Here is a 72,089-nt window from a genome sequence, read left to right on the forward strand (position 1 = left end):
AGTCAAACATAGTCAACATTAATTTTAAAAGTGTAAGTTGAAATAATAATATAAGTTATAATGTTAACTAAAGTTAAATATGTATAATTAGGTCATAACATAAGTTTAATTAAATTAAAATGAATCATTAAAGTTAACATAAGTTTAATTGATATAATTAATATGACATAAGTATTTAATTAATTAATTAAATATTTTTCTTAATATAAGTATTATTAATTAATAATAAATTTTAAATCATATCATAAGTATTATTAATTAATAATGAAGTATTAATCATATCATAAGTTTCTAATTATAATTATTAAACCATAAGTATTTAATAATTAAATTATAATTAAATAATAACTAAGCCTTATAATAATTAAATAATTAATTAATCCTTATTATAAGTCTTATAATAATAATCTCATAATAGAATTTTAATACTTATCATAAGTATTTTCCATTAATAATAAAAGTATTATTAATCATAAGTTTAATTAAAATGTTTAGTTAAATCATAAGTAATTATTAAATGATATAATAAATATATATCATAAGTCTTAAATTATAATAATTACTTTTTATATCATAAGTAATTTAATAATAATGAAAATTATTATTTATATCATAAGTTTTAATAATTAACCATAAGTTTTAATTAAAAGTTCATCGGGTCATATCTTGAGCCCCGGGAATCAGTTTTTGGCGAGTCTTATATATATCTTCGCCTAACCAACTCACCCGACACCTTAGTGTGCTCAAGAACACCCCAAGAACGGCAAACAAGTCGTGACTTACTGTCATAACCCGACCTTAACCATAAGGACGAATACAATAACATATGATTTCATCGCGAGGTATTGACCTCTATATGCGACGTTTTTCAAAAGCTGCATTCGTTTTTACAATACAAACCATAAATTTTATTACAAATACAAGGTTTAAACAAGATAATAATGATTATCGTTTAGCGATAATCTTAGACTTACAAACTTTACATGTGATAATAACAATACGACTTCCAACATATTTTACATTACAAATCCTCCGATATGCAGTTTTATTTTTGACACAAATATGCATACTCAAGATCTTGCTTAAATTCAACATGTTGCAGCGGAAGCTTTTAGTTATCACCTGAGAATAAACATGCTTAAAACGTCAACATAAAGTTGGTGAGATATAGGTTTAATGCCGGCAGCGTTATAAATATAGACCACAAGATTTCATATATAAACGTTTTAATAAAAATATTCTAAGTTGTTGAGCACTTGATAACATACTTAACATTTAATCAACGTCGCATATTCTCTTTATTATGAAATCTTACTACACCGTACCAAGTGTAGTCACCGAAATGAAGTACTGTGCAACCATTGAATACTGGTCGTCCAGTCCGGTTGGGATTGTCAGGCCCGATAGATCTATCAACAGAATTCGCGTTTACAATACCTCATGTAAATAGTAGTTATCAAGTTACAGGGAAGTATGCCAGTGGTACAACTCAACGTAGAATATATATTTTTAATCACTTGTGTCCATAACATAAATCATAAAATGCATGTATTCTCATCCCGAAATATTTAGAGTTTAAAAGTGGGACTATATACTCACTTTTGCCTTGAAGGTATTTAATTCGACTTGGTCTCCGATAGATATCACGAACCTAACCATATATATAATATATCAACATATTTTCTTTTTAAGTAATCGTTACATATATATATATATATATATATATATATATATATATATATATATATATATATATATATATATATACTTTTAATACTTTTAATATTTTCTTAGTCCGTAGTTAGCAGTCCGATGTTAGTGGTCCACAATTTGTTGCTTAAATAAAATAAATAAAGACCCCATCATATTCGTATTGATTAGAATTAATCTCGACCCATGGTACCATGTTGTCAAGTGACGTGTTGCGTACATAAAGTACCGTGTTGTCAAATGACGTGTTGCGTACAATCATGAGGTCTTATGATTAATCTTCTCGTGTTGTTTACGGGTGGTCCTGAAATATATAAAATCAAATCATAAGTAAATATATATGAAATATCATATTAATTAGAAAATATATGATTAATTTAATTTTTCTCCAAATATTTTCGTAGCTAAACTAGCTTCGATACCTGATCTTGTTTTAGTCGTAGTTTCTTCATTACAACTCCGTTTTTGTTGGTTCAACTTGCCACTTCCTTGGATCGAGTCAAATTTTAAGAATATGAACTGAAAATACCTTAGTTTATATTCGAAATCACAGGTTATAGGTCAAACTTTGGTGAAACTTATGAAAGTGATCATTTTCCACCATAAAAATAACATTTAATGATCATTTTTCTAAAAATACTTACACTTTGAGTTATACCGTGAAATTTTTATGTGTTAACATATTCATAAGAAATATCATTTTTAAAGAACATGAACTTCCAATTCAAAGTTCAAGATGGTTTTTAAATATCCAACCCAAAACAGCCCCCGGTTGCACTCCGACGGCGTAGATTCAGTTTTAAGGTGTTCTTTGTAAAAACAAGTTGTATCTTGTTAAGTTAGCATATTATTATGATATATTACAGGTCTTGAAGTGTTTTAAAAGTCAAGTTAGAAGGATCTATTTAATTTGCGAACAAGTTTGAAATCATTCAAACTATGTCCTTGTTGGTAAAATTTTATACCACAAAATAAGATAGCTATATGAATATGAATCGAATAAGGTTATGAACAAGGTTACTACCTCAAGTTACTTGGACAAAGTTACTACAAAAGATAAGAAAAATCTTGGAATCAAAGAGTGGTGGAGTTGGATCAAAAGGTTGGAAGTAAACTTGTATAGTTGGAAGGATTTTTGAAGTGTTCTTGTAAGGAATTTATTATGATGATTAAGGCTTGTTTTTGAAGCTAGATCTTCATGGTTATTTGCTGAGATTGTGAAGAATACTTAAGGTTCCTAAGAGTGTGTTTTTGGTTAGAGAAAATGTGTAGTAAAAATGAAAATGGAATGGAGTATAAATGGTGGTGAAAAGATGTATAAATTTGTAATATTGTGCAAAAGTCTTGTAATATGCCAAATTGATTAATCATGCATGCTAAGATCCAAAATTGGCTGACTCATGGCTTCTAATAAAGTGATTTTGATGTGTATATACCAATAGTAAATACGTATAGAAGCTGGGTATGATACGGGTACATATACCCTAGATATACGTATAAAAATCTTGAGAAAACGGAACGAGAATTCAAATATAGCTATCTTTTGTAAATATACTTATATTGTTTTATGTATATAAATCCTTTAAAAGTGATAAAATACATATCTATACGATACATGTATAAGCATTATAAGTTTTAAGTATTTAAGTCGAAGAACGTCACATATAGTTATCGTTTTGAAAACTTAAGTTAGTAGTTTAAAAATATACTTATAACTCATTGTTATTAGAACACAATGAGATGTTAAAACATTCTTAGATCATGTTAAATATATATAAATACATATATATACACAAACATATAATTATCGTATGTTATATAGTTCTTGATATCATCGGTCAAATTGGACGGTCAAACGTTATGTAAAACTCTTTTCAAAAACATAAGTCTAAACAATTTAGATTGCTTATCATGTTGGTAATGCTTAATTTATGTAAATATTAATCTTATATGTATAAAACGATCGGAAAAATCCGGGTCATTACAGTACCTACCCGTTAAATAAATTTCGTCCCGAAATTTTAAAGTTGTACCTATTTTGCGTTCTCGGGAAACAAATGTGGGTACTTTATTTTCATCTGATCCTCTCGTTCCCAAGTAAACTCGGGACCCCTTCGAGCATTCCAATGAACCTTAACGATCGGTATGTTGCTCTGCTTGAGTTGTTTAACTTCACGGTCCATGATTTCGACTGGTTGTTCTATGAATTGTAGTTTCTCGTCGACTTGGATTTCTTCAAGAGGAATGGTGAGATCTTCCTTTGCAAGACATTTCTTAAGGTTTGATACGTGAAATGTATTATGTACTCCGGTGAGTTGTTGCGGTAACTCGAGTCGATAAGCTACCGGTCCAATGCGTTCGATGATCTTAAACGGGCCTACATACCTTGGGTTCAGTTTACCTCTTTTTCCAAAACGTATTACACCTTTCCAAGGTGACACCTTTAACATAACCATGTCACCGATCTGAAACTCTAATGGTTTCCTCCGGACATCGGCGTAGCTCTTTTGGCGACTACGGGCTGTTTTCAATCTCTCCTTGATTTGTACTATCTTCTCAGTCGTTTCGTGTATGATCTCGGGACCAGTTAATTGTCGATCTCCTACTTCATTCCAACAGATAGGGGATCTACACTTCCTTCCATACAATGCTTCGAATGGTGCAGCTTTAATGCTCGCATGGTAACTATTATTATACGAGAATTCTGCTAATGGTAGATATTTATCCCATCCGTTTCCAAAATCGATCACACATGCCCTGAGCATGTCTTCAAGAGTCTGAATTGTTCTTTCACTCTGCCCGTCAGTTTGCGGATGATATGCGGTGCTCATATCCAAACGAGTTCCTAGGGCCTCCTGTAGTGATTGCCAGAACTTTGATGTAAATCTACTATCACGATCGGATATAATGGAAATACGTATTCCATGCCTTGAAACAATATCCTTTATGTATAATCGTAATAGTTTCTCCATTCTATCTGTTTCCTTTATAGGCAAGAAATGTGCAGATTTGATGAGACGATCAACTATTACCCAAATGGTGTCATAACCCCAGGCAGTCTTAGGTAACTTTGTGATGAAATCCATGGTAATACCATTCCATTTCCATTCTGGGATTTCTGGTTGTTGAAGTAACCCTGACGGCTTCTGGTGTTCTGCTTTGACTTTGGAACAAGTTAAACATTCCCCAACATATGTTGCAACATCTGTCTTTAAATTAGGCCACCAATAATGCGTCTTAAGATCTTGATACATCTTTCCAACTCCAGGATGTATCGAGTATCTTGTCTAATGTGCCTCGTTCAATATTAACTTCCTTAATCCACCCAACTTTGGTACCCAAATACGGTTTGCAAAATATCGAATTCCGTCTTCCCGTATAACGAGTTGTTTCCCATACTTCTTCATTATTTCATTTCCTATGTTTTCTTTAGTAAGAGCTTCTCGTTGAGCCTCTTTGATTTGTGAGTTGAGATTCATGCGAATTTTTATGTTCATCGCTCGTACTCGAATTGGTTCCCGTTCCTTTCTGCTTAAAGCGTCGGCCACTACATTCGCTTTCCCGGGATGATAGCGAATTTCACAATCATAGTCATTTATCAGCTCGACCCACCTACGTTGCCTCATGTTCAGCTGTTTCTGATCAAAAATATGTTGAAGGCTTTTATGATCAGTAAACACAGTGCATTTTACTCCATATAAATAGTGTCTCCATATCTTCAATGCAAACACTACTGCCCCCAATTCTAGATCATGCGTCGTGTAATTCCGCTCGTGAATCTTCAATTGTCGAGATGCGTATGCAATAACTTTCTTTCGTTGCATAAGGACACAACCAAAACCTTGTCGCGAAGCGTCACAATATATCTCAAAATCATCGTTCCCTTCAGGTAACGATAAAATAGGCATCGTAGTCAACTTCTTCTTCAGTAATTGAAATGCACTATCCTGCTCAGAAGTCCATTCGTACTTCTTCCCCTTTTGTGTTAACGCTGTTAATGGTTTAGCTATTCGGGAAAAATCTTGAATAAACCTTCTATAATAATCAGCTAAACCCAAAAATTGGCGTATCTGCGTTGGTGTCTTAGGAGTCTCCCATTTTTCAATGGCCTCAATTTTAGCTGGGTCAACCTGAATTCCTTTGCTACTAATAACATGGCCAAGGAATTGCACTTCTTTCAACCAAAACGCACACTTAGAAAATTTGGCGTATAACTTTTCTTTTCTTAACAATTCTAATACCAACCTTAAATGGTGCTCATGCTCTTGCTCACTCTTGGAATAGATAAGAATATCATCAATGAAAATGATAACAAACTTATCTAAATACGGACTACAAACTCGATTCATGAGGTCCATGAATACAGCTGGCGCATTAGTCAACCCAAACGGCATAACCAAAAATTCGTAATGACTGTAGCGTGTCCGAAAAGCAGTTTTTGGAATGTCTTCTTCTTTGACACGTAGTTGATGATAGCCCGATCTTAGGTCAATTTTTGAGTACACACATGATTCTTGCAGCTGATCAAATAAGTCGTCAATTCTCGGTAGTGTATACCGATTCTTGATAGTTAACTTATTTAATTATCGATAATCTATACACATCCTAAAAGATCCATCTTTCTTTTTAACAAATAAAATTGGAGCTCCCCACGGTGAAGTACTTGGTCGTGGTCCAGTAATTCTTTTAACTGACTCTGAAGTTCTTTTAACTCAGACGGTGCAAGTCTATATGGAGCACGGGCAACCGGTGCAGCTCCTGGTACAAGATCTATTTGAAATTCTACAGATCTAAATGGAGGTAATCCCGGCAACTCTTTCGGAAATACTTCAGGAAAATCTCTTGCCACAGGCACGTCATTGATGCTCTTCACCTTTTCCTTCGTTTCGACTTTATTAACATGTGCTAAGATAGCATAGCACCCTTTCTTCAAGCACTTTTGAGCTTTCAAACAACTAATGAGTTTTAGCTTTGAGTTACCCTTCTCTCCATAAATCATTACTGGCGTTTTATCCTTACGAGGAATGCGAATTGCCTTCTTGGCGCACACAACTTCAGCTCCTATTTTGGACATCCAGTCCATGCCGACTATTACATCAAAACTTCCTAATTCTACGGGTATCAAATCAATCTTAAATGTTTCTCCGGCTAAATTTATTTTACAATCACGGCAAATTTTATCGGCTTTAATTAGTTTACCATTAGCTAACTGAATCATGTACTTAGCATCTAGAGGTAATGATGAACAATTCAATTTAGCGTGAAAGTCTCTACACACGTAACTTCTATCAGCACCAGTATCAAATATAATAGATGCGGATAAGTTATTAATGGTAAACGTACCCGTAACAAGCTCCGGGTCTTCATACGCCTCTCTAGCATTAATAACAAATGCTCTTCCACGTGCAGATCCGTTATTCTTCTCTGGATTCGGGCACTGACTCTTATAATGACCCTGTTTCCCACACCCATAACAAGTAACAGTGGCCAAGGCAGTTCTATTTGCATTGGTGGCAGGAGTCTTGGTACCATTTGTATTTGTAGCGGGAACCCTACAATCTTCAGCAAGATGACCTTTTCGATTACAATTGTTGCACACCACATTACAATAACCAGAGTGATGTTTGTGGCATCTGTTACATAAAGGATTTCATCCCTTGTAACCTGAGTTCGAACCGCTACCCGCACCTTGCGTGGTTTCTTGTTTCTTGTTGGATTGTTGATGAATACCTTCCCACTTTCTTTTGTTTCCTGATGTCTTGACATCGGTGTTCTTATCCAGAATAATCTGGTCCATCAACTCGTTCACCATGGTGATAGCTTCATGAATAGTCTTGGGTTTGGATGCTGTAACATTTGCCTTGACCTTTTTAGGCAAACCGTCTTTGTACATTTCAATCTTCCGTTCTTCGGTTGGTACCAATTCGGGACATAGCAAAGCTAATTCCATGAATCGCTGATTGTAGTTGGTGAATTCAGTACCAACAACTTTCAGGGTTCGTAATTCAGCTTCCAACTTCCTAACCTTGTTCCTTGGACAATATTCGTTGATTAGCATTGTTTTGAATTCTTCCCAGGGAGTATCATAAGCTACATCTCCTCCTATGGCCTTCACATAGTTTTTCCACCACGTGAGTGCACTATCTTGTAAGGTGCACGATGCATACTTGGTCATGTCCTTCTCAATACAACCACTGATTTTAAACACAGACTCAATCTTTTCGATCCACCGGGTTAAACCGACCGGTCCTTCTGTTCCACTGAATGATGAGGGCTTGCAACCTTGAAAAGTTTTGTAAGTGCATCCCACACGAGGATTTGGGTTAACTGCAGCACCTCTTGCAGCCTCGACCCATAACATTCTGTCGTTCACTCGCTGATTGATGAGTTCCTGGATTTCTTGTTCTGTCATTCTGTTCAATCGCGCTATAATCTTCAATAAGAATGAGAAAAATAATTATTCACATGGAATATTATAGATGTAGTATGTATTTACAGTACATCGTAGCTTATTAATAATATGAACCAGTTATTATTATAAAAGCCTTTTCTTCTTATTAGCATTTTATAATTATACCTAGGGTAGTACCTACCCGTTAAAGTTCATACTTAATAGCTTAGTACGAAAATCAATTACTATCACCCAAATAATACTCAACCATGGAAAATTATTGCATTTCACACTTCACTATTTTACATATGCTTATCTTACATCAAACATTAAGCAAACCACACTAGTAATATTATACAAAATGTTATATGATTCCATGGTTTAAAACAACAGCGTGTCATTTAACCCAAAGCGTTTGTGTTCAAAGGAATCGCTTAAAGGTTATCCTGGTTGTCTCCCTGCGTTTTGGCTGAGGGGCTGAAGAACTGGATGCCAGGATAGAACTAATAGGAAGAGCGGGAATAGGTGTGGAAGTATCTGGTGGAGTTGGTGCCACAACATCCTCACTAAACTCGGGATTTGGATTTTCCAATTCAATAGCCTTTCGTTTCTTTCCTCGTTCGAACTTGTCTTTCGTAATTTCCTGTATTTCTTCCTCCTCAGGATCACCTTCCGGTTCCTCTTTAATTGATTCATCCGGAACTTGTGAGTCTTCCCCAAAGGTGTCGTTTTCATCATCGGATAGGTTAATGACTGGAACACCATCTGAAGATTCTGGTTCGGAATCGCTGAATGTGATAACAAGTTCTAAGCTAGACATCTATCACATAACAACTAGCATGTTAGTATCACATAATATTTACATATTAATTTTTAACCAACAAGGATAAGCAATAGTTTTCTAAATCAAACACGGTCAAAGTCCAGACTCACTAATGCATCCGAACAAACTCGATAAGACACACTAATGCAAATTTTCTGGTTCTCTAAGACCAACGCTCTGATACCACATGTCATAACCCGACCTTAACCATAAGGACGAATACAATAACATATGATTTCATCGCGAGGTATTGACCTCTATATGCGACGTTTTTCAAAAACTGCATTCGTTTTTACAATACAAACCATAACTTTTATTACAAATACAAGGTTTAAACAAGATAATAATGATTATCGTTTAGCGATAATCTTAGACTTAAAAACTTTACATGTGATAATAACAATACGACTTCCAACATATTTTACATTACAAATCCTCCGATATGCAGTTTTATTTTTGACACAAATATGCATACTCAAAATCTTGCTTAAATTCAACATGTTGCAGCGGAAGCTTTTAGTTATCACCTGAGAATAAACATGCTTAAAACGTCAACATAAAGTTGGTGAGATATAGGTTTAATGCCGGCAGCGTTATAAATATAGACCACAAGATTTCATATATAAACGTTTTAATAAAAATATTCTAAGTTGTTGAGCACTTGATAACCATACTTAACATTTAATCAACGTCGCATATTCCCTTTATTATGAAATCTTACTACACCATACCAAGTGTAGTCACCGAAATGAAGTACTGTGCAACCGTTGAATACTGGTTGTCCAGTCCGGTTGGGATTGTCAGGCCCGATAGATCTATCAACAGGATTCGCGTTTACAATACCTCATGTAAATAGTAGTTACCAAATTACAGGGAAGTATGCCAGTGGTACAACTCAACGTAGAATATATATTTTTAATCACTTGTGTCAATAACGTAAATCATAAAATGCATGTATTCTCATCCCGAAATATTTAGAGTTTAAAAGTGGGACTATATACTCACTTTTTCCTTGAAGGTATTTAATTCAACTTGGTCTCCGATAGATATCACGAACCTAACCATATATATAATATGTCAACATATTTTCTTTTTAAGTAATCGTTATATATATATATATATATATATATATATATATATATATATATATATATATATATATATATATATATATATACTTTTAATATTTTCTTAGTCCGTAGTTAGCAGTCCGATGTTAGTAGTCCACAATTTGTTGCTTAAATAAAATAAATAAAGACTCCATCGTATTCGTATTGATCAGAATTAATCTCGACCCATGGTACCATGTTGTCAAGTGACGTGTTGCGTACATAAAGTACCGTGTTGTCAAATGACGTGTTGCGTACAATCATGAGGTCTTATGATTAATCTTCTCGTGTTGTTTACGGGTGGTCCTGAAATATATAAAATCAAATCATAAGTAAATATATATGAAATATCATATTAATTAGAAAATATATGATTAATTTAATTTTTCTCCAAATATTTTCGTAGCTAAACTAGCTTCGGATACCCGATCTTGTTTTAGTCGTAGTTTCTTCATTACAACTCCGTTTTTGTTGGTCCAACTTGCCACTTCCTTAGATCGAGTCAAATTTTAAGAATATGAACTGAAAATACCTTAGTTTGTATTCGAAATCACAGGTTATAGGTCAAACTTTGGTGAAACTTATGAAAGTGATCATTTTCCACCATAAAAACAACATTTAATGATCATTTTTCTAAAAATACTTACACTTTGAGTTAAACCATGAAATTTTTATGTGTTAACATATTCATAAGAAATATCATTTTTCCAGAACATGAACTTCCAATTCAAAGTTCAAGATGGTTTTTAAATATCCAACCCAAAACAGCCCCCGGTTGCACTCCGACGGCGTAGATTCAGTTTTAAGGTGTTCTTTGTAAAAACAAGTTGTATCTTGTTAAGTTAGCATATAATTATGATATATTACAGGTCTTGAAGTGTTTTAAAAGTCAAGTTAGAAGGATCTATTTAATTTGCGAACAAGTTTGAAATCATTCAAACTATGTTCTTGTTGGTAAAATTTTATACCACAAAATAAGATAGCTATATGAATATGAATCGAATAAGGTTATGAACAAGGTTACTACCTCAAGTTACTTGGACAAAGTTACTACAAAAGATAAGAAAAATCTTGGAATCAAATAGTGGTGGAGTTGGATCAAAAGGTTGGAAGTAAACTTGTATAGTTGGAAGGATTTTTGAAGTGTTCTTGTAAGGAATTTATTATGATGATTAAGGCTTATTTTTGAAGCTAGATCTTCATGGTTATTTGCTGAGATTGTGAAGAACACTTAAGGTTCCTAAGAGTGTGTTTTTGGTTAGAGAAAATGTGTAGTAAAAATGAAAATGGAATGGAGTATAAATGGTGGTGAAAAGATGTATAAATTTGTAATATTGTGCAAAAGTCTTGTAATATGCCAAATTGATTAATCATGCATGCTAAGATCCAAAATTGGCTGACTCATGGCTGCTAATAAAGTGATTGTGATGTGTATATACCAATAGTAAATACGTATAGAAGCTGGGTATGATACGGGTATATATACCCTAGATATACGTATAAAAATCTTGAGAAAACGGAACGAGAATTCAAATATAGCTATCTTTTGTAAATATACTTATATTGTTTTATGTATATAAATCCTTTAAAAGTGATAAAATACATATCTATACGATACATGTATAAGCATTATAAGTTTTAAGTATTTAAGTCGAAGAACGTCACATATAGTTATCGTTTTGAAAACTTAAGTTAGTAGTTTCAAAATATACTTATAACTCATTGTTATTAGTACACAATGAGATGTTAAAACATTATTAGATCATGTTAAATATATATAAATACATATATATACACAAACGTATAATTATCGTATGTTATATATTTCGTGATATCATCGGTCAAATTGGACGGTCAAACGTTATGTAAAACTCTTTTCAAAAACATAAGTCTAAACAATTTAGATTGCTTATCATGTTGGTAATGCTTAATTTATGTAAATATGAATCTTATATGTATAAAACGATCGGAAAAATCCGGGTCATTACACTTACAGCCACTAATCAGTTTGGATCTTCAATCCGCTCAAAATCGCGTTTTAGTCATAACGGGTGATCCGTGGCTCGGATTTCGATGGCCCGAACATGAAAGTTCATCCCATAATCATTCCTAACACACTATTACACCCTAAATACTGTAAAAATGATCAAAAAGTCGGACCATACCTGTACCAATTCGTTTTCACAATTTAATCTTAACAAAACACCATTTTAATCATATCTAGAGTTCCGGGAATCGAAATGACATGAATCCGGAGTCTAAAATTAATGTCTTGATGAGAGGAACTCATCTAAACACTTCAATTTCACTTTTATATCAGTTACATAATCAAAAATGAACGAATATGCTGCTGTCCCAATTCAATCAAACCGAAAACATGTATAATCGAGCAATTCTACGCATACAATTATCAATACAATAACATGTAAGCATCATACTATCAATATAACATCAAAATACAGAAAAATAAATAAAAATTAAAAATCTATGGTTAGGGTTTATACCCTAATCGAGAATCAAATGATACAATCGCGTAGAGGATGAAGAGAGCAATCCGATTATGCAAACAATTGAATGATCCAAGCCATAGATGATGAACAAATGATGATGATGATGATTTTGCTGATATGGGACGGCCTAGGGAGGAAGGATAAGGAGAGAGCTCATTTAGGTTTGATTAAAATGATATGATGTAGTGATGTTTTGATTAAATGTCACTAGAATGCAAAATTTACACAATGCCCCTCTCTAAAGAGGGTTCGGCTGAGTTTCACATTAGGGTGGGCCCCACATGGCCCATTTTTGATATTTGGTAAATTACTTGTGGCCCGAACGCCCGATCGAAGCCCGAAACGCGAAAACGCTACTACGCGATTGAATTTTCGGAAAGATAACAAATACGCGATGGAAAAATATATAAACACTATATATAATCATATGACATCAAAATATCATATTTAAAATAATTAGGACTTAAAAATCCCAAAAGCTCGACCGTTGGTTTGAAGACCGAAAAGATTCGCCGGATAGAAATCTGCGACACGTAGAAACGTACAATTTAAAATATGAATACAAATATTCATTTTACACATGATAATTAATATGTTATTACAAAAATAATAATATAGGTCATAGAAATGACGTGGCACGAATAACAGTTAACGGTCGTTAAATAATTAACGGTATAAGATAACGGAAAAAGTAGGGTCGTTACAGTAAGACTTGGTGCAACCAAGCATTCCTTAGTGTTGAGAAATGTTTCTACCAAGCCATGTGTGTGGGATTTGGCGTTCGGATGTTAGAGCGTGTTCGCTTTCGTGTTGAAGTTGGTGAACCTTGAGGTTCGTCGGGTGGATGAGACCCTTGAGATCGAGTGTTTTGAATCTCGATGTATGTTGATAATGGAGTCTACATGACGCGACGTTAGGTGCCTTTTTCATACCTACTAGAGTGGTATTCGGCTTCGATGGTGTTGCGGTTACATTGTACTTAGGGTACCGGGGAGAAACCCTTAGGTACATGAGTGACTAGGTGGAAATTGACAAACTATAGCAATTGGGCGATTGCGGGAGTAAAGTTTGTGTAAATTGAAGTGTTTATGGATAGGTTAAAATCCTTCGTGCGCTCAGGGTTGGAGCAACATGTGGTGATGGGTCGTGTGAACCCAATTGTTAGTAAAGTCTACCTTGGTAACGTTGTATGGTTGTACAAGATACAGTTATGGGATGTAGTTCCAAGTGGGGGAGTTACACTCCCGCACGAGGAGGTTTTAGTGTGAGATTTCGGATGACGCTTCTAGTAGGTCCAGAATTTGTGTCGGGACCTAGTTTTGGTCCGTTTGTGGTAGAGTACAATTTCGGTTAAATTGTACTTATGATTTTGGATTTGAATTATCACCGAGGTGGTAATGTGGTAAATCTCGTTGAGAGATAATGGACGTGTTTGACGAGCAAGGTGAAATTCCTCGGTTAAGGGATGTGCGTATCGGATTCTCTTTTAGAGAATTATTGCTTTGTACCTATGTTTGATATAGGTGGTTCTTGCTCGATTGTGTGAATGGTTAGTGGTATCCGTTAGGATTCACTATGGCGTAGTAGAGTGCGATGTTACGCTACTCGTTGTTCGAGGCCAAAAGGGCGTTGATTGGTGAAGAATGACCTTCGGGGTCCGCTGACTTCATCATGGGAGTAGTGTTATTGGTAATGCTAAAAACGAACATATATTTCATAGCATTATCCCTCAAGAAAGACAAGCTTTTAGTTGCAATTGTTCTATTTACAAGTGATATTCATTTAAATAATAAAAGGTGAAGACAAAAGACAGATTCGACGAATTGAAGACGCAAACGACCAAAAAGCTCAAAAGTACAAAATACAATCAACGAGGTTCAAATTATTGATAAGAAACGTCTCAGAATTACAAGAGTACAAGATTTAAAACGCAAAGTACAAGATATTAAATTGTACGCAAGGACGTTCGAAAATCCAGAACCGGGACCAGAGTCAACTCTCAACGCTCGACGCAACGGACTAAAAATTACAAGTTAACTATGTATATAAATATAATATAATATAATATATAATTAATTATATAAATTATATATATATATTATATTTATATATTAAAACCGTCGGCAGACTAGGATCCAAACTTGTGTGAGCTGGTTTTGCGAATTCTGCGACTTGCGGAGTTTGAAGAGCAAAAATGCCGCGAGTTTCGGAGCTTACCTGGACAAAAATTCCTATAAAAGCTAACGCATTTTGATCGTAAAAATCATCCATATATCCATCCTCTCTATCTATATACGTAAATATATATATATATATATATATATATATATATATAATTTATATTTTAATTTTAATTTTAATTTTAATTTTAATTTCTAATAATAAGGGTATGTTAGCGAATGTTGTAAGGGTGTAAGTCGAAATTCTGTCCGTGTAACGCTACGCTATTTTTAATCATTGTAAGTTATGTTCAACCTTTTTACATTAATGTCTCGTAGCTAAGTTATTATTATGCTTATTTAAACCGAAGTAATCATGATGTTGGGCTAATTACTAAAATTGGGTAATTGGGTTTTGTACCATAATTGGGGTTTGGATAAAAGAACGACACTTGTGGAAATTAGACTATGGGCTATTAATGGGTTTTATATTAACTAAACAATACCTTGTTAATTTAATATACAAACTTATAATTTGACGTATTTATATATAACCACATACGCTTGACTGGGTACGGTGGGCGGGATATCTATAAATACCAATAATTATTCATTTTACCGGATACGGAACTGGATTAATAGTTAATAGACTTGTTGAAACAGGGGTGAATTACATTCAAGGGTAATTGGTGTAATTGTTAACAAAGTAGTAAAACCTTGGTTTACACGCAGTCGATAACCTGGTGTATTCATTAAACAAAGTATTAAAACCTTGTTACAATTTGAATCCCCAATTAGTTGGAATATTTGACTTCGGGAATAAGAATAATTTGACGAAGGCTTTCGCTCTTTATATTTATGACTGATGGACTATTATGGACAAATCCGTATGGACATATTAAATAATCCAGGACAAAGAACAATTAACCCATGGGAATAAACTAAAATCAACACGTCAAACATCATGATTACGGAAGTTTAAATAAGCATAATTCCTTTATTTTCATATTTAATTGCACTTCTAATTATCGCACCTTTATTTATTGTTATTGTATTTAATTGCACTTTTATTTATTGCCTTTGTATTTAATTGCACTTATAATTTTCGTACTTTTTAATTATCGCACTTTTATTTTATCGCACTTTTATTTATCGCAATTTCATTATCGTTATTTACTTTACGCTTTAAATTAAGTCTTGTATTTATTTTTAATATTTTACATTAGGTTTTAACTGTGACTAAAGTTTTAAAAATCGACAAACCGGTCATTAAACGGTAAAAACCCCCCTTTTATAATAATAATATTACTTGTATATATTTGTATTTTTATAAATTAAACTAATATAGCGTTAAGCTTTGTTTAAAGATTTTTCCCTGTGAAACGAACCGGACTTACTAAAAACTACACTACTGTACGATTAGGTATACTGCCTATAAGTGTTGTAGCAAGGTTTAGGTATATCCATTCTATAAATAAATAAGTATCTTGTGTAAAATTATATCGTATTTAATAGTATTTCCTAGTAAAATATAAGCTATTTCATATACACCTCGCATAACATCAAGTATTTTTGGCGCCGCTGCCGGAGAACAAAATCTAGCTTAAAAGCCGGAAGAGCAACGCTAATATTAAAAAAAAAAGATTTTATTTTTAGTTTACTTTTATAAAAATACGTTTTTGGTAAAAATACGTTTTAAATATTCGAAAACATAAAAAGAAAAACAAAAATATAAATATTTTTAAGAGTTTGTTAAATATTTAAGTTTTATAAAGTTACTTTATTTTTATTTTATAAAAATATAAGTCTTATTTAAATATTTTGTTTTTATTTAAAACATAAAAAAAAAATGAAATATATATATATATATATATATATATATATATATATATATATATATATATATATATATATATATATATATATATATATATATATATATATATATATATATATATATATATATATAAATCTATTTTTAAGATTTTTATAAAATTATAAAGTATTTCAATTTTTATTTTAGTTTTTAAAACATAAGTTTTTATTTAATTTATATAAATATTTTAGTTAATTATTAAAACAGAAAATTTAAAAAAACAGAAAAAAAAATTATAATAAAAACTGAACCTGTCGAAACTTGACCTGTCTCTTTTGAACCTGCAACCTCCGCGACTTGTGGGGCTTTTGAACTGGGTTCACCGCGACTCGCGGAGCCGCCCAGACAGGTCAGACAGGAAACCCTAACCAACATTATTACGGAGTAATTATTATTATTATTATTATATTTAAAACCCTAATTAGGTTTTTACTTTTTAATTAGTTAATTTAAGTTATTATTTTGTTTAATTAGTTTAATTAGTTTAATTAAATTATAAAATTAATAGTTTTAATAAATAAATAATATAAAAATAATATTTTTATAAAATTTGTACTTTTTACAACTTTTAGTATATTTTTATATTTTGTCCCTTTTTAATTGTTTTAGCGTAATTTTTTGTATTTTTCGCTCATATTTAGTTTTAATCCATAGTTTTTGCCATAGTTATTTTTACTTCTAGATTTTTAGGATTTGCCGTAAAATCCCTTAAGTGCTTTCTTTTTAGACTAAGATTTAGGTGCTCTAGAATTTTGCGACGCCTTTTTTTAGTACCTTTTTAAGTTATTGCCATTTGGGATATAGTTTTACTTGTGAGCTTTAATATTTTTAGACGCAACTTTTATTTTTTTTAGTTTTTAGTTCCTTTTTAAGTTTTGACGCACTACTTTCTTATTTTTATTTTTCGACGCCTGTTACCTATGTATCAATTATCACTCCAATTAGTAATCTCAATTTGCAATTTTAATTTTAAGTTAGCGATAGTAATAAGGTTGGGTTAGTCGAGTGTTTTAAAGTTTTATAAGTTTCTCTTTTTCTTTCTTATTTTTCGACGCCTTTTATTTTTCAACCCTTTTCTTTTTCGACCTTTTTCGACGCGCTCTTTTTCTTTCTTATTTCTCGCCATTCTAGTTTTAGGACATAGATTTTTATTCTACTTCTTATCTAAATTTCTTAAAATTACGAAAATTTATTTTAAGTGGTTAAATTGATAGACATCAAAATTTTCTGGTTCGTATTAATAGTTGGATTTGTACGTGGACCGGGTTATTGGAGCCAAACAGTACTTAATTATATTGAGACCAAACGAATCCTGCCCCTCTGCGGCATCTTTTGGCTATTCGAAACGTGGGCAAAATCAGAAAAGTCTATTAATTGGATAACTTATATAATTTTTCTTTCCTTTTAAAAACTAATAGGATATTCAGTGAATGCACCGAGCAAGACGTTCACCACCTTTTGTACGTTCACCACCTGTAACTCAATTAAGACATCTAGCAAATATTGCCGCCGTTGATTTTTCTTTAGAATCGTCATCCAGTCGACTAAGTACTCCAATTCAAATTTCTGATAATCCATTTTTTGAACCCGACCTCACAATTGAGAATTCGGAGAATATTCAGGGACGATTCATAGATCCTGAACCATTAATTTTTCCTTCGGAACCACCAATCATTCAAACAGAGATTGTTGAGGAACGAACCATTAAATCAGAATCCTCTAGTGATTCAGATTCAACAAATTCAAATATGGAGAATCTGGAACCTTTAAGTATGGAAGACTGAATGCGAGCTAAACACACTGGTCAAGGTCACGCAATTACTCATCCAGACATTAATGCGCCAGATTATGAAATCAAAGGACAAATTCTACACATGGTGACTAATCAATGCCAATTTAGTGGTGCGCCGAAGGAAGATCCAAATGAACATCTTCGTACCTTTAATATGATCTGCACTCTATTTAAAATAAGAGAAGTGGAGGATGAACAGATATATCTCATGTTATTTCCCTGGACTTTAAAGGGAGAAGCCAAAGATTGGTTGGAATCGTTACCTGAAGGGGCGATCGATACATGGGACGTTTTAGTTGAAAAATTTCTTAAACAATTCTTTCCGGCATCTAAAGCCGTAAGACTTCAAGGAGAAATTGTTACGTTCACACAGAAACCAAATGAAACTCCATATGAGGCGTGGACAAGATTTGGAAAGTTATTAAGAGGATGTCCGCAACATGGTTTAGACACCTGTCAAATAGTACAAATATTCTACCATGGATGCTACATCACTACAAGGAAAGACATAGATATAGCAGCTGGTGGTTCTATTATGAAGAAAACAGAAACTGATGCTTATAAAATTATTGATAACACTGCTTCCCACTCACATGAGTGGCACCAAGAAAAAGATATGGTTAGATCATCTAAAGCAGATAGAGCCGATTCTAGCCATGACTTAGATTCCATTTTGGCAAAGATAGATGTTGTCGAGAGATGAATGGAAAAGATGACTAAAGATATACACTCAATACGAATTAGTTGTGAGCAGTGTGGAGGACCACATTTGACAAAAGATTGTCTCAGTATTGAGATAACAATGGAACAAAGAGAGAATATTTCATATATAAACCAAAGGCCTGGAAAGAATTATCAGAATAATTATCAACCGCCAAGACCGATTTACAATCAAAACCAGAATTATAACCAAAATGTTCCATATAACAACCAACAAGGTCCAAGTAATCAACAACTATCCAATAATACTTACAATCAGCAAAGACCTAATTTTCAAAACAAACCACAACAAACCGATGATAAAAAGCCAAATTTAGAAGATATGATGACGAAGCTAGTTGAAACTCAAACACAGTTTTTCACATCTCAAAAACAAACCAATGAACAAAATGCTCAAGCATTTAGAAATCAACAAGCTTCTATTCAAAATTTGGAACAAGAAGTAAGTAACCTAGCAAGGTTAATAGGTGAAAGAAAACCGGGAAGTCTACCTAGTGATACAAATGCTAACCCCCGGAATGAAACAGCTAAAGCCATTACCACAAGAAGTGGTACAACACTTAAACCACCTGAAATACATGTAATTTCTGATGAAGCTATTCCTACTCCACAAGAACCACAACCTGAACAAGATAAGGAAAAAGAACCGGTAGTTGAAAAGGTTAATGAAGATGACACAGTTAAGGCTACACCTTATGTTAAACCATACCAACCACCACTTCCTTACCCGAGTAAAATGAAAAAAGTGAAACTTGAAGCCGAGCAATCTAAATTTTTGGATATGTTTAAACAGATAAATGTAAATCTTCCTTTCATTGATGTGATTTCAGGAATGCCTAGATATGCTAAATTCTTGAAAGATCTAATCTCAAATAGAAAGAAAATGGAAGAACTCTCGGCTGTTACTATGAATGCTAATTGTTCAGCAGTGCTGTTGAATAAGATACCAGAAAAACTATCAGATCCAGGAAGTTTCACAATTCCATGTTTTCTGGGTAGTCTTAGTTCAATAGAAGCATTGGCAGACTTAGGTGCTAGTATAAATTTAATGCCGTATTCACTATACACTAAACTAGACCTTGGAGAATTGAAACCAACACGAATAAGTATACAACTAGCCGATAGATCAATAAAATATCCTAGAGGGATAATGGAGAACATGCTAGTTAAAGTTGGTACTTTAGTATTTCCAGTAGATTTTGTTGTTCTGGACATGGAAGAAGATTCTCAAGTTCCTCTCATATTAGGAAGACCATTCTTAAACACGGCTAAAGCAATGATAGACGTGTTTGGTAAGAAACTAATCCTAAGTATAGAGGATGAGAGTGTTACCTTTTCAGTTGATAGAGCAATGCAACAACCGCAATCTGCAGATGATACATGTTATTATATTCAAACTATAGATTCACATGCAGAATTATTAGAAGAATTTCCAGAATTACAAGGAACAGGAGAATGTTCTTTAGGAGAAGGAACTGAACCTATTGATGAAGCTGAAATGTTAGCTACACTAATAGCTAATGGATATGAACCAACAACAGAAGAAATTCAAATGCTAAAAGAAGAAGACAGATATCGATATAAATCATCGATAGAAGAACCTCCGACATTAGAGTTAAAGCCACTTCCAAATCATTTGGAATACGCTTATTTACATGGTGAATCTGAATTACCTGTAATAATATCATCTTCTCTTACTGAAAATGAAAAATCTCAACTCATTTCTGTATTGAAAGCTCATAAACCAGCCATTGCATGGAAGATTCATGATATTAAAGGAATAAGTCCTTCGTATTGCACACATAAAATCCTTATGGAAGAAGATCATAAAACGTATGTGCAATGCCAACGAAGACTAGATCCTAATATGCAAGATGTAGTTAAGAAAGAAATTATTAAACTACTAGATGCAGGTTTAATTTATCCAATTTCTGATAGTCCATGGGTAAGCCTAGTTCAATGCGTGTCTAAGAAGGGTGGCATGACTGTCATCACAAATGAGAAAAATGAGCTTATTCCTAATAGGACTGTAACAGGATGGCGTGTGTGTATTGATTATAGAAAATTAAATGACGCCACCAGAAAAGATCACTTTCCCTTACCTTTCATTGATCAAATGTTGGAAAGATTAGCCGAAAATAGTTACTATTGTTTTCTTGATGGTTTTTTCGGATATTTTCAAATTCCAATGGCACCCGAGGACCTAGAGAAAACCACATTCATGTGCCCTTATAGTACTTTTGCTTACAAACGCATGCCATTTGGACTTTGCAACACCCCTGCAACCTTTCAAAGGTGCATGATGGCAATTTTTCACGACATGATAGAAGAATGCATGGAAGTTTTCATGGATGACTTTTCAGTCTTCGATGATACATTTGAATCATGTTTGGTTAATCTTGAACGAATGCTTATTAGATGCGAACAATCAAATCTATTACTTAATTGGGAGAAATGCCATTTCGTGGTTAAAGAAGGCATCGTTCTTGGTCATAAAATTTCAAAGGAAGGAATTGAAGTGGATAGAGCTAAAGTAGATGTAATTGCTAAACTTCCACATCCCACCAATGTTAGAGGAGTTAGGAGTTTTCTAGGGCATGCCAGTTTTTACTGACGTTTCATAAAAGATTTTTCTAAAATTGCCACTCCTATGAATAAACTCCTAGAAAAAGATGCTCCATTCATCTTTTCAGATGAATGCATCAAATCTTTTAATATTCTTAAAGAGAAAGTCACTAATGCGCCGATCATGATAACACCAAATTGAAATCTACCGTTTGAACTAATGTGCGATGCAAGTGATTTTGTAATGGGAGCCGTTTTAGGACAAAGGATTGAAAAACGATTTCAACCTATATATTATGCTAGTAAGACGTTACAAGGAGCACAAACAAATTACACAACTACTGAAAAAGAACTCCTTGCTATTGTCTTTGCTTTTGACAAATTTCGTTCATATCTCGTTCTAGCAAAAACGGTGGTCTATACCGACCATTCTGCTCTTAGATACCTATTTTTGAAACAAGATGCTAAACCAAGATTAATCCGTTGGATCTTACTCTTACAAGAGTTTGATACTGAAATCCGAGATAAAAGAGGAGCGGAAAATCTCGCCGCTGATCATCTTTCTCGTCTTGAAAATCCCGAATTAGAAGTTCTAAATGAATCGGCCATACAAGACAACTTTCCTGATGAATATCTATTGAAGAGAGATTATAATGAAATACCATGGTTTGCAGACTATGCAAACTACTTAGTATGTGGATTCCTTGAAAAAGGATTATCGTACCAAAAACGAAAGAAATTCTTCAGTGATATAAAACACTATTTCTGGGAAGATCCACATTTGTTTAAAAGTTGTCCCGATGGAATAATATGCCGATGTGTATTCGGAGATGAAGCTAGTAAAATTTTAAACCATTGTCATACAGGACCAACAGGCGGGCATTATGGGCCTCAACTAACAGCAAGAAAAGTTTACGATGGTGGATTCTATTGGCCTACAATTTACAAAGACGCACACCTTCTTTGCAAATCCTGTGATGCTTGTCAAAGGGCCGGAAAAATAAGTCAACGTGATGAAATACCACAAAATGTCATTCAAGTATGTGAAGTATTTGACATTTGGGGTATTGACTTTATGGGTCCATTTCCAAAATCTCATAATAATCTCTACATTCTCGTTGCCATTGATTATGTATCTAAATGGGCGGAAGCACAAGCTCTCCTAACTAACGATGCACGAGTTGTAGTCAACTTTTTAAAACGTATTTTTGCAAGGTTTGGAACACCGAAAGCTTTAATAAGTGATCGAGGAACTCATTTCTGTAATAATCAACTCGAGAAAGTTCTCAAAAGATATGGAGTAACTCATAAAATCTCCCCTGCTTATCATTGATGTGGTAGCGGAGTGGTATAAAATAGTTATTAATTTTAGCAGAAAATACTATTAAATACGATACAATTTTACACAAGATATTTATTTATTTAGAGAACGGATATACTTAAACCTTGCTACAACACTTATAGGCAGTGTACCTAATCGTACAGTAGTGTAGTTTTTAGTAAGTCCGGTTCGTTCCACAGGGAATCTTTTTAAACAAAGCTTAACGCTATATTAGTTTACTTTTATAAAAATACAAATATATATATATAAGTAATATTATTATTATAAAGGGGGGGTTTTTACCGTTTAATGACCGGTTTGTCGATTTTAAAACTTTAGTCGCAGTTAAAACCTAATGTAAAATATTAAAAATAAATACAAGACTTAAATTAAAGCATAAAGTAAATAACGATAATGAAATTGCGAATAATAAAAGTGCGATAAAATAAACTTACGATAATTAAAAAGTACGATAATTAAAAGTGCAATTAAATACAATAACAATAAAAATGCGATAATTAGAAGTGCAATTAAATATAAAATAAAGGAAATTAAATATGAAATAAAAGAATTATGCTTATTTAAACTTCCGTAATCATGATGTTTGACGTGTTGATTTTAGTTTTATGCCCATGGGTTAATTGTCCTTTGTCCTGAATTATTTAATATGTCCGTCTGGTTTTTGTCCATAACAGTCCATCAGTCATAAATATAAAGTGCGAGTGTCCTCATCAAATTATCCTTATACCCGAAGTTAAATATTCCAACTAATTGAGGACTTAAACTGTAACAAGATTTTAATACTTTGTTTAATAATTACACCAGGATGTCGACTGAGTGTAACCCAAGGTTTTAATATTTTGTTATCAATTATACCAAGTGTCCTTTTACATAATTTCACCCCTGTTTTAATTATTCTAGTGGCTATTAATCCATTCCCGTATCTGGTTAAATGAACGATTATTCGTACATATAAATACCCCGCCCATCGTGTCCGATCGAGTGTATATGGTAATTTATAGGGACGCCCAATTGTAAATCTTTATATTAACATTAACAAACTATCATTTAGTTAAACAAATATAAATCCCATTAATAGCTCATAGTCTAATTTCCACAAGTGTCGTTCTTTTGTTCAAACCCCAATTATGGTACAAAGTCCAATTACCCAATTTTAGTAATTAGCCCAACATCATGATTACTTCGGATTAAATAAGCATAATAATAACTTAGCTACGAGACATTAATGTAAAAAGGTTGAACATAACTTACAATGATTAAAAATAGCGTAGCGTTACACGGACATAATTTCAACTTACACCCTTACAACATTCGCTAACATACCCTTATTATTAGAATTATAATTAAAATTAAAATATAAATTATAAATATATATATATATATATTTTACGTATGAGGAGGAGAAGAAAAAGATGGATGATGATTACGATCAGAATGCGCGAGCTTTATAGGGATTTTCTGAAATTGGGGCTCCGCGACTCGCGGCCTTTTTGGCCTTCAAACTCCGCGAGTCGCGGAGTTTGAAATTACAGCTCATATACTTTGGAGTCTTTCTTGCCGACGGATTTATAAATATATATAATATATTAAATAATTATAAGAATTATTTAAATATTATATTATATTTATGTGCATAGTTGATTTGTAATTTTTAGTCCGTTGCGTCGAGCGTTGAGAGTTGACTCATGTCCCGGTTCCGGATTTTCGAACGTCCTTGCGTACAATTTAATATCTTGTACTTTGCGTTTTGAATCTTGTACTCTTGTAGTTTCGAGACGTTTCTTATCAATAATTGGAACCTTTTTGATTGTCTTTTGTACTTTTGAGCTTTTTGGTCGTTTGCGTCTTCAATTCGTCTAATCTGTCTTTTGTCTTCACCTTTTATTATTTAAATGAATATCACTTGTAAATAGAACAATTGCAACTAAAAGCTTGTCTTTCTTGAGGAATAATACTATGAATTATATGTTCGTTTTTAGCATTATCAAATATTCCCACACTTGAGCGTTTCTTGTCCTCAAGCAATATCGTCTTGAAATACTAGTATCACTTCTTTATTCTTCACACTTTGTACATCAGTGATTTTCTATACGGCGGTATAAACAATGGTAGTAACGATATGGTTTACAGTCCCACATGACTATAAAAATTTAGATCCATTAAGGAAATTGGATCTTTATGAAAACATTTGATCTTTTGAAAATTAAATCTAGTTTTTACCCTAGATAAGTTTTCCGGGATAACCCTTTACCGGTGTTTGCAAAATATTTTTGTGGGTTTGGTGGGTTTCAGTTTTGAAAATTTTAGCTCAAAACTTATGATTTTGTGTCACCCACTTGGTAACCTTGTATTTGGAAAGCAACACGTCCAGTTCACTTGTCCCGTATATTACCTTTCGGTAAACTGCCGTCCGGTTGAAAGGAAAGCGTTGAACAAGCAACTGTTAAGGCAATGTCCCCTGACATGCTTTTAATTATGGTCTATAACGTGTCGGACGCAATTACTATCCTTGGTAGAAGCAATAGTAAAGCTCACCCTTATAATTTTTCGGTATGGCACAAGGTCCTGTCTTTGACCACTATGCAACCACCGTTCTTACGGTTGACACCCGTTTTAGTTCAGGTGACCTAATGAATTCCAGGTGAATTCCTAGGATTTTACGTTCAATGGTAATGAACGCATTGAAAATAGGGTTTTTAGAAAACAAATCGGTTTGTAATTTTGATCAAAATATTTTCTCGTTCAAGCTCAAGTTTAGATATCATTGAATTCCATGAGTTTGAATTCTCAATCTTTAAGGTCAATCTCTAGGATTGAGTAATATCAGTCTTAAAAGCTGATTTTTAATCTTTAAGGAGATTATCCTTTCTGGGGATCTGATTCATTAGTCTTATCCGGCTAATTTGCATGGTGCCCCCCCATTGTACGAGATAAATCCTTCTCAAGGTTAGGATAAATCTGACCACTTGGCGACCCTGTTTAATGCTGAGGTCCGTGGATTTCCTGCTGATTTTAGTGATGACTTTTCTGGATTTTTCGTCAACCTACAGCTGGCCTGGACGACAACTTCATGACCTAAATCAAGAAGCGCGTTTCTTTTTCGGAACACTTTACTTCCTTTTAATGATGGAATTGATTCATCGTGTAGATCCATCTCTTCTTTTCTTTCATCGGGTAAAACAGTTTAGTTTAGTCCAAAGCAAAAGTATTTTCAGTTATTTGTTACAGATATATGTGACATATGTTTAAGATAACTTGGTAAATTTTCCCACACTTGGCTTTTATTTTCCTTTTTATCGTCCTCTATTCCATTTTAAATGAATTTTAACATTTTGGTTTGTTTCTCAATTTATGTCCTTTCCGAGGTAACAATAATTTCGGTGTTAAAACCTAGTTCTATCGTTCATAAATATGTATAAACATGATTTTGAGTTCATTTAATTGAAAATTTTGAAAATTTTTACTAGAATTGGGTAGTCAGTATATAAGACCAGGGCTGTTCTTTATTATCAGAGAGCACTAGATTCTAATACAACTACTGCTTTACTAGTATTTTTAATGGTAACCAAGTGTATAAAGTAAAAAATTTTAAAATCCGAAAGAATTTAACCCCTTCCCACACTTAAGATCTTGCAATGCCCTCATTTGCAAGAAATCAGGAATAATTTAAATTATTGAGGGTGATTTGTGTGAAAATGATTAAATTTTTACCAAAGTTTCCAAATATATTGGCGTTTGTTTGCTGAATGATAAATGGTGCACATCATTTGTTCATTCCGTCTTGTTGTTATTTCACATATATTTTGCATCTTGTCGTCAAAATTAGTTGCTTTTGCTGAACTTAATGCCAGTCTTTGAAAATGCGTTGTTTTACCCTGTTGTGTACATAAGATAAACTGCAAACATATATACATATTTTTGAAGTTTGGTATATTACCCCACATTCAAAAATTATTAAAATCTAAGAATTAAAGTTAGACAATTATAAAAACTATTACAATATTAACAAAAGTATTAAACGTATCAATCATTACAAATTACAAAATAAATAAAACTAAGTATACTAGGGATGATACTGGTACCAATAGGGGTTCCAGGCATAACCATAGGTGCTATAGAATGCTTCGGTAGGGTCATACGTAGGATACGGTGGCTGCATCTCTATAGACCAGGGAGGGAAGATGGGTTTCGGTGTAGGAATATAGTTTCTACCTATATGTTGGCAATGAGCTATGATTTGGTTCTGATGAACTTGCCAATCTTCAAATGCTCTCTGTCTAGCATTTTCGTACTCCTGAGAAGCTATAAACCTTTGCATTTCTTGCATCTCATTCCCCCCTCCTACATTACCTTGCTGTTGGTTTCTCTCAACCTGTGGATGTCTACCATGGTATGGTACTGCGGCGTTATTTCGCCTTTTCAAAACTTTCGCACCATGGTATACATTTAAACCTATAGTATCGCGGGGTTCTGGTTCTTCTACTAATAATCCCCCCCGACTTATATCCACACCGAGATATTCACCAATCAAAGTAATAAAAATACCACATCCTATTATGCTATGCGGTCGCATCCCCCGAACCATAGCTGATAAATAATAACCCACACAATACGGTATACTTACAGCGCTTTGTGGGTCTCGAATACACATATGGTAAAACAAATCCTGTTCATTTACCTTTTCCTTGTTTTTACCCCTTTGTGTAATCGAATTAGCTAAAAACCTATGAATCACTCTTAATTCGGCTCTATCTATATCCAAATAAGAGTAATTTCCCCCTTTGAAACGGTGATGGCTTGTCATTTGACTCCACACACCGTGTGTATCAAAATTTTCATCTATCTTTCTACCGTTTAGTATCAACCCTCTACAATCGGCAGATGCTAACTCCTCAGGCGTATATATACGTAAAGCCTGAGCCATGTCCAGTAAAGACATGTGGCGCATCGAACCGCCTAACAAAAATCTAATAAAAGAACGATCGGTTAAACTAGCTACCCGATCATTCAACTCTATACTACATAACAATTCTTCACACCATACTTTATATACAGGTCTACGCATGGTGAATAAACGTACCCAGTCATTAAAATAAGAATTACCATACCTCTGTACAAGTAATTCCCTAATTGGCCCGGCCAATTCTACAGCTTCTAAGGGTCCCCATTCTATGACCCTCGGTACCTCAACAACCTTAGAATGAAGCGTATGCAACCCCCTTTGGTATTTTGGATAATCTATCCAAAGTCTGTCAAATCTCAAGTTCGGGTGCAACTCTTCCAAGTGCATATCAGAAAAGGTCATGACTGGATGAGGTATATCCTGCTTGTAGTAGTTATCCACCTCCTGTTGTTCCGCATTCTCAGCAGGAGCATTGCGGGCTTGTGATGAAGATTCACCCCTTTCAGTCTGCAAAACACATCAAACACAATTTTTGTGCATCCAAATATGCATTAGTGTCAGCAAAATCATCAATCAAAATAATCACAATGACATGATCAATTTATATCAAACTTAAGCTCATTTTCACATTTTCATCAAATCTACACTTTTTCAGATAAGCATATACGAAAATGTTTGCCAAGTTCATAAGCATTCAACTCAAATAACATGTCAAAATAATCATTACTAACAATTAAACAAGTTTCAAATGGCATTATCTCTCAAAAATCAAATTCATGAATTTTTAGACTTGAAAAAGTCTACTTTAATTCTCAAAATCATGTTTAGGCTCAAAGTTTGGATCATTTAACTACCTAAACATGTTACACTACTTATTTTAGCAACAATTCATGACAAAAATCGGCCATAACCTGTTTATATCAAAAAGCCCCAAATTTGCTCAAGAACACAAACCCTAGATTACTCAAAATTTGAAGTTTAAGGCTTCTAATCATGTTAAATAGCATCAATCTAGGTTATACAAGCATAATACATAAACAATTTAGGCATAATTACACTAAAAAGCATCAAAATCAAATTGGGGAAAAAATTGCTCAAGAACACCAAATTTCGGATTAAATGGTGTTTAGGTGTAGAAATTTACCATTTTTCTTGAGTAATTCCTAGATAGCATCCTTCTCAACATGATTTTAGTAAAAGATTTGGTGATTAACGGTTAAAAATTGTGATTTTGGGGGTGTTTTTGGGTATTTTTTTGGAGTATTTCGCAGGTTTTCGGTTTTGGGGAATGAAACTGAGCTGTTTCAGCTCGTTTTATTTTTTTTCTGTAATCCGGTCCTCCCGCGAGTCGCGGCCTATTAAGCCTTCAAACTCCGCGACTCGCGGAGTTTGCTTTTTTTTTTATATAATCATTAACTTATAAAACAATTAAGTACTTAATTTTAAAATTTTGTTTCCCTTGTTATTTAGGACGAGGTCGTTTCGGATCGATGTCCTAGTCCGTCCCTCGACAAAATTTTAAAATTTGTCTTTTTGTAGCGATTGTTTTAAAAGCTAAGATTTTTGGGTTTTTTAATGTTTTTGGCATACTTTAATTCAATAAGATTAAAAACAATGATAATAAAAGTTCTCGTCCCTCCCTCGGGTAAAGCAATTTCGGTTCAAAGACCTAGTCTTCAACTTACGACGAATTTTAAAAATCATATTTTTAACTTAATGAGATAAAGTAAATTTTTTGTTTTTAAATTCACACAACTTAAATATAAAATTCAAAATTAATATTAAAAATTCACACCAAACTTAAAATTTGAAATGCATAAAATTAAAAATTCATATTTTAAAAATTCACACCAAACTTAATTTAAAAATTCATATTATAAATTCACACCAAACTTATATTAATTTTTCAAATATTTACAATTTTAAATATATTGTTTTTACAAAGTTTACAGTATTAATTTAAGATTTAAATATTAATTTTAAAAACATGGTAAAAATAAAATTAAAAATCTTTTTGTCTTTTTATCCCACTTTAATCAATCAAATATTATCAAAAATATGCGCCCCTCTTTTCGGTAAAGTAATTTCGGTTCCAAAACCTAATTTAACTCATGACGAATTTTTGAAATATTTTGGGTTGATTGTTTAAAGATATTTATACCTTAAGAATAAACGTTAAATTTCGCAGTGATGTAATAAATTTTTGAATGATATCAATAATTTCGGTCGCCAAACCTAATTTTATTCAATACCAATTTAATACTTTTTAGCGAACAAATTAGCGTTTATTATCAAAAGGTAAAAAAAAAAAAATAAATAAAAACTGTACAGACTTACCTGTGAAATAGATTTCTTAGTTATATGATCTATCCCATTCATAAGATAGTCGGTTTAATTGGTTTTCCATGGCTACATAGGCGTAACCTCGAGCATCCAGTGTCTTTTCTTCTAAACATATGAACGGTCCGTCTCTGCATAAAGTAACAAATTCGGTATTTGAATAGGTTTGATTATTTGAACATTTACCTCCATGTGACCATTTTCCGCATTTGTGACATCTTTCTAGGTGTCGTGCTCTTCTTTTCACTGCGGATTTTGATTTTCCTTTACCAAATTGTAACTTATTATCTTCGCATCTGGATTCTTTTCTAACTCCGTCCATTCTTTCTCTGATTACTGATACTAATTCACTCGGTAGTATGTCATTATTACGTTTAGTGATCAAAGCGTGTAGCATTAGACCATGGTTTAGTTCACAGGCAGTCTTCATTTCGTAAAAACCTAAAAAAAATAAAAATTCAGAATGGGGGGAGAAGACTAGTTCTTTAGGGTCTGCTAGGGAAAGACCATTTGGGTTCCATTTTCGAGAACTACACGAAAACAGACAATCTAACTCTAACAGAAATACATATTATCCTTTAAAGACTTAATTCTCCCCACACTTAGTTAGCTGTGGTGTCGAAATTGTGATTAACTTCGTTGTCGACTTCCATCATACCATGTATGTAATGTTTAACTCTGTGACCATTAACTTTAAATTCAATCCCATTTGAATTTATTAATTCTATCGTTCCGTATGGGAAAACTCTTTTGACCATGAATGGTCCAGACCATCTTGATTTCAATTTTCCAGGAAATAGCTTGAATCGTGAATTGAAAAGAAGAACTCTGTCTCCTTCTTTAAATTCTTTTGAACTTCTGATTCTTTTATCATGCCATTTCTTCGTTCTTTCTTTATAGATTAACGAATTTTCGTATGCTTCATGTCTTAATTCTTCTAATTCGTTTAGTTGACTTAATCGTAGACGTCCGGCTTCATGTAAATCAAGATTACATGTCTTCAAAGCCCAAAATGCTTTGTGTTCAATTTCTACTGGAAGATGACATGCTTTTCCATAAACAAGTCTAAAAGGTGTGGTTCCAATTGGAGTTTTGTAGGCTGTTCTAAAAGCCCAGAGTGCATCCTCCAATTTAATGGACCATTCCTTCGGATTTGATCCTACGGTTTTCTCTAAAATACGTTTTAAAGCTCGGTTGGTATTTTCAACTTGTCCACTTGTTTGTGGATGATATGCGGTGGAGATTTTATGAGTTACTCCATATCTTTTAAGAACTTTCTCAAGTTGATTATTACAGAAATGAGTACCCCGATCACTTATTAAAGCTTTCGGTGTTCCAAACCTTGCAAAAAGACGTTTTAAAAAGTTGACTACAACTCGTGCATCGTTAGTTGGGAGAGCTTGTGCTTCCGCCCATTTAGATACATAATCAATGGCTACGAGTATATATAGATTATTATGAGATTTTGGAAATGGACCCATAAAGTCAATACCCCAAATGTCAAATACTTCACATACTTGGATGACAATTTGTGGCATTTCATCACGTTGACTTATTTTTCCGGCCCTTTGACATGCATCACAGGATTTGCAAAGAAGGTGTGCGTCTTTGTAAATTGTAGGCCAATAGAATCCAGCATCATAAACTTTTCTTGCTGTTAGTTGAGGCCCATAATGCCCTCCTGTTGGTCCTGTGTGACAATGGTTTAATATTTTACTAGCTTCATCTCCAAATACACATCGGCGTATTATTCCATCGGGACAACTTTTAAACAGATGTGGATCTTCCCAGAAATAGTGTTTTATATCACTGAAGAATTTCTTTCGTCTTTGGTACGATAATCCTTTTTCAAGGAATCCACATACTAAATAATTTGCATAGTCTGCAAACCATGGGATTTCTTTATAATCTATCTTCAATAGATATTCATCAGGAAAGTTGTCTTGTATGGCTGATTCATTTAGAACTTCTAATTCGGGATTTTCAAGACGAGAAAGATGATCAGCGGCGAGATTTTCTGCTCCTCTTTTATCTCGGATTTCAATATCAAATTCTTGTAAGAGTAAGATCCAACGGATTAATCTTGGTTTAGCATCTTGTTTCGAAAATAGGTATCTAAGAGCAGAATGGTCGGTATAGACCACCGTTTTTGCTAGAACGAGATATGATCGAAATTTGTCAAAAGCAAAGACAATAGCAAGGAGTTCTTTTTCAGTAGTTGTATAGTTCGTTTGTGCTCCTTATAACGTCTTACTAGCATAATATATAGGTTGAAATCGTTTTTCAATCCTTTGTCCTAAAACGGCTCCCATTGCAAAATCACTTGCATCGCACATTAGTTCAAATGGTAGATTCCAATTTGGTGTTATCATGATCGGCGCATTAGTTAGTTTTTCTTTAAGAATATTAAAAGATTTGATACACTCATCTGAAAAGATGAATGGAGCATCCTTTTCTAGGAGTTTATTCATAGGAGTGGCAATTTTAGAAAAATCTTTTATGAAACGTCGGTAAAAACCGGCATGCCCTAGAAAACTCCTAATTCCTCTAACATTGGTGGGATGTGGAAGTTTAGCAATTACATCTACTTTAGCTCTATCCACTTCAATTCCTTCTTTTGAAATTTTATGTCCAAGAACGATGCCTTCTTTAACCATGAAATAGCATTTCTCCCAGTTAAGTACTAGATTTGAATGTTCGCATCTAATAAGCATTCGTTCAAGATTAACTAGACATGATTCAAATGTATCACCGAAGACTGAAAAGTCATCCATGAAAACTTCCATGCATTCTTCTATCATGTCATGAAAAATCGCCATCATACACCTTTGAAAGGTTGCAGGGGCGTTACAAAGTCCAAATGGCATGCGTTTGTAAGCAAAAGTACCATAAGGGCACGTGAATGTGGTTTTCTCTTGATCTTCGGGTGCTATTGGAATTTGAAAATATCCGGAAAATCCATCTAGAAAACAATAGTAACTATTTCCGGTTAATCTTTCCAACATTTGATCAATGAAAGGTAAGGGAAAGTGATCTTTTCTGGTGGCGTCATTTAATTTTCTATAATCAATACATACACGCCATCCTGTTACAGTCCTAGTAGGAATAAGCTCATTTTTCTCATTTGTAATGACAGTCATGCCACCCTTCTTAGGCACGCATTGAACTGGGCTTACCCATGGACTATCAGAGATTGGATAAATTAGACCTGCATCTAGCAGTTTAATAATCTCTTTCTTAACTACATCTTGCATATTAGGATTTAGTCTTCGTTGGCGTTGCACATACGTTTTATGACCTTCTTCCATAAGGATTTTATGTGTGCAATACGAAGGACTTATTCCTTTAATATCATGAATCTTCCATGCAATGGCTGGTTTATGAGCTTTCAACACAGAAATGAGTTGTGATTTCTCATTTTCAGTAAGAGAAGACGATATTATTACAGGTAATTCAGATTCACCATGTAAATAAGCGTATTCCAAATAGTTTGGAAGTGGCTTTAACTCTAATTTCGGAGGTTCTTCTATCAATGATTTATATCGATATCTGTCTTCTTGTTTTAGCATTTGAATTTCTTCTGTTGTTGGTTCATATCCATTAGCTATAAGTGTAGCTAACATTTCAGCTTCATCAATTGGTTCATTACCTTCTCCTAAAGAACATTCTCCTGTTCCTTATAATTCTGGAAATTCTTCTAATAATTCTGTATGTGCATCTATAGTTTGAATATAATAACATGTATCATCTGTAGATTGTGGTTGTTGCATTGCTCTATCAACTGAAAAGGTAACACTCTCATCCTCTATACTTAGGGTCAGTTTCTTACCGAACACGTCTATCATTGCTTTAGCCGTGTTTAAGAATGGTCTTCCTAATATGAGAGGAACTTGATAATCTTCTTCCATGTCCAGAACAACAAAATCTACTGGAAATACTAAAGTACCAACTTTAACTAGCATGTTCTCCATTATCCCTCTAGGATATTTTATTGATCTATCGGCTAGTTGTATGCTTATTCTGGTTGGTTTTAATTCTCCAAGGTCTAGTTTAGCGTATAGTGAATACGGCATTAGATTTATACTAGCACCTAAGTCTGCCAATGCTTCTATTGAACTAAGACTACCCAGAAAACATGGAATTGTGAAACTTCCTGGATCAGATAGTTTTTCTGGTATCTTATTCAACAGCACTGCTGAACAATTAGCATTCATAGTAACAGCCGAGAGTTCTTCCATTTTATTTCTATTTGAGATTAGATCTTTCAAGAATTTAGCATATCTAGGCATTCCTGAAATCACATCAATGAAAGGAAGATTTACATTTATCTGTTTAAACATATCCAAGAATTTGGATTGCTCGGCTTCAAGTTTCTCTTTCTTCATTTTACTCGGGTAAGGAAGTGGTGGTTGGTATGGTTTAACATAAGGTTTAGCCTTAGCTGTGTTATCTTCATTAACCTTTTCAACTACCGGTTCTTTTTCCTTATCTTGATCAGGTTGTGGTTCTTGTGGAGTAGGAATGGCTTCATCAGAAGTTACAGGTATTTCAGGTGGTTTAAGTGTTGTACCACTTCTTGTGGTAATGGCTTTAGCTGTTTCATTCCGGGGGTTAGCATTTGTATCACTAGGTAGACTTCCCGGTTTTCTTTCACCTATTAACCTTGCTAGGTTACTTACTTCTTGTTCCAGATTTTGAATAGAAGCTTGTTGATTTCTAAATGCTTGAGCATTTTGTTCATTGGTTTGTTTTTGAGATGTGAAAAACTGCGTTTGAGTTTCAACTAGCTTCGTCATCATATCTTCTAAATTCGGCTTTTTATCATCGGTTTGTTGTGGTGGTTTGTTTTGAAAATTTGGTCTTTGCTGATTGTAAGTATTATTGGATACTTGTTGATTACTAGGACCTTGTTGGTTGTTGTATGGAATATTTCGGTTATAATTCTAGTTTTGATTGTAAATCGGTCTTGGCGGTTGATAATTATTCTGATAATTATTTCCAGGCCTTTGGTTTATGTATGAAATATTCTCTCTTTGTTCCATTGTTAATTCAATACTGAGACAATCTTTTGTCAAATGTGGTCCTCCACACTGCTCACAACTAATTCGTATTGAGTGAATATCCTTAGTCATCTTTTCCATTCGTCTCTCCACAGCATCTATCTTTGCGGAAATGGAATCTAAGTCATGGCTAGAATCGGCTCTAGCTGCTTTAGATGATCTAATGATATCTTTTTCTTGGTGCCACTCATGTGAGTGGGAAGCAGTGTTATCAATAATTTTGTAAGCATCAGTTTCGGTTTTCTTCATAATAGAACCACCAGCTGCTATATCTATGTCTTTTCTTGTAGTGATGTCGCATCCTTGGTAGAATATTTGTACTATTTGACAGGTGTCTAAACCATGTTGCGGACATCCTCTTAATAACTTTCCATATCTTGTCCACGCCTCATATAGAGTTTCATTCGGTTTTTGTGTGAACGTAACAATTTCTGCTTGAAGTCTTACGGCTTTAGATGCAGGAAAGAATTGTTTAAGAAATTTGTCAACTAAAACATCCCATGTATCAATCGCCCCTTCAGGTAACGATTCCAACCAATCTTTGGCTTCTCCCTTTAAAGTCCAGGGAAATAACATGAGATATATCTGTTCATCCTCCACTTCTCGGATTTTAAATAGTGTGCAGATCCTATTAAAGGTACGTAGATGTTCATTTGGATCTTCCTTCGGCGCACCACTAAATTGGCATTGATTAGTCACCATGTGTAGAATTTGTCCTTTGATTTCATAATCTGGCGCATTAATGTCTGGATGAGTAATTGCGTGACCTTGGCCAGTGCGTTTAGCTCTCATTCGGTCTTCCATACTTAAAGGTTCCAGATTCTCCATAATTGAATTTGTTGAATCGGAATCACTAGAGGATTCTGATTTAATGGTTCGTTCCTCAACAATCTCTGTTTGAATGATTGGTGGTTCTGGAGGAAAGTTTAGTGGTTCAGGATCTACGAACCGTTCCTGAATATTCTCCGGATTCTCAATTGTGAGGTCGGGTTCAAAAAATGGATTATCGGAATTTTGAACTGAAGTACTTGGTCGACTGGATGACGATTCTAAAAAAAAATCAACGGCGGTTATATTTGCTAAATGTCTTGATCTAGTTACAGGTGGTGAACGTACAAAAGGTGGTGAACGTCTTGCTCGGTGCATTCACTGAATATCCTATTAGTTTTTAAAAGGAAAGAAAAATTATAATAAGTTATCCAACCAATAGACTTTTCTGATTTTGCCCACGTTTCGAATAGTCAAAAGATGCAGCAGAGGGGCAGGATTCGTTTGGTCTCAATATAATTGAGGACTGTTTGGCTCCAATAACCCGGTCCACGTACAAATCCAACTATTACTACGAACCAGAAAATTTTGATGTCTATTAATTTAACCACTTAAAATAAATTTTCGTAATTTTAAGAAATTTAGATAAGAAGTAGAATAAAAATCTATGTCCTAAAACTAGAATAGCGAGAAATAAGAAAGAAAAAGAGTTCATCGGAAAAAGGTTGAAAAAGAAAAATGGTTGAAAAATAAAAGGTGACGGAAAAATAAAAGAAACTTATAAAAACTTAAAAATACTTGACTAACCTAACCTTATTACTACAACTAACTTAAAATTATAATCGCAAATTGAGATTACTAATTGGAATGATAATTGATACATAGGTAAAAGTCGTCTAAAAATATTAAAGCTTACAAGAAAAACTAAATCCCAAATGGAATTAACTTAAAAAGAAACTAAAACTTAAAAAGGCGTCGCAAAATTCTAAAGTACCTAAATCTTATTCTAAAGAAAAAGCACTTAAGGAATTCTACGGCAAAGCCTAAAAATCTAGAAGTAAAAATAACTATGGCAAAAACTAAGTTTAAAACTACATATGAGCGAAAAATACAAATATTACGCTAAAACAATTAAAAAGGACAAAATATAAAAATATACAAAAAGTTGTAAAAATTACAATTTTTATAAAAATATTATTTTAATATTATTTATTTATTAAAACTATTAATTTTACAATTTAATTAAACTAATTAATACTAAATACATAAATTAAATAAAAAGTTAAAGTTAAAATAAAACTAATAATAATAATAATAATAATAATAATAATAATAATAATTAGGGTTAAATAATAATAATAATAATTAATTACCCCGTAATAAATGCAGGATTAGGGCTTCTGTCGCGTGTCAGGTTTTCTCCGCGAGTTGCGGTATTCAAGGCAGTAAACCCCGCGAGTCGAGGGGTTCAGAATTTCAACTCTGAAACAGTTTAAAACTCGACGCGTTTTTTTTTTTTTATATATATAGCGTTGCGCTTCCGGCTTTTAAGATAATCCCCGGCAGCGGCGCCAAAAATACTTGATGTGGTAGCGGAGTGGTATAAAATAGTTATTAATTTTAGCAGAAAATACTATTAAATACGATACAATTTTACACAAGATATTTATTTATTTAGAGAACGGATATACTTAAACCTTGCTACAACACTTATAGGCAGTGTACCTAATCGTACAGTAGTGTAGTTTTTAGTAAGTCCGGTTCGTTCCACAGGGAATCTTTTTAAACAAAGCTTAACGCTATATTAGTTTACTTTTATAAAAATACAAATATATATATATATATAAGCAATATTATTATTATAAAGGGGGGGTTTTTACCGTTTAATGACCGGTTTGTCGATTTTAAAACTTTAGTCGCAGTTAAAACCTAATGTAAAATATTAAAAATAAATACAAGACTTAAATTAAAGCATAAAGTAAATAACGATAATGAAATTGCGAATAATAAAAGTGCGATAAAATAAACTTACGATAATTAAAAAGTACGATAATTAAAAGTGCAATTAAATACAATAACAATAAAAATGCGATAATTAGAAGTGCAATTAAATATAAAATAAAGGAAATTAAATATGAAATAAAAGAATTATGCTTATTTAAACTTCCGTAATCATGATGTTTGACGTGTTGATTTTAGTTTTATGCCCATGGGTTAATTGTCCTTTGTCCTGAATTATTTAATATGTCCGTCTGGTTTTTGTCCATAACAGTCCATCAGTCATAAATATAAAGTGCGAGTGTCCTCATCAAATTATTCTTATACCCGAAGTTAAATATTCCAACTAATTGAGGACTTAAACTGTAACAAGATTTTAATACTTTGTTTAATAATTACACCAGGATGTCGACTGAGTGTAACTCAAGGTTTTAATATTTTGTTATCAATTATACCAAGTGTCCTTTTACATAATTTCACCCCTGTTTTAATTATTCTAGTGGCTATTAATCCATTCCCGTGTCTGGTTAAATGAACGATTATTCGTACATATAAATACTCCGCCCATCGTGTCCGATCGAGTGTATATGGTAATTTATAGGGACGCCCAATTGTAAATCTTTATATTAACATTAACAAACTATCATTTAGTTAAACAAATATAAAGCCCATTAATAGCTCATAGTCTAATTTCCACAAGTGTCGTTCTTTTGTCCAAACCCCAATTATGGTACAAAGCCCAATTACCCAATTTTAGTAATTAGCCCAACATCATGATTACTTCGGATTAAATAATCATAATAATAACTTAGCTACGAGACATTAATGTAAAAAGGTTGAACATAACTTACAATGATTAAAAATAGCGTAGCATTACACGGACAGAATTTCAACTTACACCCTTACAACATTCGCTAACATACCCTTATTATTAGAATTATAAATATATATATATATATTTTACGTATGAGGAGAAGAAGAAAAAGATGGATGATGATTACGATCAGAATGCGCGAGCTTTATAGGGATTTTCTGAAATTGGGGCTCCACGACTCGCGGCCTTTTTGGCCTTCAAACTCCGCGAGTCGCGGAGTTTGAAATTGCAGCTCAGATACTTTGGAGTCTTTCTTGCCGACGGATTTATAAATATATATAATATATTAAATAATTATAAGAATTATTTAAATATTATATTATATTTATGTGCATAGTTGATTTGTAATTTTTAGTCCGTTGCGTCGAGCGTTGAGAGTTGACTCATGTCCCGGTTCCGGATTTTCGAACGTCCTTGCGTACAATTTAATATCTTGTACTTTGCGTTTTGAATCTTGTACTCTTGTAGTTTCGAGATGTTTCTTATCAATAATTGGAACCTTTTTTATTGTCTTTTGTACTTTTGAGCTTTTTGGTCGTTTGCGTCTTCAATTCGTCGAATCTGTCTTTTGTCTTCACCTTTTATTATTTAAACGAATATCACTTGTAAATAGAACAATTGCAACTAAAAGCTTGTCTTTCTTGAGGAATAATGCTATGAATTATATGTTCGTTTTTAGCATTATCAATCATCCACAAACAAGTGGACAAGTTGAAAATACCAACCGAGCATTAAAACGTATTCTAGAGAAAACTGTAGGATCAAATCCGAAGGAATGGTCCATAAAATTGGAGGATGCACTCTGAGCTTTTAGAACAGCCTACAAAACTCCAATTGGAACCACACCTTTTAAACTCATTTACGGAAAAGCATGTCATCTTTCAGTAGAAATTGAATACAAAGCATTTTGGGCTTTGAAGACATGTAATCTTGATTTACATGAAGCCGGACGTCTACGGTTAAGTCAATTAAACGATTTAGAAGAATTAAGAAATGAAGCATATGAAAATTCCTTAATCTATAAGGAAAGAACGAAGAAATGGCATGATAAAAGAATCAGAAGTTTAAAAGAATTCAAAGAAGGAGACAGAGTTCTTCTTTTCAATTCACGATTCAAGCTATTTCCTGGAAAATTGAAATCAAGATGGTCTGGACCATTCATAGTCAAAAGAGTTTTCCCATACGGAACAGTAGAATTAATAAATTCAAATGGGATTGAATTTAAAGTTAATGGTCACAGAGTTAAACATTACATACATGGACCGATGGAAGTTGACAATGAAGTTAATCATAATTTCACCACCCAAGAAAACCTTCAAAATGAAAACATAAATATGTTATCAACAACATATGAAAAATAAAAATTGGAATATAGGGAGGAGTCAAATTTGAGTGATGAAGAAGAATTCTTATACAAACCTCCCATTCCAAGAAATGAAGAAAAATGTGAACAAGAAGTTCAAATAGAAGTGAAAGAACCAAGAAAAGAACACCCGAAAAAGGTTTACAAACCAACTCGACTTACTAAAGCAGGAGATCCGGGTGAATTTATCATTTCTTGCTTGCTTAATGATGGTGTTGTATATAATGAACTCGCAGATTTAGGAGCAAGTGCAAATATTATGCCTCTTTCCTTATACAAAAGATTAGGCATGGGTAAATTAAAACCAACCAAAATAGGTGTTCAATCATTTGACCAAACCATTAAACACCCGGTTGGAATAGCAAATAATTTACTTGTTAACGTGGGAAGTTTGACCTTTGTTGCAAACTTCATAGTGATTAATATGGAGGAAAACCTTGATATTCCTCTAATTCTAGGTCGCCCATTTTTAGCAACCACCGAGGCATTCATTGATGTAAGAGAAGGTAGAATGACACTTAGGGATGGTGATACATCGATCACCTTTGTGAACCGAAAGTTTAGATCTCCACCAACCAAAACTGTTAGACCAATAAAAACGCATAAGTGTGGGGAAGATGAAGAAACACTTAATGATGATCCAATCACAAAGAATGTCGTTGATGATACGAAATTAGATGAACCCATTTTTAACAGTTCAACGAAGAAACTTTATAAACGGATTCACGATGCTAAGATTAAAGGAAACTTTAAGTTATGTAACCGATTAGTATCCAATTTATCGCCAAAAGAAAAGGCGATGTTAGTTGAATTTGTGAAAGTTACGGAGGAAATCAACAAATGGATTGAAGTAAAAGTCAAAGATATACAAGTTGTTGATGATTCAATTGAAAATAATGTTAATCACAATTTCAACTAAGTGTAGGGAGGTTTATGTATTTCTATTAGAGTTAGATTTTCTGTTTTCTTGTAGTTCTCGAAAATGGAACCCGAATGGTCTTTCCCTATCAGACCCTAAAGAACTAGTCTTCTTCCCCCATTCTGAATTTTTATTTTTTTTAGGTTTTACGAAATGAAGACTTCCTGTGAACTAAACCATGGTCTAATGCTACACGCTTTGATCACTAAACGTAATAATGACACACTTCCAAGTGAAATAGTATCAGTAATCAGAGAAAAATTGTACGGAGTAAGAAAAGAATCCAGATGCTAAGATAATAAGTTACAATTTGGTAAAGGAAAATCAAAATCCGCAGCGAAAAGAAGAGCACGACACCTTGAAAAATGTCACAAATGCGGAAAATGGTCACACGAAGGTAAATGTTCAAATAATCAAACCTATTCAAACACCGAATTTGTTACTTTATGCAGAGATGGACCGTTCATATGTTTAGAAGAAAAAACATTAAATGCTCGAGGTTTGCCTATGCAGCCATGGAAAATCAATTAGTCCGACTATCTTATGAGTGGGCTAGAGCATATCACTAAGAATACTATCTCACAGGTAAGTTTGTACAGTTTTTATTTTTATTTTTAACCTTTTTGATAATAAACGCTAATTTGTTCGCTATAAAGTATTAAATTGGTATTCAATAAAATTAGGTCTTGCGACCGAAATTATTAATATCATACAAAAATTTATTACATCACTGCGAAATTTAACGTTTATTCTTAAGGTATAAATATCTTTAATCAATCAACTCAAAATATTTCAAAAATTCGTCATGAGTTAAATTAGGTTATGGAACCGAAATTACTTTACCGAAAAGAGGGGCGCATATTTTTGATAATATTTGATTGATTAGAGTGGGATAAAAGCCAAAAAGATTTTTAATTTTATTTTTACCATATTTTTTTTAAAATTAATATATAAATATTAATTTAATATTGTAAACTTATTTAAAATTGTAAATATTTGAAAAATTAATATAAGTTTGTATGTATAAAAACAAAAATATAATATAAGTTTGGTGTGAATTTTTAATTTTTTAAAAAATATGAATTTTTAATTTTATGCATTTTAAATTTAAGTTTGGTGTGAATTTAAAAAACAAAAATTTACTTTATTTTGCTAAGTTAAAAATATGATTTTTAAAAATTCGTCGTAAGTTGAAGACTAGGTCGTTGAACCGAAATTGCTTTACCCGAGGGCGGGACGAGAAATTTTATTATCATTATTTTTAATCTTATTGAATTAAAGTATGCCAAAAACATTAAAAAAACCCAAAAATCTATGTTTTTAAAACGATGCTTAAAGAATGACAAAATTTAAAATTTTGTCGAGGGACGGACTAGGACACCGTTCCGAAATGACCTCGTCCTAAAAACCAAGGAAAACAAAATTTTAAATTTATTTTATATTTGTTTTATAAGTTAAGGATTACAAAAAAAAAAAAAAAAAAATCTAATATGTTTGAAAACTTTGGTAAAATTTAATCATTTCTTGCAAATGAGGGCATTGCAAGATCTTAAGTGTGGGAAGGGGTTAAATTCTTTCGGATTTTTAAAATTTTTACTTTATACACTTGGTTATCATTAGAAATACTAGTAACGCAGTAGTTGTAATAGAATCTAGTGCTCTCTGATAATAAAGAACAGCCCTAGTCTTATATACTGACTACCCAATTCTAGTAAAATTTTTCAAAATTTTCAATTAAATGAACTCAAAATTATGTTTATATATATTTATGAACGATAAAACTAGGTGTTAACACCGAAATTATTGTTACCTTGGAAAGGACATAAATTGAGAAACAAACCAAAATGTTAAAATTCATTTAAAATGGAATAGAGGACAATAAAAAGGAAAATAAAAGCCAAGTGTGGGAAAATTTACCAAGTTATTTTAAACATATGTCACATATTTCTGTAACAAATAATTAAAGATACTTTTGCTTTGGACTAAACTAAATAGTTTTACCCGATTTACTGTAAGAAAGATGGATCTACACGATGAATCAATTTCATCATTAAAAAGAAGTAAAGTCTTCCGAAAAAGAAACGCGCTTCTTGATTTAGGTCATGAAGCTGTCATCCAGACCAGCTGTAGGTTGACGAAAAATCTAGAAAAGTCATCACTAAAATCAGCAGGAAATCCACGGACCTCAGCATAAAACAGGGTCGCCAAGTGGTCAAACTTATCCTAACCATGAGAGGATCTGTCTCGTAAAATGGGGAAGACGCCGTGCAAATTAGCTGGATAAGACTAATATATCAGATCCCCAGAAAGGATAATCTCCTTAAAGATCAAAAATCAGCTTTTAAAACTGATATTACTCAATCCTAGAGATTGACCTTAAAGATTGAGAATTACAAACTCATGGAATTCAATGATATCTAAACTCGAGCTTGAACGAGAAAATATTTTGATCAAAATTTCAAACCGATTTGTTTTCTAAAAACCCATTTTTAATGCGTTCATTACCATTGAACGTAAAATCCTAGGAATTCACCTGGAATTCATTAGGTCACCTGAACCAAATCGGGTGTCAACCGTAAGAACGGTGGTTGCATAGCATGGTCAAAGACAGGACCTTGTGCCAGACCGGAAAATTATAAGGGTGAGCTTTACTATTGCTCCTACAAAGGATAGTAATCGCGTCCGATACATTATAGACCATAATTAAAAGCATGTCAGGGGACATTGCCTTAACAGTTGCTTGTTCAACGCTTTCCTTTACAACCGGACGGTAGTTTATCGAAAGGTAATATACGGAGCAAGTATACTAGACGTGTTGCTTTCCTAATACAAGGTTAGCAAATGGGTTGAAATGTCCCGTTCTTATTGATTAAAAACGTTCCATATTGATTGATTTCGTTGCGAGGTTTTGACCTCTATATGAGACATTTTTCAAAGACTGCATTCATTTTTAAAACAAACCATAACCTTTATTTCATAGATAAAGGTTTTAAAAAGCTTTACGTAGATTATCAAATAATGATAATCTAAAATATCCTGTTTACACACGACCATTACATAATGGTTTACAATACAAATATGTTACAACAAAATAAGTTTCTTGAATGCAGTTTTTACACAATATCATACAAGCATGGACTCCAAATCTCGTCCTTATTTAAGTATGCGACAGCGGAAGCTCTTAATAATCACCTGAGAATAAACATGCTTAAAACGTCAACAAAAATGTTGGTGAGTTATAGGTTTAACCTATATATATCAAATCATAATAATAGACCACAAGATTTCATATTTCAATACACATCCCATACATAGAGATAAAAATCATTCATATGATGAACACCTGGTAACCGACATTAACAAGATGCATATATAAGAATATCCCCATCATTCCGGGACACCCTTCGGATATGATATAAATTTCGAAGTACTAAAGCATCCGGTACTTTGGATGGGGTTTGTTAAGCCCAATAGATCTATCTTTAGGATTCGCGTCAATTAGGGTGTCTGTTCCCTAATTCTTAGATTACCAGACTTAATAAAAAGGGGCATATTCGATTTCGATAATTCAACCATATAATGTAGTTTCAATTACTTGTGTCTATTTCGTAAAACATTTATAAAACCTGCATGTATTCTCATCCCAAAAATATTAGATTTTAAAAGTGGGACTATAACTCACTTTCACAGATTTTTACTTCGTCGGGAAGTAAGACTTGGCCACTGTTGATTCACGAACCTATAACAATATATACATATATATTAAAGTATGTTCAAAATATATTTACAACACTTTTAATATATTTTGATGTTTTAAGTTTATTAAGTCAGCTGTCCTCGTTAGTAACCTATAACTAGTTGTCCACAGTTAGATGTACAGAAATAAATCGATAAATATTATCTTGAATCAATCCACGACCCAGTGTATACGTATCTCAGTATTGATCACAACTCAAACTATATATATTTTGGAATCAACCTCAACCCTGTATAGCTAACTCCAACATTCACATATAGAGTGTATATGGTTGTTCCGAAATATATATAGATGTGTCGACATGATAGGTCGAAACATTGTATACGTGTCTATGGTATCTCAAGATTACATAATATACAATACAAGTTGATTAAGTTATGGTTGGAATAGATTTGTTACCAATTTTCACGTAGCTAAAATGAGAAAAATTATCCAATCTTGTTTTACCCATAACTTCTTCATTTTAAATCCGTTTTGAGTGAATCAAATTGCTATGGTTTCATATTGAACTCTATTTTATGAATCTAAACAGAAAAAGTATAGGTTTATAGTCGGAAAAATAAGTTACAAGTCGTTTTTGTAAAGGTAGTCATTTCAGTTGAAAGAACGACGTCTAGATGACCATTTTAGAAAACATACTTCCACTTTGAGTTTAACCATAATTTTTGGATATAGTTTCATGTTCATAATAAAAATCATTTTCTCAGAATAACAACTTTTAAATCAAATTTTATCATATTTTTTAATTAACTAACCCAAAACAGCCCGCGGTGTTACTACGACGGCGTAAATCCGGTTTTACGGTGTTTTTCGTGTTTCCAGGTTTTAAATCATTAAGTTAGCATATCATATAGATATAGAACATGTGTTTAGTTGATTTTAAAAGTCAAGTTAGAAGGATTAACTTTTGTTTGCGAACAAGTTTAGAATTAACTAAACTATGTTCTAGTGATTACAAGTTTAAACCTTCGAATAAGATAGCTTTATATGTATGAATCTAATGATGTTATGAACATCATTACTACCTTAATTTCCTTGGATAAACCTACTGGAAAAGAGAAAAATGGATCTAGCTTCAATGGATCCTTGGATGGCTCGAAGTTCTTGAAGCAGAATCATGACACGAAAACAAGTTCAAGTAAGATCATCACTTGAAATAAGATTGTTATAGTTATAGAAATTGAACCAAAGTTTGAATATGATTATTACCTTGTATTAGAATGATAACCTACTTTAAGAAACAAAGATTTCTTGAGGTTGGATGATCACCTTACAAGATTGGAAGTGAGCTAGCAAACTTGAAAGTATTCTTGATTTTATGAAACTAGAACTTTTGGAATTTATGAAGAACACTTAGAACTTGAAGATAGAACTTGAGAGAGATCAATTAGATGAAGAAAATTGAAGAATGAAAGTGTTTGTAGGTGTTTTTGGTCGTTGGTGTATGGATTAGATATAAAGGATATGTAATTTTGTTTTCATGTAAATAAGTCATGAATGATTACTCATATTTTTGTAATTTTATGAGATATTTCATGCTAGTTGCCAAATGATGGTTCCCACATGTGTTAGGTGACTCACATGGGCTGCTAAGAGCTGATCATTGGAGTGTATATACCAATAGTACATACATCTAAAAGCTGTGTATTGTACGAGTACGAATACGGGTGCATACGAGTAGAATTGTTGATGAAACTGAACGAGGATGTAATTGTAAGCATTTTTGTTCAGTTGAAGTATTTTGATAAGTGTATTGAAGTCTTTCAAAAGTGTATAAATACATATTAAAACACTACATGTATATACATTTTAACTGAGTCGTTAAGTCATCGTTAGTCGTTACATGTAAGTGTTGTTTTGAAACCTTTAGGTTAACGATCTTGTTAAATGTTGTTAACCCAATGTTTATAATATCAAATGAGATTTTAAATTATTATATTATCATGATATTATCATGTATGAATATCTCTTAATATGATATATATACATTAAATGTCTTTACAACGATAATCGTTACATATATGTCTCGTTTAAAAATCATTAAGTTAGTAGTCTTGTTTTTACATATGTAGTTCATTGTTAATATACTTTATGATATGTTTTCTTATCATAGTATCATGTTAACTATATATATATATATATATATCCATATATATGTCATCATATAGTTTTTACAAGTTTTAACGTTCGTGAATCACCGATCAACTTGGGTGGTCAATTGTCTATATGAAACATATTTCAATTAATCAAGTCTTAACAAGTTTGATTGCTTAACATGTTGGAAATATTTAATCATGTAAATATCAATCTGAATTAATATATATAAACATGGAAAAGTTCGGGTCACTACAGTACCTACCCGTTAAATAAATTTCGTCCCGAAATTTTAAGCTGTTGAAGGTGTTGACGAATCTTCTGGAAATAGATGCGGGTATTTCTTCTTCATCTGATCTTCACGCTCCCAGGTGAACTCGGGTCCTCTACGAGCATTCCATCGAACCTTAACAATTGGTATCTTGTTTTGCTTAAGTCTTTTAACCTCACGATCCATTATTTCGACGGGTTCTTCGATGAATTGAAGTTTTTCGTTGATTTGGATTTCATCTAACGGAATAGTGAGATCTTCTTTAGCAAAACATTTCTTTAAATTCGAGACGTGGAAAGTGTTATGTACAGCCGCGAGTTGTTGAGGTAACTCTAGTTGGTAAGCTACTGGTCCGACACGATCAATAATCTTGAATGGTCCAATATACCTTGGATTTAATTTCCCTCGTTTACCAAATCGAACAACGCCTTTCCAAGGTGCAACTTTAAGCATGACCATCTCCCCAATTTCAAATTCTATATCTTTTCTTTTAATGTCAGCGTAGCTCTTTTGTCGACTTTGGGCGGTTTTCAACCGTTGTTGAATTTGGATGATCTTCTCGGTAGTTTCTTGTATAATCTCCGGACCCGTAATCTGTCTATCCCCCACTTCACTCCAACAAATCGGAGACCTGCACTTTCTACCATAAAGTGCTTCAAACGGCGCCATCTCAATGCTTGAATGGTAGCTGTTGTTGTAGGAAAATTCTGCTAACGGTAGATGTCGATCCCAACTGTTTCCGAAATCAATAACACATGCTCGTAGCATGTCTTCAAGCGTTTGTATCGTCCTTTCGCTCTGCCCATCAGTTTGTGGATGATAGGCAGTACTCATGTCTAGACTAGTTCCTAATGCTTGCTGTAATGTCTGCCAGAATCTTGAAATAAATCTGCCATCCCTATCAGATATAATAGAGATTGGTATTCCATGTCTGGAGACGACTTCCTTCAAATACAGTCGTGCTAACTTCTCCATCTTGTCATCTTCTCTTATTGGTAGGAAGTGTGCTGATTTGGTGAGACGATCAACTATTACCCAAATAGTATCAAAACCACTTGCAGTCCTTGGCAATTTAGTGATGAAATCCATGGTAATGTTTTCCCATTTCCATTCCGGGATTTCGGGTTGTTGAAGTAGACCTGATGGTTTCTGATGCTCAGCTTTGACCTTAGAACACGTCAAACATTCTCCTACGTATTTAGCAACATCGGCTTTCATACCCGGCCACCAAAAATGTTTCTTGAGATCCTTGTACATCTTCCCCGTTCCAGGATGTATTGAGTATCTGGTTTTATGAGCTTCTCTAAGTACCATTTCTCTCATATCTCCAAATTTTGGTACCCAAATCCTTTCAGCCCTATACCGGGTTCCGTCTTCCCGAATATTAAGATGCTTCTCCGATCCTTTGGGTATTTCATCCTTTAAATTTCCCTCTTTTAAAACTCCTTGTTGCGCCTCCTTTATTTGAGTAGTAATGTTATTATGAATCATTATATTCATAGATTTTACTCGAATGGGTTCTCTGTCCTTCCTGCTCAAGGCATCGGCTACCACATTTGCCTTCCCCGGGTGGTAACGAATCTCAAAGTCGTAATCATTCAATAATTCAATCCACCTACGCTGCCTCATATTCAGTTGTTTCTGATTAAATATGTGTTGAAGACTTTTGTGGTCGGTATATATAATACTTTTGACCCCATATAAGTAGTGCCTCCAAGTCTTTAATGCAAAAACAACCGCGCCTAATTCCAAATCATGCGTCGTATAATTTTGTTCGTGAATCTTCAATTGTCTAGACGCATAAGCAATCACCTTCGTTCGTTGCATTAATACACAACCGAGACCTTGCTTTGATGCATCACAATAAATCACAAAATCATCATTCCCTTCAGGCAATGACAATATAGGTGCCGTAGTTAGCTTTTTCTTCAATAACTGAAACGCTTTCTCTTGTTCATCATTCCATTCAAATTTCTTCCCTTTATGCGTTAATGCAGTCAAGGGTTTTGCTATTCTGGAAAAGTCTTGGATGAACCTTCTGTAGTAACCAGCTAGTCCTAAAAACTGGCGTATGTGTTTCGGAGTTTTCGGGGTTTCCCACTTTTCAACAGTTTCTATCTTTGCCGGATCCACCTTAATACCTTCTTTGTTCACTATGTGACCGAGAAATTGAACTTCTTCCAACCAAAATGCACACTTTGAAAACTTAGCGTACAATTCTTCCTTCCTCAATACTTCTAACACCTTTCTCAAATGTTCACCGTGTTCTTGGTCATTCTTTGAGTAAATAAGTATGTCATCAATGAAAACAATGACAAACTTGTCAAGATATGGTCCACACACTCGGTTCATAAGGTCCATGAACACAGCTGGTGCATTAGTTAAACCAAACGGCATGACCATAAACTCGTAATGACCGTAACGTGTTCTGAAAGCAGTCTTTGGAATATCATCTTCTTTCACCCGCATTTGATGATACCCGGAACGTAAGTCAATCTTTGAATAAACAGACGAGCCTTGTAGTTGATCAAATAAGTCGTCGATTCTCGGTAGTGGGTAGCGGTTCTTGATGGTAAGTTTGTTCAACTCTCGGTAGTCGATACACAACCTGAATGTACCATCTTTCTTCTTGACAAACAAAACAGGAGCTCCCCACGGTGATGTGCTTGGTCGAATGAAACCACGCTCTAAAAGTTCTTGTAATTGGCTTTGCAGTTCTTTCATCTCGCTGGGTGCGAGTCTGTAAGGAGCACGAGCTATTGGTGCAGCTCCTGGTACAAGATCTATTTGAAATTCAACGGATCGATGTGGGGGTAATCCCGGTAATTCTTTCGGAAATACATCGGGAAATTCTTTTGCAATGGGAACATCATTGATGCTCTTTTCTTCAGTTTGTACTTTCTCGACGTGTGCTAGAACAGCATAGCAACCTTTTCTTATTAGTTTTTGTGCCTTCAAATTACTAATAAGATGTAGCTTCGTGTTGCCCTTTTCTCCGTACACCATTAAGGGTTTTCCTTTTTCTCGTATAATGCGAATTGCATTTTTGTAACAAACGATCTCCGCTTTCACTTCTTTCAACCAGTCCATACCGATTATCACATCAAAACTCCCTAACTCTACTGGTATCAAATCAATCTTAAATGTTTCGCTAACCAGTTTAATTTCTCGATTCCGACATATATTATCTGCTGAAATTAATTTACCATTTGCTAATTCGAGTAAAAATTTACTATCCAAAGGCGTCAATGGACAACTTAATTTAGCACAAAAATCTCTACTCATATAGCTTCTATCCGCACCCGAATCAAATAAAACGTAAGCAGATTTATTGTCAATAAGAAACGTACCCGTAACAAGCTCCGGGTCTTCCTGTGCCTCTACCGCATTAATATTGAAAACTCTTCCACGGCCTTGTCCATTCGTGTTCTCCTGGTTCGGGCAATTTCTAATAATGTGGCCTGGTTTTCCACATTTATAACAAACTACATTGGCATAACTTGCTTCGACACTACTTGCTCCGCCATTACTCGTTCCGACACCATTTGTTCCTTTCGTTCTATTAACCCCTGGTCCGTAGACCTCATACTTCGCCGCGCTATGACCATTTCTTTTACACTTGTTGCAAAATTTGGTGCAGAACCCCGAGTGATTCTTTTCACACCTTTGGCATAGCTGCTTCTGATTGTTGTTGTTGTTGCGGTTATTATTGTTGTTGGGATGATTGTTGTAGTTGCTGTTGTTGTTGTTGTTGTTGTTGGGCCGTTTGTTGTAGTTGCGATTGATGTTGCGATTGTTGGGATAATTGTTGCGATTATTGTTGTAATTGCTGTTGTTGTTGTATTGGTGATTCTTATCACTGTTTTCCTCCCACTTTCTTTTGACTTGCTTCACATTGGCCTCTTCAGCAGTCTGTTCTTTAATTCTTTCTTCAATCTAGTTCACTAGTTTGTGAGCCATTCTACATGCCTGTTGTATGGAGGCGGGCTCGTGTGAACTTATATCTTCTTGGATTCTTTCTGGTAATCCTTTCACAAACGCGTCGATCTTCTCTTCCTCATCTTCGAATGCTCCCGGACACAATAGGCACAATTCTGTGAATCGTCTTTCGTACGTGGTAATATCAAATCCTTGGGTTCGTAACCCTCTAAGTTCTGTCTTGAGCTTATTGACCTCGGTTCTGGGACGGTACTTCTCGTTCATCAAGTGCTTGAATGCTGACCACGGTAGTGCGTACGCATCATCTTGTCCCACTTGCTCTAGATAGGTATTCCACCATGTTAACGCAGAACCTGTGAAGGTATGCGTAGCGTACTTCACTTTGTCCTCTTCAGTACACTTACTTATGGCAAACACCGATTCAACCTTCTCGGTCCACCGTTTCAATCCGATCGGTCCTTCGGTTCCATCAAATTCCAAAGGTTTGCAGGCAGTGAATTCTTTGTAGGTGCATCCTACACGATTTCCTGTACTGCTAGATCCAAGGTTATTGTTGGTATGTAGCGCAGCCTGTACTGCGGCTATGTTTGAAGCTAGAAAAGTACGGAATTCCTCTTCATTCATATTTACGGTGTGTCGAGTAGTCGGTGCCATTTCCTTCAAAATAGTTAAATGGAACAAGTTAATCATACAGGATATTAAGAGTAGTTAATAGTATTTCGTAGCATAATATGAACTCATTTATAAAAGCTTTTTCTTCATATTAGCGTTTTATAAGTTTAAATTCGGGTAGTACCTACCCGTTAAGTTCATATTTAGTAGCTAATATACAATTCAACTACTACAATTCTATATGAAAAAACTGATTATAATAATATTTCGCGTTCAAACTTTTATACAATATTTTACAAACTTACAATACCGCTTATTTTACATAAAGCATGAAATATAGCACACAATAACTTTGATACAAGATAGTTGTGAAGACAATTCTAGCTAGTACACAAGTCGTTCAGCAAAGGCAATAAAGACACGTAATTCATACGTCCAGAAACAAGTCATGCATTCTGGTTTTACTAGGACTACTTCCCATCCTTGGTCTTGTGCAACATAACCGTTATGGCCGTTGATAAGACAGCGTGTTGTAATGTCATCAAAGGGACGAGGGTTACGTAATGTCCAACAGTCCCGTAATAATCTAAAAACCTCATTTCTTACCCCAATTACCGACTCCGTCACTTGTGGAAACGTTTTGTTTAATAGTTGTAGCCCGATGTTCTTGTTCTCACTTTGGTGAGAAGCGAACATTACTAATCCGTAAGCATAACATGCTTCTTTATGTTGCATGTTAGCCGCTTTTTCTAAATCACGAAGTCCAATATTCGGATATATTGAGTCAAAATAATTTCTTAACCCGTTGCGTAAAATAGCATTTGGGTTCCCCGCAATATATGCGTCAAAGTAAACACATCGTAACTTATGGGTTTCCCAATGTGATATCCCCCATCTTTCAAACGAAAGTCTCTTATAAACCAAGACATTCTTGGAACGTTCTTCGAATGTCTTACAAACTGATCTCGCCTTAAATAGTTGTGCCGAAGAATTCTGGCCGACTCTAGACAAGATTTCATCAATCATGTCTCCGGGTAGGTCTCTTAAAATATTGGGTTGTCTATCCATTTTGTTTTTAAACTGTAAAATAGACAAGAGTTAGATTCATAAAAAAAAATACTTATTAATACAAGCAATTTTTACATATATCATAAAGCATAAGAACACTATATTACATATATTACACCACACGAATACAACTATCTTATTCCGACTCGCTCGTTTCTTCTTCTTCGGTTTTGGTTCGTTTTGCCAAGTTTCTAGGGATATATGATGTTCCCCTAATACTAGCCGTCGTTGTCCACATTGGTTTAGAAAAACCTGGTGGTTTAGAGGTTCCCGGGTCATTGTTACAACTTAAGGACTTCGGGGGTTGACGATACATATAAAGTTCATCGGGGTTGGAATTAGATTTCTCTATTTTTATGCCCTTTCCCTTATTATTTTCTTTTGCCTTTTTAAATTCAGTTGGGGTAATTTCTATAACATCATCGGAATTCTCGTCGGAATCCGATTCATCGGAGAATTGGTAATCCTCCCAATATTTTGCTTCCTTGGCGGAAACACCATTGACCATAATTAACTTTGGTCGGTTGGTTGAGGATTTTCTTTTACTTAACCGTTTTATTATTTCCCCCACCGGTTCTATTTCTTCATCCGGTTCCGATTCTTCTTCCGGTTCCGATTCTTCTTCCGGTTCCGACTCTTCTTCCGGTTCCTCTTCGGGAACTTGTGAATCAGTCCACAAATCATTCCAATTTACATTTGACTCTTCATTATTATTAGGTGAGTCAATGGGACTTGTTCTAGAGGTAGACATCTATCACATAATATCAAACACGTTAAGAGATTAATATATCACATAATATTCATATGTTAAAAATATATAGTTTCCAACAAAAATGTTAAGCAATCATTTTTAAAGAAAACACGTTCGAAGTCCAGACTCACTAATGCATCCTAACAAACTCGATAAGACACACTAATGCAAATTTTCTGGTTCTCTAAGACCAACGCTCGGATACCAACTGAAATGTCCCGTTCTTATTGATTAAAAACGTTCCATATTGATTGATTTCGTTGCGAGGTTTTGACCTCTATATGAGACATTTTTCAAAGACTGCATTCATTTTTAAAACAAACCATAACCTTTATTTCATAGATAAAGGTTTTAAAAAGCTTTACGTAGATTATCAAATAATGATAATCTAAAATATCCTGTTTACACACGACCATTACATAATGGTTTACAATACAAATATGTTACAACAAAATAAGTTTCTTGAATGCAGTTTTTACACAATATCATACAAGCATGGACTCCAAATCTCGTCCTTATTTAAGTATGCGACAGCGGAAGCTCTTAATAATCACCTGAGAATAAACATGCTTAAAACGTCAACAAAAATGTTGGTGAGTTATAGGTTTAACCTATATATATCAAATCATAATAATAGACCACAAGATTTCATATTTCAATACACATCCCATACATAGAGATAAAAATCATTCATATGATGAACACCTGGTAACCGACATTAACAAGATGCATATATAAGAATATCCCCATCATTCCGGGACACCCTTCTGATATGATATAAATTTCGAAGTACTAAAGCATCCGGTACTTTGGATGGGGTTTGTTAAGCCCAATAGATCTATCTTTAGGATTCGCGTCAATTAGGGTGTCTGTTCCCTAATTCTTAGATTACCAGACTTAATAAAAAGGGGCATATTCGATTTCGATAATTCAACCATATAATGTAGTTTCAATTACTTGTGTCTATTTCGTAAAACATTTATAAAACCTGCATGTATTCTCATCCCAAAAATATTAGATTTTAAAAGTGGGACTATAACTCACTTTCACAGATTTTTACTTCGTCGGGAAGTAAGACTTGGCCACTGTTGATTCACGAACCTATAACAATATATACATATATATTAAAGTATGTTCAAAATATATTTACAACACTTTTAATATATTTTGATGTTTTAAGTTTATTAAGTCAGCTGTCCTCGTTAGTAACCTATAACTAGTTGTCCACAGTTAGATGTACAGAAATAAATCGATAAATATTATCTTGAATCAATCCACGACCCAGTGTATACGTATCTCAGTATTGATCACAACTCAAACTATATATATTTTGGAATCAACCTCAACCCTGTATAGCTAACTCCAACATTCACATATAGAGTGTATATGGTTGTTCCGAAATATATATAGATGTGTCGACATGATAGGTCGAAACATTGTATACGTGTCTATGGTATCTCAAGATTACATAATATACAATACAAGTTGATTAAGTTATGGTTGGAATAGATTTGTTACCAATTTTCACGTAGCTAAAATGAGAAAAATTATCCAATCTTGTTTTACCCATAACTTCTTCATTTTAAATCCGTTTTGAGTGAATCAAATTGCTATGGTTTCATATTGAACTCTATTTTATGAATCTAAACAGAAAAAGTATAGGTTTATAGTCGGAAAAATAAGTTACAAGTCGTTTTTGTAAAGGTAGTCATTTCAGTTGAAAGAACGACGTCTAGATGACCATTTTAGAAAACATACTTCCACTTTGAGTTTAACCATAATTTTTGGATATAGTTTCATGTTCATAATAAAAATCATTTTCTCAGAATAACAAATTTTAAATCAAATTTTATCATATTTTTTAATTAACTAACCCAAAACAGCCCGCGGTGTTACTACGACGGCGTAAATCCGGTTTTACGGTGTTTTTCGTGTTTCCAGGTTTTAAATCATTAAGTTAGCATATCATATAGATATAGAACATGTGTTTAGTTGATTTTAAAAGTCAAGTTAGAAGGATTAACTTTTGTTTGCGAACAAGTTTAGAATTAACTAAACTATGTTCTAGTGATTACAAGTTTAAACCTTCGAATAAGATAGCTTTATATGTATGAATCTAATGATGTTATGAACATCATTACTACCTTAATTTCCTTGGATAAACCTACTGGAAAAGAGAAAAATGGATCTAGCTTCAATGGATCCTTGGATGGCTCGAAGTTCTTGAAGCAGAATCATGACACGAAAACAAGTTCAAGTAAGATCATCACTTGAAATAAGATTGTTATAGTTATAGAAATTGAACCAAAGTTTGAATATGATTATTACCTTGTATTAGAATGATAACCTACTTTAAGAAACAAAGATTTCTTGAGGTTGGATGATCACCTTACAAGATTGGAAGTGAGCTAGCAAACTTGAAAGTATTCTTGATTTTATGAAACTAGAACTTTTGGAATTTATGAAGAACACTTAGAACTTGAAGATAGAACTTGAGAGAGATCAATTAGATGAAGAAAATTGAAGAATGAAAGTGTTTGTAGGTGTTTTTGGTCGTTGGTGTATGGATTAGATATAAAGGATATGTAATTTTGTTTTCATGTAAATAAGTCATGAATGATTACTCATATTTTTGTAATTTTATGAGATATTTCATGCTAGTTGCCAAATGATGGTTCCCACATGTGTTAGGTGACTCACATGGGCTGCTAAGAGCTGATCATTGGAGTGTATATACCAATAGTACATACATCTAAAAGCTGTGTATTGTACGAGTACGAATACGGGTGCATACGAGTAGAATTGTTGATGAAACTGAACGAGGATGTAATTGTAAGCATTTTTGTTCAGTTGAAGTATTTTGATAAGTGTATTGAAGTCTTTCAAAAGTGTATAAATACATATTAAAATACTACATGTATATACATTTTAACTGAGTCGTTAAGTCATCGTTAGTCGTTACATGTAAGTGTTGTTTTGAAACCTTTAGGTTAACGATCTTGTTAAATGTTGTTAACCCAATGTTTATAATATCAAATGAGATTTTAAATTATTATATTATCATGATATTATCATGTATGAATATCTCTTAATATGATATATATACATTAAATGTCTTTACAACGATAATCGTTACATATATGTCTCGTTTAAAAATCATTAAGTTAGTAGTCTTGTTTTTACATATGTAGTTCATTGTTAATATACTTTATGATATGTTTTCTTATCATAGTATCATGTTAACTATATATATATATATATATATATATATATCCATATATATGTCATCATATAGTTTTTACAAGTTTTAACGTTCGTGAATCACCGATCAACTTGGGTGGTCAATTGTCTATATGAAACATATTTCAATTAATCAAGTCTTAACAAGTTTGATTGCTTAACATGTTGGAAATATTTAATCATGTAAATATCAATCTCAATTAATATATATAAACATGGAAAAGTTCGGGTCACTACATGGGTGACACAAAACCACAAGTTTTGAGCTAAAATTTTCAAATCTGAAACCCACCAAACCCATAAAAATATTTTGCAAACACCGGTGAAGGGTTATTCCGAAAAACTTATCTAGGGTAAAAGCTAGATTTAATTTTCAAAAGATCAAATGTTTTCATAAAGATCCAATTTCCTTAATGGATCTAAATTTTTATAGTCATGTGGGACTGTAAACCACATCGTTACTACCATTGTTTATACCACCGTATAGAAATCACTGATGTACAAAGTGTGAAGAATAAAGAAGTGATTCTAGTATTTCAAGACTATATTGCTTGAGGACCAGCAAAGCTCAAGTGTGGGAATATTTGATAATGCTAAAAACGAACATATATTTCATAGCATTATCCCTCAAGAAAGACAAGCTTTTAGTTGCAATTGTTCTATTTACAAGTGATATTCATTTAAATAATAAAAGGTGAAGACAAAAGACAGATTCGATGAATTGAAGACGCAAACGACCAAAAAGCTCAAAAGTACAAAATACAATCAAAGAGGTTCAAATTATTGATAAGAAACGTCTCAGAATTACAAGAGTACAAGATTTAAAACGTAAAGTACAAGATATTAAATTGTACGCAAGGACGTTCGAAAATCCGGAACCGGGACCAGAGTCAACTCTCAACGCTCGACGCAACGGACTAAAAATTACAAGTTAACTATGTATATAAATATAATATAATATATAATTAATTATATAAATATATATATATATATATATATATATTATTTATATATTAAAACCGTCGGCAGACTAGGATCCAAACTTGTGTGAGCTGGTTTTGCGAACTCCGCGACTTGCGGAGTTTGAAGTGCAAAAATGCCGCGAGTTACGGAGCTTACCTGGACAAAAATGCCTATAAAAGCTAACGCATTTTGATCGTAAAAATCATCCATATATCCATCCTCTCTATCTATATACGTAAATATATATATATATATATATATATATATATATATATATATATATATATATATATATATAATTTATATTTTAATTTTAATTTTAATTTTAATTTTAATTTCTAATAATAAGGGTATGTTAGCGAATGTTGTAAGGGTGTAAGTCGAAATTCTGTCCGTGTAACGCTACGCTATTTTTAATCATTGTAAGTTATTTTCAACCTTTTTACATTAATGTCTCGTAGCTAAGTTATTATTATGCTTATTTAAACCGAAGTAATCATGATGTTGGGCTAATTACTAAAATTGGGTAATTGGATTTTGTACCATAATTGGGGTTTGGATAAAAGAACAACACTTGTGGAATTTAGACTATGGGCTATTAATGGGTTTTATATTAACTAAAAAATACCTTGTTAATTTAATATATAAACTTATAATTTGACGTATTTATATATAACCACATACGCTTGACTGGGTACGGTGGGCGGGATATCTATAAATACCAATAATTATTCATTTTACTGGATACGGAACTGGATTAATAGTTAATAGACTTGTTGAAACAGGGGTGAATTACATTCAAGGGTAATTGGTGTAATTGTTAACAAAGTAGTAAAACCTTGGTTTACACGCAGTCGATAACCTGGTGTATTCATTAAACAAAGTATTAAAACCTTGTTACAATTCGAATCCCCAATTAGTTGGAATATTTGACTTCGGGAATAAGAATAATTTGACGAAGGCTTTCGCTCTTTATATTTATGACTGATGGACTATTATGGACAAATCTGTATGGACATATTAAATAATCCAGGACAAAGAACAATTAACCCATGGGAATAAACTAAAATCAACACGTCAAACATCGTGATTACGGAAGTTTAAATAAGCATAATTCCTTTATTTTCATATTTAATTGCACTTCTAATTATCGCACCTTTATTTATTGTTATTGTATTTAATTGCACTTTTATTTATTGTCTTTGTATTTAATTGCACTTTTAATTTTCGTACTTTTTAATTATCGCACTTTTATTTTATCGCACTTTTATTTATCACAATTTCATTATCGTTATTTACTTTACGCTTTAAATTAAGTCTTGTATTTATTTTTAATATTTTACATTAGGTTTTAACTGCGATTAAAGTTTTAAAAATCGACAAACCGATCATTAAACAGTAAAAACCCCCCTTTTATAATAATAATATTACTTGTATATATTTGTATTTTTATAAATTAAACTAATATAGCGTTAAGCTTTGTTTAAAGATTTTTCCCTGTGGAACGAACCGGACTTACTAAAAACTACACTACTGTACGTTTATGTACACTGCCTATAAGTGTTGTAGCAAGGTTTAGGTATATCCATTCTATAAATAAATAAATATCTTGTGTAAAATTGTATCGTATTTAATAGTATTTCCTAGTAAAATATAAGCTATTTTATATACACCTCGCATAACATCAGTTATATTGGTGAAGCATGACCTTCGGGGTCCGCTGACTTCATCATGGGAGTAGTGTTATATTGGTGAAGCATGACCTTCGAGGTCCGCTGACTTCATCATGGGTGTAGTGTTATATTGGTGAAGCATGACCTTCGGGGTCCGCTGACTTCATCATGGGTGTAGTGTTATATCGGTGAAGCATGATCGTTAACGGGGTCCGCTGACTTCATCTGGTGTTGAGATTGGGAAGTGGATCGCGTGTGTTTGCGGATTCACGATGACGCGTGTAGTTTCGGTCATCTTATTGTGGAAGTGAGTCGCGTGTAGTTCGGATTCATAAGTGACGCGTGTGGTTGCGGTCATTCTTTTAGGATAGTGACTCTCGTGTAGTTCGGATTCACTAAGGCGCGTGTAGTTCGGCCAATCCCGATTGTTGTTGCGAGGAAGGTAGTGAGTCGCGTGTAGTTCAGATTCACTAAGGCGCGTGTAGTTTTCGGCTAGCCTTCGTGTTGTGTGATCTATCGGTTATTTTATACACCGATGGTGGGGTCGTAAGGACCGTGTTGTGTGATCTATCGGTTGTTTTATACACCGATGGTGGGGTCGTAAGGACCATGATGTTTGATCTATTGGTTGTTTTATACGCCAATAGTGGGGTCGCGAGGACCATGTTGTGTGATTAGTGATGCGATAGCCGTGTTTCGCTCACATGTGGTTACGGGTGCGACGATAGTCGATGTTGTACACCTTGGGATTAGGGATGACAATGGATCGGATATGGATCGGATGATGCCATATCCACATCCATATCCATTTAATTTTTTGTCATCCATATCCATATCTATATCCATTTAATTTAAGCTCATCCGTCCACATCCATATCCGTTGGATTAAGCGGGTTAATGGATATCCGTTGGATATCAAAATAAATGTTAATCTAATGACGTTTTAAACAATTTAATACAGATTATAATAAATGTAAGTATTCAATCTTTATGTTTTTAGTTTGTTGCGCATGTTTTGATTGTAATTTGTCATCGATTGTGAATCAAATTAAGAAAAATACTGTATAATATAAATAAATTTATGTTTCAACTAATCTAAATATGTAACTTCGAATGTTGTTAGTAATAATTTAATAATCGTGACTATCATAACTCTTATTTTTGTTTATAATTTAAGAATTTATGTGTTATATGTATATGTATATCGATATGTAGATGTATATGTATATATTTTAGTACGTATATATATGTGTATATGTATATATAGATGTATTTCGGGTGGCAATGGATATATCCATGGATAATAAATTTTCATCCATATCCGATCCACGAAATATTTTGATCATCCGTATCCATATCCATATCCATTATTCGTCCATTTACATCATCCATATCCATTAAAAATGGATCGGATCGGATGGATATCCATGGATGGAACATCTATTGCCATCCCTTGGGATTAGCGTTGCCATAGTCGTTGGGCGCTATCGGCTTTAGCCGTTTGTTTATGATGTTACGGTAGTTGCGTATTGGTCGTGTTGCGCACTACAAAGGATGTTAAGTGGTAAGTGTTATCCGTAAGGGTTCGCTTTTGTTCGGTCTTCGTCGGTTTAGATGGTTGACCTTATGTTGGTATTTGGTTACTTTGGCATTGTACTTGGTAATGGTACGCTAGAGGGTTGATATCTCGGTTCGAGATTGGATGAGTTTTCCCGATGCGAGGGAATGAGGAAGGTTTTAGTGCTCGAATTGTGATTTGATAAATCGCGTGTGACAATTTTAGTTGTTAAAGGTGATTCATTGGGAAGATTTGCCTAGGGAAGTCGGATTGAGACTTATGTTTGAGGACCGTAGAGTGTGATCCGTTCGGTTAAGTGGCGCAGATCGCGAGGACGCGATCATGTCTAAGTGGGGGAGAGTTGTAACACCCTGTTTTCGTTTCAGTTGATCGGGACGCCGTCCAGACTTTGGGATGCCGTCCAAGTTTTGGGACGCCGTCCAACATAACTGACTGGCCAGCTGTTTTACTTAAAGATATTTAGAGGGGCAAAATGGTATTTTCACATGTGGAACGAATTAAGGCCACAAGATCAGTTCTAGGAGCCTCATTTGCTCCACTATCACCCACACAAACCCTCTCATCTTGTTCTAGTGAGAGAGAAAGAGTTTAGAGAGACAGAGCTTGATTTGGAGAAGAAGGAGTCGGATTCTCACCAAAGCACGGGTTCTAAAGTTGTTCATCTCGCTCCTAGCTATGTTGTGGTAGTATTGGTAAGTTCAAACTCCGAATTTCATTTGCTAGATTTGATATTCAAGTTAGGGTTTGAGCTTGATTAGTTGTGAAACCCTCTTAGATGATGAAATGGGTTTATGGTGACTAGTTATTCTTGTCACTTGGCGGGTTTTGGGTTGGATGATGATTTGGCCATGATTAGGCTTTGATAATGGGTTTAATTACTAGGTTTAGTGATTATGGAAGTGTTGGAACACTTTTGGGTGTGTTTGGTTAACTAATTTTGAAATGGGTCAAAATTAGGGTTTTGGTGTCAAAATGGGTGAGACACGTGTTTAACACTTGTGTTAGGGTTTTATCGGTGTGTTAGGACCATTTTCACTCGTGTTAGTGAATATTGGTTAGTTTGGGCGCGTTTTGTGCTTGGAAGTGCATTTGGGTCGAAATTGCACTAAGTGTCAATTGGGTTGGTTTGTAAGTCAACCCTAATTGTGTTGTTGTATTTGTGATAATGGAATAGGTACATTCCATCGGCGAGTTGCGGATTATTTCGGTAGCATTCATCAAGGCAACAAGGTGAGTGTTAATATCCTATGTACATGTGTATATGTATGATGGGTGCGGGTCGGGTGAAGTGATTCTCGGTTATAGAGCTCACTTCACATATAGGTGGATTTGATGGACTTGTGTTTAGGTCCAATTGGCACAGGTGTGCGTTTTGGTTGACCACCTTTGGCGAGGTACGCGTTTTGTGTGTACGTTATCACACGTGTTTGTGATGTGGAGTATATAACCCCAATGGCGAAAGATATTGCTGTGATGTGGATAACCCCGATGTGGTGGATTTTATAATCCCGTGACCGTGGGTTTTGAGTTGGAGAAGTGGATCACGTGTGGATGCGGATTCATGATGACGCGTGTAGTTTCGGTCATCTTATTGAATTGTGAAAGTGAATCTCGTGTAGTTCGGATTCACGATGACGCGTGTAGTTCGGTCATCTTATTGAGGTAGTGATCTCGTGTAGTTCGGATTCACTAAGGCTCGTGTAGTTCAGCCAACCTCGATGTTGTTGTGTTAGGGAAGATAGTAGTCTCGTGTGGATGCGGATTTACTAAGGCTCGTGTAGTTCGGCCAAATCTTCATTTTGGTAATTGGTAATCGGTTTTGGTATCGGGTTAAGGGGTTAACCTTGGACGTTTATATATTGTTATATATATATATATATATATATATATATATATATATATATATATATATATATATATATATATATATATATATATATATTAATGTATTGTTGTGTTGTAGCTAGCCCTCCGGGTGTAGCTATTTGGCGTTGTTCACATCGTCGTTGGTGGACTTATATTTGTCGTTGTATCTTAGCTTGTTGCTTAGTGATCGTACGGTATGCTTAGACTAGCTTGCCTTTATGTTTGGATGCTCTGGTATGCGGTATTTGATTATTTGTTTGGCGTGTCCATTTTATGCATATATATGTATGTAGTATATTATCACTCACTAAGCGTTAGCTTACCCTCTCGTTGTTTACATTTTTATAGATTGCTTGGATGTGGTGGCTCGGGTAAGCGTGGGGACTAGTGAGCTCGCGTAGTTGCTTTAGAAGGCTTGCTTTTGGATTTGATTAGGATTGGGTAGCGTATCCCCAATCCCATGCTCGGTCTATGTTTTGAATTTAACTAAATGGGTCGAAATGGTCACTTGGTTGTAATTTGGGTTGATGTGGGCCCGGGGTTGTAAAACTCGGTTTTATTATGGAAAACTCTTAGGTTTAATTATTATAACATATTGTGAAAGTGTTTTGGTTTAAAAGTGTCGGGAAGCGGGTTTTTCGCCCGCGTAAAATTGTAAAACTGATCAGTCACTTTTAGTGTATTTGGACGCCGTCCCAGATGGCTGGACGCCGTCCAGTCCTTCAGAGCTGGACGCCGTCCGGAAAGCTGGACGCCGTCCGGATATCTGGACGCCGTCCAGATGAACTGTCCCAGAAAAAAAAATTAGCACGTTTTTGGATGGATAACGGGTTGGGTTGTTACAGATAGGTTTTTAATTCCCAACCCAAAACAGCCCGCTTTTTACCGAATAGAGATTAAAGGATATATGTTAAGTTTCAAGGTGTTCTTCATATGTACAAGTGATAAGTTCTTATATTAACTTAATATAACATCATAATACATATAAATAAGTGTTATTAGAGTTAAGTTAGAAAGATTAGATTAGTTTTTCAAACAAGCTTGGTGTTCACCAAAACAAGTTCTAGTTTTTACAAGTTTTATAAGTATAATATGATAGCAACTATACAAGGAATTGAACAAGGATTTTGAGAAGTATTTTACCTTGATTATGAAGAGGAAAGTTGCTGAGATTAAAGTATATATGAGAGCATTCAAGTGTGTGTTTTTAGTTTAAGAAAATGTGGAGTAAAAATGAGTTAAAATGGTCCTTATTTATAAGCTTATAATTTTGGCTTTTAGTGAAAATATCTAAGATAAGTTAAATTGTATTAAGTCATGCATGACATATTAAATTGATTAGGTCATGAATGACATATTACACAAATAATTGCAGATTTCTATTGGTATATACCAATAGTAAATACTTCTGGAAGCTGCGTATAATACGGGTGAAAATACCGTATGAATGCGAGTAGAATTCTTTGAGGAAATTGAACGAAAATATGAGTATAGCTATCCTTTATATGTATTGTTATATTATAAAGTGTATTCAATACTTGTAAGGATGTATTTACACTCGTAATACATTATATGTAAATACATTTTAACATAAGTTAATTACGTCGTTTAAATAGTAATATATATATATATATATATATATATATATATATATATATATATATATATATATATATATATATATATATATATATATATATATATATATATATATATATATATATATATATATATATATATATTGTTTGAAAACTCTTTAAATTAGTAGTATGAAAATATATATATAATACTTTGTTAATATACTTAATGAGATATTTAATTCTCATATTTTTAAGTTTAATATATATAAATCCATATATATACACAATAATTAAACAATTAAATCAAGTTATGACGTTCGTGAATCATCGGAATAAAAGGGTGACCAAAAGCTTGTGTAAAACTCTTTTCGGAGGTTCAAGATTTATTAAAATTCATTGCTTATCAAGTCGGAATTATATAAAGATTAAGTTTAAATTTGGTCGGAAATTTTCGGGTCGTCACAGTTATAAGGAAATTCAATAAACTAATTGAGGGACTAAAGTTAAAAATTGAGAGAAGGTATTCTCCTCCCCCAAATTAACCTGCAAGTCTGCAACGAAATATACCATAACCTTTAATTAACATTCATAAATTTGCTACTAAAAATCCCATTAAATTACAGTTTGATGTCAATGTAGAATTAGAGTTAGGAGAGGTAGAGCACCCCTCTGCCCCCTACTAGCTCCGCCATTGTATATATATATAAAATAGTTGATTCTGTACCATAAATTTCTTAAATAAGAACTTGAATTTAAATACAATCATACTTCAAACTCAATTAATGTTACTGAGTACATAATCAGTAAGGATACAGAGAAAAGAGCGGTTCAAAAAATGAAAACAAACCCTAATTTTAAAACATATCACATCTTGACGAAAATTTGACTGATTTTGACCGTTTTTGACCAACTTTGACCGTCTTTGACAGACTTTGAACGAACTTTTAGCTTTGACCATCTTTTGAGTCATTTTCAGAAAAACGGGATGGAGAACCCAAAAAAACGATGCATCAGCTGACGCATCGGCCAAGTCGGCCGACTTTTACAACACTGCTAAAAACACTTGAGGGTTTTTACAAGAATCATTATGTGCAACATTTGATATCCCACACTTTAAAATAACATTTTCATCAATGTTAAGGATACGGCGTATCCCACACTTAGGTTTTGAAAGAGGCATTTTTGTTATTAAAAGTTTATGTTGATGGGGTTGTCAATCCCACACTTAGTTTTTAAAGTGGTATAGTAGTTTGCGTGTATTCTATTGAAAAAGCGGTGAAGACGTAGTACTCCCCTATGGTTGCAAGGCGTGTAGTCGGATGGTGCCGATTATGGTTTCTTCTATTCTCGTGCTGGTGTCATCCTCGTTCAGTGCTACCTTGCTCCAAGTCGTGCTTCCATATTGTATGATCTCGATCATCGTTTGTTTGTAACGTTTTATTCATGCAATTTTATTCTAAATATCATACAAGCTTAAAGACATAAAGTAGCTATGCCCGAGATCGGGCTTACAAACATAGTTTAATAACACAATAAAGTATCGTAAGTAATCATAAAAATAGTTCAGAGATAAGGAAAGTTATGGCTGAGCTGGATGGTATGGAAGAGAGTAAGATACACTCGTGCGTGGCCTCGTCGGGTTCCTCAAAGCAGATTGTCCTTCATCAGTCATCTCCTCGTCTGTAGTGAATTGTTGTGACAATTCTGCCGTGTTCATTCCAGAGGATATCCTGAACCGGATCTCATCTGATCGTGCGATCAGTCCTGTGAGTGATGAGGTGCTCGTGTGAATCATAGGCCGTGTACGCCAACCCTTCCCTTCCTGCAGATCTCTACCCCAATGTGGGTTCATACCAATACCGTCTATACCCTGCGTGACTCCCTCAGTCATATACAGGCTTGTAGCCTGATCCCATGTGGAAGCCTGAGCGTCAGTGGATGAATCTCTGTGAGTGCTCATGTGGGATGTGTCAAACAGGTTGTTGACAAAATCCGCGGCCCCTGTGCTCTGTTCCCTTGGAGGAGATGGGATGACTGTACGCTGTGTGTAATGATGCCGAGGTGGAGATGGGGGTCCTGAATGCTGATGGCTTGGGCCTGCACCTTTGGGGTTTCTGTGGACGAACATCACTGGATACTCATGAGGATATGACGGGACATTAAGATGTCTGCCTGCATGATGTGTGAAGTGATCCAGGTTCTGAAAGATAGCGTGCTAAGTAAACCATCTCTCATGTCCGGGAAGATCTCCCATATGATAATGGTATGGTGGAAAGTGCGGCCGATCCCTCCCTCCTACTGATGAGTGTCGGCGGGTGTCAGTGGGCCTTCCCTGTGTGGTGGGATCATACTCATCTCGTGGTTCATGAGAACCTCGCCATCTCCGACCATCTCTCGTCCTCGTATCATGTTTAAACCCCGTAACTCTTACCCCTGGCACTGTCCGGTCTTCTGATTCAGGTATTGCCGGATTAGCTGTCACTATTAACCGTTCATCCTCATTCCGAATGTACTGCCTGATAGTGCTCCAAATGAACATATATTTAGTAGCAATATCCTCCCAATATGTAAATTATTTAGTTGTAATTGTCCTATTTTAAGTTGTAATCGTTTATATTAAATAAATGCGAAGACAAAAGGCAAAAACGACGATTTGAAGACGCAAATGACCAAAAAGCTCAAATGTACAAGATACAATCCAAGTGGTTCAAATTATTGATGAAGAACGTCTAAAAAAGATAAGAGTACAAGTTACAAAACGCAAAGTACAAGATATTAAATTGTACGCAAGGACGTTCGAAAATCCGGAACCAGGACATGAGTCAACTATCAACGCCCGACGCAACGGACTAAAAATTACAAGTCTACTATGCACAAGAATATAATATAATATATAAATAATTATATTAATTATTTATATTTTATATTTATATATATAAAACGTCGGCAAAGAAGATCCAAAGGGGTGTGAGCTGTATTCCATATCCCCGCGACTCGCGGAGTTCTCAGGCACAAAGTGCCGCGACTCGCGGGGCACAGAAATTTCAGAATCCCTATAAAAGGTCGCGAATTCTGCCGAGTTTAAAAAGGATAATAATAATAATACTCCGTAAGATAATAAATAAATAAATATATAATATATATAATATATATATATAGTATAGATTAGTGTTATATTAGATTAGTTTGGGTTATGTAAAAGTTATTTTACGGGTTTTTGAAGTCGAAATTCTGTCTGTGTAACACTACGCGATAAATAATCAATGTAAGCTATGTTCTCCTTTTTAAATTAATGTCTCGTACTTAAGTTATTATTATGCTTATTTGAGCCAAAGTAATCATGATGTTGGACTAAATATTAAAGACGGGGTAATTGGGTTTTGTACCATAATTGGGGTTTGGACAAAAGAACGACACTTGTGGAAATTAGACTATGAGCTATTAATGGGCTTTATATTAAATTAACGATACCTCGTTAATTTAATATAAAGGTTATGATTTGAAGTATCTATATATAACCACATACGCTTAATCGGACACGATGGGCGGGATATTTATAAGTACGAATTATTGTTCATTTGACCGGACACGGGGATGGATTAATAGTCAATGGACTCATTAAAACAGGGGTGGATTACATTCAAGGGTAATTGGTGTAATTGTTAACAAAGTATTAAAACCTTGGTTTACACACAGTCGATAACCTGGTGTATTCATTAAGCAAAGTATTAAGACCTTGTTACAGTTCGAATCCCTAGTTAGTTGGAATATTTGACTTCGGGTATAAGGTTAAATTTGCCGAGCAGTTTATAATTATGACCGATGAACTATTATGGACAAAAACCAGATAGGTTTCAAATACATCCAGGACAAAGGACAATTAGCCCAGGACAATAAATTAAAATCAAAACGTCAAACATCATGGTTACGGAAGTTTAAATAAGCATAATATATTTTATTTCATTTTTCCTCGTACTTTTATTTATTGTCATTTCAATTATTGTTATTTATTTTATATTGTTATTTAAATATCGTCATTTACTATACGCTTCGCTTAAAATATAAATCGACAAACCGGTCATTAAACGGTAAACCCCCTTTTATATATTATTATATATAATTATATATATTTTGTACAAATATAGTTGTTTAAAAATATAGTGTGCAATAAGCCCGCTCCCTGTGGAACGAACCGGACTTACTAAAAACTATACTACTCTACGATTAGGTACACTGCCTATAGTGTTGTAGCAAGGTTTAGGTATATCCCATTTGTAAATAAATAATTAAAACTTGTGTAATTTGTAACGTATTTCGTAGTAAAATATAGTACTATCACGTACCCCCACGCTACCACATCAAGTTTTTGGCGCCGCTGCCGGGAAACTTGGCGAAACGCTATATTTTTAATATATATTTGTATAAATATATTTTTATAAAAACAATATCAAATATAAAAAATAAAAAAATAAAAAAAAATGTCGAATTTCAAACTGTACCAGAGTTGAATTCTGGAACCCCGCGACTCGTGGGGTTTGCAGCTTCGGGAACCGCGACTCGCGGAGCCGTCTGACACGAACCTGGTCCAGCAATTAATACGATTTAGGTTTTAATTATTTATTATTATTATTATTAAACCTAATTAGGTTTTATATATAATATTATTTAGTTTAAGTTTTTAATTAATTTGTAATATTAAGTTTTAATTAGTTTTATTTATATATAAAAATTAATACTATTATAAAAAAATAATATTTTTATAAAAATTGTATTTTTTACAACTTTTTGTATATTTTTATATTTTGTCCCTTTTTATTTGTTTTTAGCGTAATATTTGTATGTTTTTCGCTCGTATTTAGTTTTAAGACATAGTTTTTGCCGTAGCTTATTTTTATTTCTAGATTTTTAGGCTTTGCCGTAAAATCCCTTAAGTGCTTTTCCTTTAGACTAAGATTTAGGTGCTTTAGAATTTTGCGACGCCATTTTTCGCTTTAGTTTTAAATAGATTTTAGTGCCTTTAAGTAATTGCCGTTTTCTGAATAAAATTGCATTTACCTTTAGACCTTTAGGCGCAACTTTTTAGATATAATTTTTAGACTTTTAAGTTACGATGCGCTATTTTCTTATTTTTATTTTTCGACGTTTTTCGACGCGCATTCTTTTTCTTTATTATTTCTCGACGCTTTAGTTTTTAGGACTTAGAAATTTTCTCTATTTCTTATCTAATATCTCAAACGGGAAAGAAAAATTATTTAAGCGGTTAAATTAATGGACGTTGACATTTTCTGGTTCGTAGTAATAGTTGGATTTGTTAGTGGCTAGTTGTGGGTTTCCGATTTAAAGGGTCCTGGCTACCTGCTGCATCTTTTGGCTATTCGAAACGTGGGCAAAATCAGAAAAGTCTATTAATTGGACAACTTATATAAGTTTTTCTATTTTTATAACTAATAGGATAATTAGTAAATGCACCACATTGTAGCTAAAATTTGGCCATCGCAATAAAATGGAAAATTTTGAAAACAAGGCTATGGAAACTCTTTTTGATATCCAAAATCAATTAAATCAATACTCTCAAACGAGTGTTGATGATAATTCACTCGGTCAATCTTGGATCACGAATGACGAAACAATAACTGGTTGTGAAATCTGTGGAGATTATCACTCAACATGGGAATGTTATTATTACGTTCCTATGAAAAATTACGCACCCACGGAACCTGAATGGCATGATTATGAAGAATACAATTCAAATTGGGATTATTCCCAAGAATATATCCAAACTCAACAACCAGTAGACGAGGAAAATTACGTGTCTGAAAATTTATTAGACAATATGAAAATCAAACTCGAAGAACTCAATGTTCAAAATGAACAAATGAGAGAGTTTGTAAACCGGCAAGCTGAAACTCTATCAGACTACACACCTGTTGATCTGAGGAGTAGTGTGCAAGAAAATCTCATATCATCGAATTTTGATGAATTCGAGAGCTCCGAAATCACCAACTATCCCGATGATACTTTTTATTCAGTCTTACCAATTTCACAACATATCGACACATTAGCCTCTACCGACGAAATCATCGATCCATCAATGGATAAAGAAGAAGTAAGGGTAACAAATTGGTACTCTTGGGAATACGATAACGTTGAAAATTTTACCCCCGAGGCCAAACCGAACTTCACCATTCCACAACCTTCCAACCCAATATTCTCAATAGACGAGTCATCCACCGGAAATGAACTACGAGCTGTAATAGATAATGACACCTCGAATTTCACCCAATTGGATAATAGAGGTGAAAACTTTGATCCTGAGAATAAAAGGAAGGAAATATTAGGAATTGTCCACCCTATAGAAATAAGTATGTCGGTGTATATCGATCCATTTGACCAAGAACCAGAAAAGAGACATATCCATTTACTAAAAGCTACACTTAAAAAAGAATTAGGTAGTGACGATCGGGTGGGTCTAAACTTTAAACCCATTGATATATTCTATACCACCCGAGATGTAAATAACTGGCTCACTATTTTAATTCGTGAAACTTATTCTACCGACTTCACATGTCGTCAGCTAAGTGTGGGGAAGTCTAACCCCACTTAACGTTAAATTAGGGGTTCGGGTTAGTGCATAACTCGTTAATAAAAATGCACGATTAGGGTAAAAGACGCATTTTCAAAAATTATCAAACAGTTCAGAAAAGCAACCGTTTTTGAAGAAAAACATGTGTGATAAAACAAGAAGGAATGAACGATGAGGCGCGCCATCTATCATTCGACGAGCTTTGTAATTACAAACTGGGTATTTTCAATCACTTTTCTACACTAATCACCCTCATGAATTTATAATTAGAGTCTGATTTCATGCAAATGAGGGCATTGCATGATTTCAAGTGTGGGGAAGGGTTATAAATTCTCTCAGGTTTATACTTGGCTTATTTTCTAAATTTTATGAAAATTTGAAAAATTTTAAATTAAATGAATTTAAAATCATGTTTATATATATTTATGAACGGTGAAAACTAGGTGTTAATACCGAAATTATCGTTACCTCGGAAAGGACATAAATTGAGAAACTCCCTAAAACGATTGAATTCATTTAAAATGGAATAAAGGAGAATAAAAAGGCAAAGAAAGAAACTAAGTGTGGGGAGAATGTGCCAAGTTATTCAATTAAAAACTATCTATCACATGTTTCTGTAAAGTTATTGCAGGTGCTTTTGTTTTGGACTAAATTAACTGTTTTACCTGATTTACTGTAACATACTTGAAAGAAAGATGGATCTACACGATGAATCAATTCCATCATTAAAAGGAAGTAAAGTCTTCCGAAAAAGACACGCGCTTCTTGATTTAGGTCATGAAGTTGTCGTCCAGACCAGCTGTAGGTTGACGAAAAATCTAGAAAAGTCATCTCTAAAATCAGCAGGAAATCCACGGACCTCAGCATCAAACAGGGTCGCCAAGTGGTCAG

This window comes from Rutidosis leptorrhynchoides, chromosome 8 (assembly GCF_046630445.1).
Source record: "Rutidosis leptorrhynchoides isolate AG116_Rl617_1_P2 chromosome 8, CSIRO_AGI_Rlap_v1, whole genome shotgun sequence".
Lineage (NCBI taxonomy): Eukaryota > Viridiplantae > Streptophyta > Magnoliopsida > Asterales > Asteraceae > Rutidosis > Rutidosis leptorrhynchoides.